Source organism: Sylvia atricapilla, chromosome 13 (assembly GCF_009819655.1).
Source record: "Sylvia atricapilla isolate bSylAtr1 chromosome 13, bSylAtr1.pri, whole genome shotgun sequence".
Taxonomy (NCBI): domain Eukaryota; kingdom Metazoa; phylum Chordata; class Aves; order Passeriformes; family Sylviidae; genus Sylvia; species Sylvia atricapilla.
In genome coordinates, this window is record NC_089152.1 from 11,739,050 (window position 1) to 11,811,138 (window position 72,089).

The following is a 72,089-nucleotide window of genomic DNA, read 5'->3' on the forward strand; positions in this document are numbered from 1 at the left end:
TGAGTCTCTGCAGTGACTCAGCTGCTCCCTGGATCTGCTGCTGATGGGGAGCTGAGTGATGTTACACAACCCACCCATGGACACCATCACAAATCTGTCCCTTCACTCTGGCTCTCAGGAAGGAGCTGGGCCTCTCAGCCATGCACAGAGAGGGTTTGGATTCTCACATTCCAAAACACTTAGTGCTGTCTCCTCCTCAGGTTTTGCACCATGTGCTGCTGATCTGATCCTCCCACTCCAGCACCCTTCACACCAGCACTCAGTTTCCCTGGCACTCTCCAATCCTTTGTGGTGCTCAGTGCTTCCTGGGAGATGCTGAGCCCCCCCTTCCACCTGCTTGTCTGAAAATGGGAAATGCTCAGCCTCCCTCATGACTCAATCTTTACTTGGCATTCTTTTCAAATACACCAGACATTGTAATTTTAATATGACAAAAGCCTTGGTAGAAACAGTTGTTATAGGAATAGCTGGGTTATCGTCTTTGGCTCTAAACTGCTTTCAGATAATGGGTCTGATTCTCTCCTACCTGCAGTTTTTGGTTTAATTCTTTAATTTTTATACATATTTTACAGGTGCATAACAAACCAAGAAGGAAGACGCCCTGCAGACTGGGGTTGTATCCTCTGAGAATAACCTCTGACTGGTTAATGCCCTGAGATGCCTTCCAGCCTGGGCTATCCTGTGAGCACAAGTATTTTACAGCCTGATTGGCAGCCATACACACTACACCAGTTAAAATGCAGCACTCCTGCACTATGTATTGCATAATCTTGTTTTTAACAAAGCACTGGAAAAGCAAAGGGAGTCCATCAGGCAGTGAAAACAATCTGAAAGTTCAAGCATTTCAATGTTAAGTCTCCCCACAGCAGCTCTGTCCCAAACTCCCACTCTCTGTTCAAAGTCCTTGACACAGAGCAGTGATGAAAGTCAGCAATTCAAGGGTGTTTTTTTTTTCCTTCCTTCAGATTAGTGTATCTTTCTCCTGAAGGAGCACAGCAGTAACCATGACCCCTCATACAAACAGTTGTAGCAGCAAAGAAACAGCTGGATGTGGCACTTCAGTGCTAAGGTTTAGATGTAGGGTGGTGTTTGACCAAAGGTTGGGCTCAGTCTTGGAGCTCTTTTCCAACCTTAATGATTCTGTACTGGAAATAGGTAGAATTCACATAAAATTGTTGAGTAGATATTAATAGGCAGACACATCTCACAGTACTGATCCCAGAAATATTAAAAGAAGATGGTGTTTTGTCTTAGCTGCACAAAGGACCCAAGATCTACAATCCAGAAATTTCGTTGGGAACAATGAAGTTGCCAGATCTTATCTAAAGACAAATTTGCATTGTCCAAGTTGAATTCAAGTCCTTCATATATTGTATTTATGGCTATTCTGAAGCCCTCTGTGTGTGCAAGAGAAATAATTCACCTGAAAGTGGCCTGGACAGCAAGTTTCTAAGTAATTCCATTCCCTTTAGTGGGACTGTTGTAAGATTACATGTAATCTAATAGCCTATGTTGCATGTTCCCAAGACTACCCATAAAATGCAATTTTATTCCTTGGTTGATGATATTTAGTTATTTATAGATAGGTGGGCAGCAGAGTGCTTTTTGCCATGCTATTAGAGATGGTCATGAAGTAGTGCCCACACACAGTCAGATGAAGATGATGTTTCTTTTCCATGCTGTTCCAAAAATCACATCAAGCTCTACAGAAACCACAAATGAGCATATTAACATTCTGCCATTTGAGCATTCTGATCCATTTGTGGATGTTAGTGAATTGCTCCACAAAATATTGATTCCTGCCTCTCTGATTGCCTCTCAGAGATCATGACTCCCCTTTAGTTCAAAGGATGCTACACTTCTTAGCTGAAACTCTACCCCAAGAGCAATCCCAGCTGCTGCATCACCCTTTCAGTCACAGCTGTACCACTCCTGGGCTGCAATCCCTATCATGGATTCTGTCACCTTGCCAATGTGCAGGCACCTCCTATGGCTGTAAAGTCAGAGTCACAGCAGCAAATGTAAAGAAGCATCCAGACCCAGCCAGCTGCAAAACACTGAATGCTTTAACATTGTTCCTGAAAATATCCAATTTATTAAAGTTCTACACAAGATGCGCAACTCTGTAGATCTCAGCATTTGTCTTTTTGAGGAAAGTGTGGCTTATCTGTCGTGATAAACCAGGATGCATAGGCACCACTGTAATGTGAATAAATAACAGCTTTCCAAACACAACCTCATTTGAAATGCTGGGGAAGTTGGGTGTTTTGTGTTGAAAAATTAAGCTGTACAGAAATAACCCCAGCAAGAGTGCATTTTCAATGATACAGAAATATGTAACAAACACCACGACTATAAAAAAAGTGGATGCTAGCATAAAGAACAGGATTAGAGAAGTTAATTAAATAACTGATGCTACCTATAAACATTCTAGAAAGACAGTACCGTATAGGTCCTCCATGGTTTCCTAGCAACAAAAATTTTCCCTGCTTTTTCAGAGTATGGTGAAGTTGTGGAATCCTCCTACACACAATTTGAAATCAGGGATGAAAACAAGGATGACCCATCTTCCAGACTAGAAGCATAAAACTGCCTCAAAGCATCCTGAAACACAGCTCAGTAAAAGGCACTGCTAGCTTAACTGGGCTTAATTAGCCATAGGGTAATCAACCCTTGTATTGAAGGGCATAACTCAATAACAAATGAAAAGTAAGAAATGTGACATATTTTAAAATGACTTCAGTGACCACCACAAGAATCTAAAAAAATCCCCAAAGAAAATGGCAGAAAGGAAAAAGGTGTACACTGGCAGTTGTCCCCTTGCTTTCCCTAGACAGCACCAGAATGATGAATCCTATGGTTTATCCTGTATTTCACAGTGATTCCCTTGAGGAAAATTCTTTAAAATTTATTTCCCCACCCCCAGAACACAGAAAGCAAAAATGTATTTCAGCTAATCAGTTTTAGGCTTTACTGCTATTAGTGTTCCATCTGTAATGAAATTTTAAAAAGCAAGTAAAATTATTTTAAAGCCCTGATAGTTATTTATAATGCCTAAATTCCTCCTCATAAAAAAAATATTATGGTTTAAGAAATAAAATTTCCATGCAAAAATTCCTCAAAAGAAATTTCCCACTAACAGAATTAACATGTGCTTTTTCAATTTGGAAAGTAGCTTTTGTTTCTTTAATCACTTAGAAAGCAAGGCTATGAATTCAAGAGTTTGCCAATATACAGGTAATTTCATCTACAACTTATAAGAGTTACATCTTTCTTAGCACAGGATAAATCACCATCTCACACAAAGGAATGGTAAAGTATCTGTAAGAAAATAAAACCCAATATCACTAAAGTAGTAGAAAATTATGAAATGCCCAGGCAATCCAATTTAAAGTTTAATACAGAAAGCCTTATTCTACAGGCAAAATCCTACTAAAACTGAACAGAAAAGTAACAACATCCTCATGGCCAAAAGTGTACATGAACATTTTTGCTATTCAGTTCCCATGGGAGCCTTGATTCTACAAGCTAAGAGGAAATAGGACATGTTACTACTTTGCTTTTTCACTTTATTTCACTTGGAATTAAAGTCTCCTGAGAGCAGCTTACAAGGCCTTGAGGTGATAGGACTGAAACTCAGCCTCAGTCTTTAAATCTGGTACCCCAAACACCCCAGCACAGGTTCACAGCAGAACCAAGCTGCAGTCTCAGCCTGTGACTGCTTCCTCAGCTCTTCCTTAAGAAGTCAGCACCACAGGCAGAATATAATTCAGCAAGACCAATGGCTAAAAATATGTCCATGCTGTGGTAGGTATTCAGAACTGATGATCTCCATCTCTTACAGTTACTTAAAAAGGGAGGGAACAGAAAATACTGAACTCTTCCATATTTATCCTCTCTACACAGGATGTACAAGCACTGCCTACATCCTGTGTTACAAAAAAAATCTCAATCTTTGAATATCTACTGGCCCATGAGAAAGAATTAAAGTAACACAGACATTCTGTTCATCATTTAAACTCCAAATCAAATCAGACTGTCTGCAGATTACAATAGATGCATTATTGCAATGAAAATCTCCTAGAAATGCACACAAAATGCATATATGCAATGCATGCTGATTGGCTTCCAAACACCAGCAAGAGTCTAAGTTGCCAACACGACAACATTGTTGACAGGGAATCTACTGACATCAATTATTCACGTTCTGGCAGAAACGGCACAGGGTAGTTTTCTTCATGAAATACATACACCACAAAGAAATTAGGTAAAAAAATCTAAAATTTGCTACAGCACATTTCAAGAACCTGTCAGCCTGTGGGAGATGCTGCTCTGTTTAATACATTCCATGGCAATGGTGCTCGGTATTGTTAGGCTGGAGTGAGACTGCCAGAGTGTCACACAAATGGTCAGACTTGAAAGTTTCCTTAATAAACATGAAAGATAATAAAATAAATAGCATAACTAAATATCAGGCAACAGGTTTAGAAACAGTACATCCTAGGGTAGATTAATTTAAATAAAGAAATAATCCTTAGGAAAAAATATAACCTTACGTTTTTAGATTTAGAACTGAGAGGAAGATGCAATCCTACCCACCTGTCTGGACAGTGTAAAGGAGACAAGTCAAACACAGAGATGGTAGTGGGGATTCTGTTAGATGTAACAATGGAAAAAAAGAGAATGTTTTCCATTATAGGATTGAAGGCTCAGTTTCAAGGAGGAAAGCTTGAGTAGCAAACCAGAGGCAGCTCACCAGCCTTTTATTCAGCAGAAATGGATAACTGAACAGTTCAGGTACAGCTCATGGGATTCAGGTGAAAGTCTGTGCTGCACATTTGACTTTAAATCACAGCTTCTCAGTACCTCATTTCCCTTCAAAAAAGAAAAATACTGCTTGATTTCACAGCAGGCCTGTAAGGATAAATGTAAGACATGGATGAAATGGTAGCTGGGCTACCTAATCATTTAGAATACAATGAAATTGTATTTGTGTGAACATGCAAGCCTGATTTGCCAATAGAACACTGCAAAAGCATGATTCCTAAAAGCTGTCATAGGCAGATCTCCAGCACTCACACAATGAGTGGGCAGAGAAGGGTTTCAGCTATGTTCCATATGGAATGAAGATCAAGACCAGATGCAGCCAAAATGTGAATGGAGGAGCCACACAGGGATGTAGCATCATTTAACTGAGATTACATGGGGCAGTTCCAATGTTACCAGCTCCCCTGCTGCATCCTATTGGTAGAGATTTATAAACAAATATATTAATTGAGCCTTGGAAAAAAATTCCCAGATTCTAAACATTCCAACCTTTAGGAAGGAATAAAGGAGCTAGAGTTGCAGAGCTACAGTCACAGAGATTCAGTTTATAACAATCAGTATGTAATTGTACCACTTGTACCAAATGCAAAAAATAAATCATGAAATGCCAACTACCTCCATGTGGACTTCCATCTTCCAGGCATCTAGATAAGTGCATATATTGCTGTTAATAAACTTTTTGTACTTTTCTCTGCACCAGTATTGTAACGGGTGGAAACTATAAAGTGCAGAGCTCGAAGCATATGGAATTTTCCAGGTCACATGTTAAACCAAGTGCAGGACTGCGCTGGGCAGAGAATACTGAGAGGAAAAAAGCCCTGGATTCTAACCATATGTTTTGAAATAAAACAATATGCTCATTCTGTTATAGCTGAAAACTTTTCTTACTGCTCTACAGTTAGCACCAATGAAAAGGGAAAGTAATCTTGAGGCAGAATTTACTGTCAAGCAGCAAGTAATTACAGCAGAGTAATGAGAACACCCAATGTATATATTGCAAGCATGACACAATACAATATTGACTGATTTATTCCATTTCTATCATTACATTTATTACTCTGGTTAGAGAAGGATAAAAAACCTGACAGGAATTAAAATAAGTGGGGCTTGGATTTTCCTTGTAAGTAATCCATGCTAAGACTTTTGTCTTCCAGAGGATCATGAAAAAAAACTTTTTCTTCTACTAACTGAGCTATGATCAGTAGCAGAGAAGTTGGATTATTCAAGAGCTTAATATTTAATTCTAGCTACAGCAAAGGCTATACACCCAGAAAAGAAAAAAATTGCACACAGAAAATAGGGTAAGGCCAGTGCCTAGAACACACCTTGGACAGGCATCCACAGCTGCATTGTATCAGCCCATCCATGACCCAAAATTCACTGTAGAGGCAACCCCCTTTGCCACTGAGGGAGCTGCACATGTCCCTTCAAAAAACCACCATGTTCCTTTGCTTATTTAAAAACAGCCACTGCCATGAAACAAGTCAGAATTTGTCCAGATTAGAAAGCATCATTAGTTTCTAGCAATTGCAGACAGTCCACAAAATTAATTAATTGTATTCAAATACAAACTTGCCCTTCCTACTAAACTGTGTGTGCTCTTATTAGGGAGGTGATTTAGGTTGCTTTTGACAATCATAAATGCAAACAAGAACAACAATATCAAAAAGAGAATGAGAGATGGACTACAACCCTTTCAGGTCCCAGATTCTATGCTTGATGTGGTATCTGGCATAATTTCTGTAACTTAATATTGGGACTTTTCTGTTGCTACGTTGTCTCTGTTGCTACGTTGTTTATATCACGACTGTAGATTCCCCATATATTCTGCAGTCAAATTTTGCATTGGCTTTTCACAACAGGATCCTAGAATCAACTTTGGTTTAGATGTTTCTCCTTACATTGTACTAATTTATGAGATTGTATTTAGCAACATTTGGAATTTTCATTGAAATTTTCATTTTGAATTCAATGAAAACGCCTACAAGCAAAAGTCAGAATTTGTTTTCATGAAATAAAGCCCATAAGTGTCTTAACAGTATGGGCTCAGGTTATGACAGCAGTGTCCCAAATTACTTGAGAACTAACTTTTCACTCCAGAGGTCAAAGGGTTTTGTGTCTAAACTGGCCATAGCAATGTGTGCATCCCAGGGTCAGAAAGTTTGAAGTCTTTTCTCTCTTCAGGCTCAACCTGGTTTGAAGGAAGGGAAACAACCTTAGAACATAAGTCAAACTGGCTTCATTTTTAGTATTGCAGCACAGAATAAACCATCACTGGAAAGAATTTGACAGAGTCCTTTGAGTTAAAAGAAAGACTTTTTTTTTTAATCTCATACTCTATGTAAAGAAAAAGTCTTCACACTTGTCAAGAGTGTCAAGCTTGATCTGATGCAATAGATAATTTGCTATATGCAGCCTGAAAGCAGCACCCAGACATTGCTTTTTTCAGCAACAAGGGTGTATGGTTTTGGGGACAGAGTTCCAGACTAAAGCTGTGGTCTGCAGCTACAGGCATAAACCTCTGGCTGGAGATTGCAGCATGCTGCAGGTGAGTATTGACGGCCCTGGCTGGCTTTTAGGATGTGACATATCTATGGATCCATTAGATCTCCAAAGCCTTTTAGGCTGGCCTTTGGGTCCCAGTTAGAAAAGTACTTTTTGCAACCACTTTCCTGAGATTTTTTGTGCTACAATTCAAGTCACCTTTGGTCTATAACAGCGAGAAAACCTAGAAACAAATAAAAGCAAAGGGAAAGATCTGCCTAACCTCAGAGCTGAACAAGTAACCTCAAACCTCTGAACTAAGGGATGGTTCATGACTGCAGCAGCTTGCAGGACAGAAGCAAAGCCTACAGAATCTAACTTGTTTTTTACTTCAAAACAGTCTAATGACATGGCAATCAATCCAATGACAGATATCGCACTGTCTCCCTCAGAAAAACATACGATCAGGACGCATCAGAATTTAGCCCTTCATTATCCTTCTGGGCACTAATACCCAACAAAAACCGGCACTTCCCCATCGGCCTCCTCTCTTGTAATTTTGGGGACACTTATCAATGAGGAGACAGAGCCGGTAGAAAGAGACGAGGCGACTGAAGCTCGGGGGAGACGTCCACAAGAAGAGTGACGGAGAAGACAGACGGGAGATGCGATGGCAGCGTACAGGACGCGAACAGGACCGTCATTTCGGGGTTTTTGGCCCGGGAGCCGCGCCGGGCAGCGCGGCCCGTGTCAGGGCGCGGGCAGGAGCCGCTCCCCCGGCGCGCCCCCGCTGCCTCCGCCCCCGGCGCGCCCGGCCCCGCTCCGCCCGCAGCCAATGGCACTCGGCGAGGTGGCCGCATGTGGTGGCGCCGACCCAGCGCCGGCTGCCAGCGCGGAGGAAGGCAGCGGGCTGCGCTCCGCCGGCTCCGGGCACTCCTCCTGCCAGCGGCGGCCCGAGCTGCCCCCCGGCCCCGCCGGTGCCTGCAGCATGGACTCGGACTCCGCCGAGCTCAGCGAGGGCGAGCTGGTCTCGCCCGCAGGTAAGCGACGGCAGCGCTCCGGACGGGCGCCGGGTCCGGGGCGACCGCGCCGAGGAAGGGGTCGGGTCCCTTCTGTTCCCGGCTGCGGGGTCCCTTCCCGTGCCCGGCTGTGGGGTCCCTTCTGTGCCCGGCTGCGGGGTCCGTTCTGTGCCCGGCTGCGGGGTCCCTTCCCGTGCCCGGCTGTGGGGTCCCTTCTGTGCCCGGCTGCGGGGTCCCTTCCCGTGCCCGGCTGTGGGGTCCCTTCTGTGCCCGGCTGCGGGGTCCCTTCCCGTGCCCGGCTGTGGGGTCCCTTCTGTGCCCGGCTGTGGGGTCCCTTCCCGTGCCCGGCTGTGGGGTCCGTTCTGTGCCCGGCTGCGGGGTCCGTTCTGTGCCCGGCTGTGGGGTCCCATCCCGTGCCCGGCTGTGGGGTCCCATCCCGTGCCCGGCTGCGGGGTCCCTCCCCGTTCCCTGCTGTGGGGTCCCATCCCCTTCCCTGCTGCGGGCTCCGTTCCCGTGCCCTGAGGCAGCTCCGGGAGCCCCGGGGCTGAGGGCACAGGGCAGAGCCGACACCGCCCCCGCTCCGGCGGCTCCCGGGGCCGGAGCCCGCGGGCTCGGGGCGCGGCCGCGCTCCGCCGCTGCCCGGGGTGCGGGAGAGCTGCCCGCAGGGGCTGTGGCGTGACAGCGGCTTCAGTCGGGGTGCTGCCGCAAGCCGATGCTTTATACCCAGAGGCTGCAAAGTTTTCGGGGGTTTGGTGGCGGCTCCTCCGCTGTCGCTCCGGGACCACCGCGCCTGGCGCTCGTACAGAACGGGAGACCCCCCTCCGGGGCGGGCACGCAGAGCCCCCGGGCTGCCGGGCTTTTGTTTCCAAGTCTTAACTTGTCACCAGGAACCATGCTGTCTGGTTGCTGCAACCGCATAGTTGTTGGATGAGACAGAAGGAAAAAAAAAATAAAAACCTCTCCTGCCCTTTCTAAACCTTCACGTTCTTGTGTCTTATGCGAAACAAATGGTGGGTGATGCGCCGTAGTCAAAGGCCATCCTGCACACATGGCAAAAACGGGGACCACAAACTTGTGTGAAACACACGGAGGTAGGTTCGCTCTGCCAGCACTGCACGTGGCCCAGGGATGCGCTGTCACCTCACGGCCGCACCTCTGGGTGTCCGACCCTTGGGTCAGCGCTGGTGTCACCCTGCCCGCAGCAGAACGGGGTGTCACACACACAGGACTGGGCTGCAGGGGTGTCACACACACAGGGACAGGACTGGGATGCAGGGGTGTCACACACAGGACTGGGCAGCAGAGGTGTCACACACACAGAGACAGGACTGGGATGCAGGGGTGTCACACACAAGACTGGGATGCAGGGGTGTCACATACACAGGACTGGGCAGCAGAGGTGTCACACACACAATACTGGGCAGCAGAGGTGTAACACACACACAGAGACAGGACTGGGATGCAGGGGTGTCACACACAGGACTGGGCAGCAGAGGTGTCACACACACAGAGACAGGACTGGGATGCAGGGGTGTCACACACACACACACAGAGGACTGATCTGCAGGGATGTCACACGTACAGCTGGCACGTAACAGATGCTGGGCTGTCACTGACACCAGGTGCAGAAAGGAAACTGTTTGACCTCCAGCTTCGCACAGTGGAAGTCACAGACATCTTTCTCTGAAGCCATTTAACTGGCATAAGACGCAAGTTAAGTGCAGTTGGAATGATGCCTGAAATAGTCCCAGTGATCATAATAAATCCAAGTAGAAAGTTGCCATGTTATGTTATTAGATCTTCGAGAAAAATCTTTCCACATAACATTTTGGACATGTACTTCAGCCAAGCTAAAACCCTCCTGCATCCCCAGAAAGAAAGATTTGAACACCAAAAAATGTTCTAACTAAAAAGGCAGAAAAGCACAAAAGATTTTGTGAAATATTTCACCTGTCCTATAAGTACATGAGTGATAAACAACAGTAGGAAGTCATAAATGTGTTGTCTAGTCTCCCAGAAGAACATTTTATAGCATAATCTTAAATCTAATTCAGTTTTAAATACGAGGGATATTTGCTCTTGATATCTTGCTTTGTGTTTTCTTACTTGAGATTTAGAGAATTAAAGACAAGCAACAGGTCACAGAGCTCCTTATATTCACAGAGCTCTGTTAGGCTGAGTTTACTTGCAAGGACCACCAACAGCTACAATTCTTCATCCAAACAAATCTTCCAAGCCATGCACAAAGAGCAAATTGCAAACATTACGTTTATAGATAAATTAATATCATAGAGCTCCTGCCAACAATTTACCCCTGTTCTGAATAGGATTTTTTAAAATAAATTTAAAATAACCATCCTTAGAGATTGCCGTAAGTGCTTTTCATGTCATCACTTGCTAGCTGCCAAGAGTTGATGTTCATCAGTCTCCTTTTCTCTTTTCTCTTCCTTCTTCGTACTATTTAAGAGGAGGAAAAATCTGGTATTTTGGCCATACATGGCAGATGCCTATGCAGTAGAATAAAATGGGAATAGAGAGAAAACGTGGATGTTTTGTCTTATCCAGCTGTATTTTTTTTCTGCACTAAAGAATTACTTGTTCTTTGTAATCGTGCCCCATCATCTTCTGAAAAACAGATATTTTTTTTTTTTTTTCGCTAGGTTTCCTTTGGTCTCTTTTCTGTACTCTGCCATATGTGTGGTGCAGCTCTCTCTGTACGTGGGTGTTCAGTAGTCGGGCTGTCAGTCAGTGCTGCAGGCACAGCAGCGGAGGGGCTGCAGGCTGGGGTGCAGCCTTGCTGGGGGAGCTGCACAGCCCACAGATCCCAGTGACCCACAGGGCAGGCACAGTGCCTTGGGGGGAGATTCGGGGTGAAGTCCTGGCGATGGTTTGATTTTGGGCACTGGTTTTAGCACAGCTAGAACCTTGCCCTGGAACTGACAGCAGCCCCAATGTTCAGCTTGCTCTCCTCATTGCCAGTCCTCACACTTCCCCGGGCTGGCACAGCTCAGGCTCTGAGGCTGTCCGATTGTTTGAGCCCAGTGTGATGCAGCCTGCTTTATCTCCAGGGCTCCACAGTGCTGATGCAACGCAGATGTTTAAAGCATAGCCCGTTTCAAGGGTTGCAGTACTCTCCCAGCCTTTTGTTCTGTCCCCGTGGAGTGGCACTCCTGGGCACTCCTGGGCTCACATGGGTGTGCAGGAGGATACCTAGTGCACCCCCACCATCTGCCACGCACACGTGGCTTCCAAGAACCAGCTGGAATCTTGCTCCAAGATCCCAGCAGCCTCGTTTGCGTTAATAGCCCACTTAAAACTTGAGTCTCAAAGGAGGCAGAAATATTTTTTCTGTATTTATTCTGAACATGTTGTCACAATAGCATCTTCATATTCCTTTGGTGCAAACAAAAAGCCCCTTATATGTGAGGAGTGCAAGATGTTAGCTGTACTTTAAAGCAAACAAACAGCAAAAACCACCACACCTCTAACAACATTCAGCTCTACAGCCTTGGCTCCCACAAGTCTCCCACGCCCATCTATTACTGCTTTGCACTTGAGGTGTCTAGAGGGTCAAAAAGCTTTGATTTTCAAAAAAGATTACTCATGAGACAGACTCCTATTAAGAACATTAAACAGGTCTTCATGGTTCTGAAACAATTAAATATTGTGGTGCAAAAGAAGAAAAGTTACATGCTTACTAGCTAGTGAAATTTCTAGTTTTACTGTAGAGGTGACTAGTCACATTCTTTTTCTTGTCCTACAGAAGGGCTTTTGAGAACAGAACAGATAATCTTAAAATAGAACATTATTCTCGTTTTTAATGTCCACCTATTGAGAGGTTGGGTTTTTAGAAAGCCCTTTTCAATAGAGTAATGGTCTCCTTTTCCTCAGCTCTTTCACAGTCATCCTGCCACATGAAAGAATGATCCTCCATGTCATCTTTCAGAGTAACATTTCACAAAAATCCAGGTCATCACCAGCAGAAATGATTTTGCAGTGGGTTTGGAATTCTGCATATAGGAGAAAAAAGGTGTGAGACCTTCACTTGGTGTGCCTTGTCCTAGGTTCCCTGGCTGAAACAGGCAGGAATTTGGCCACGTAGCTTTTATGTGTACTGATGTAAGCTTTTATACAAGTCACTAAGACACAATATGGATTTTCATGTTTGTTTTAATGGAACTGTTATGCTACACTAGTAACAGATGATATCCAGAGGCTAAATTGCCTGTATGGTCTCTGAAACAATACAGATGATCCTCATGAAGTTTAACATACTGTGGAGAACAAACTGGTGCCGGTCCCTTCTCTGGGTTTCCTTCCACAGAAGTCAAAAGATGTTTGGCCTAGGAAAGGGCAGATTGTACTCCAAGTAGAGCTCTAAACTGGTGACAGGGGTTTTGGTTTCTTTTTTTTTTTTTTTTTGTAAGATTTGACAGTGTGAAGCCTACAACTTTGTATGATGGCAGGGATAACAAAATGAAGAAAAATGAGGGAGCCTGATCATGACTTCAGTACATCTTCAACAGAGTCAAGAACTTACCCTGAAACTCTCAGCACAAAAAATGTTAATGCATTTAAAATTATTTAATAAATTATCTGAGCTTCTCCCTGGACAATAAATATATACTCAGTAAAAAACTCAACAGATTTAAACATTATTTACTGGTGTAAAATGACCTCTGTGAAAATGAATAATTTTTCTAGAGCTGTCGTATTATTTGATTTGCAATGCTTAGCAAGTAATTCTTTCTGAAAATCGTTTTTCATGTTATGTGAACTGACTGTAGTTTTGTGATGTTAATCTTTAAAGCCTGTTACATATTCTAATCACTGTTTTACAGAGTTAAATGCCATTCAAGGGTTAATATATTCTTGTAAATACAAAATTAATTAGAAAATGTAATGAAGACATTTAAGAATTATTATTTGAGGCATCAGTAACATGCTTATGTGATGTATAGTGCAAGTAGGCATTGTTTAACCTTCTGCAGTGTCACACCATTTGAAAAATGTATCTTTTGCCCCAAGGAATACTCGTGTGAAAAAGGAGGAGTCTGGTTTACCAAAGCCTTCTTTTGATTCTACGTAGGAAGCTCCAAATCAGATAAACAATAATACTTATTAGACTTGAGACAAGCCAGAAGTAGTAGATAACATGTTCTAGGTATGAAAACTAGAAAAATACTTAAAAAGCAAAGAATTTTTATGAAGTTCTTTCTAGCAACTGTCTAATAAAGGGCTCTCCCTTCCCTTTCTGCTGGAAAACAAAGCTAATTGAAAAAAAAGATGGACAGACAACAGACATGAACTAACATGCCATGGGACTCGTGCACCAGACTGTTACAGGGCTTTCTGGATCATGCTGCAAAGGCAAGCACAGGTCCAGGTCTCTCTGCCAGGAGAGTGGGCAAGGGATGCTTTGGGATGAGCAGGCAGCAGCAGCCAGAGCAAGGATGTGAGCCAAGAGCCTGCTTGGGTGGATTTTTTCTTTCAGTGTTCCCTCCAGGAATCACTTGGGCTGCTGATTTGCATACAGAGGCCTCATTAGCACAGCAGCTGTCAGTTAGGGAGTCTTGTTCAGCAGGGAAAAAAGTGTAAAACTTAAAGGGAAAAAATTCTAACCATGCTGTAAAGATAGTAAAGACTATAAATAATCCCACTTTTGTCAAATTGACTACACCTTGGACAAACAGTAATTTAGTTGAACAAGTCGATTTGTTCAGGGTTTTGTTCTTAAAATGAAGTGGAAATACAAACTTCATAAAGCACTGGGTGGAAGCCCAAACTCAACTGCTTGTGGAAGATCATGGCCAAACTATTCCCCCACCTGAAATTTTGATGCTGCTAGCAGTCATTGAGCAGGAAGCCTCCACTCTCTCTGATATGTGGCTATGGACAAGGGATATTAAATTCCTAAGTAGGATTATGAAGCAATTGCTGCCACACAGCAATTACTGGCCATTCCTGTCTGCCTTGCCAAAGGTCCGGGATGAGACTGTGTTCTATTTAAAGTGATATTTTGGCCCTAAGAAATGACCTGTACAAAGCAATGAGTGCACTGCCTCAAGAAACTCACACCTCCCCTTTGAAGAAATAAATCCTTTAGCCTTTCATCTCCTCTACAGCAAAGACTAAAAAGTCATGGTGGGAAGAATAAGTCGCCTTATTTAGCTGGTAATAGAACAATCAAGCTATAAATCTCAGTAGAAATTACAAGAGTAGGCCAGATAGATGAGAGAGTTTTCCTGAAGACCTGGCTTGTCTGTGAACCCTTTGGCATTCTACCCACAGCATCAGCGCTGGGGTGACAGGCCCTCCCAGGGAGGTAGGAGAACCCTGTAACTTTCTAAGACACATCACTGTTTTATCTGGTAAACTAAGCAGGAGCTGGCTGTGAGCCCAAGCAGTGGTACACAATCCTCTAAACTGTTTATCTATTAATACACTTCCTGGCACTGTGTCAGCCCGTGCCAGATAGCCTCCCACTAAATGTCATGGCCTGAGGCAGAGGATGACAGTGGCCAGTATGAATTAAACATTTGGAGTGTGGGAAAGAATTCAGCCTGTAACCAGATGGCAGCACAATGCATGGACAAAAGGTTCTGTGCTGGTTTATTTACAGAGACCTGGGCTCAGAGCAGGGCGCAGAGGTTCTTCACTCTTGCTGTGGCATCAGAAGCCACAGCCACCTTTGCTCAAGGCTGTCCAGGCTGTTGGGCTGCCTGGGGACCCTGCTCAGGGCAGCTTCCCTGGGCTGAGACCTGGCTTTGGAGCCTTGCCCAATTAAAAGTGTGTTACTTGCTGTTTGCCTGCAGAAATCTCTCTGCCAGTTACATTATGGGAGGTCATTTCATGGGCTGACAAGTGCAGCTGGAGGAGATTCATGTGAGGCTGAGACTTGCTGCAATAACTATATCTGTATTTACCCAAGCCCCAAACATCATCTTGAGAAGCCAAGCTGAGCTCACACATGGGCTGGTAGCCAGTGAGTTTTTCTGCTCTTTAAGGCAAACATCTTTAACAAAAAAGGCTGAGAAAGAGCAAGAGTCACTTTGATGTCTTTTCAGTGGTCACTGATCCCTCCTTGGTACAGATGCTGGCTTATGTCAGATTTTAGCAGTTGGCTCTGTTCAGCCTTCCTGCAGAGGAACAGACTGACCAGTCCCTCTGTACAGGTGCAGGTTTTGGCTGACATCTCTTGATATAACAACACAAAATAGCATAATCTTCCTGATCTATCTATGAAACAAACACTTCACCATGGAGACATTCTCTTAGCTCTTCTTACTAGTGCTGCCTTAATATGAAAGGTTATCTTCTGAAACACTGATAGTAAAAGTCAGCATAATACCTCACTTATCACCATCTCATTCCTGGCATTAACTGTTTATCCAAGTAATTTGTGTTGCAGGAAAAACTAAATTCTTTCTTTCTCTTTGAAGAAATGTATTAACACTATTATTGTGTTAGTGTTTCCTTTCCAGATAGTTTTCCATTTACTTTTGGAGCCTATAGTTTACATGGTCAAATCACTGACAGATGCAGATCAAACAAATACAAGTTTCTAAGACTTTTCAAAGTTGGGGATATTTTTATTTTTTAAATTAAGATAACCATCTTTCAGATGATTTTTTCAACAAAAGCTCTGTGCCATATAGTGTTATGCCAGGTGAATTTCTGTAGCTTTTGTTTACTTGTATTTAATTTTAGCTTTGTGTTTTTGTGTATCATTTCCCTCTAACTCCCAGAAGTGAGAAGGAAGTAGGCTAAAGGTAACAAGAACGACCTTCATGTTCACTTCAAAGCAAGTTATAGTTGGTACCTCACTATTTTTATACATTATTAATCATCTCCACTGTGAGGAAGAATGTTTACTACTAGATACAAAAGTAATCAGTGCAGTCATTGTGATGCACAGCTACTGGATTCATTAGAAAGTGATAAAGAATTGGTGAGGAAAAATATTGGCTGTAATTACAGGTTTAAGAATGAGATTAAAAGTTCAAGCCTAAGAATATGTAAAAAACCACTTGCACAAACTTCGTTCAGTGCCAGTATGTCCCCTTCATACCCTCTTGGACTAAAAACACCAAGGGTCTGTATAATTAAGACAGGAAGTTTCTTTGCAGTGATTAAACCTCACCTGTATCAGAAACTAGCTTCTGTTGTATGCATCTAGCCTGACCTCAGCTGAGGCTTCTCTGGCTTCTCTCTTACCTGCATTTGTTTTTAAGAGTCTATTTCTATACCACTTCTTAAAGGTCAGTATCAGATTATCCTGCATAAGAAGGAAGGATGTAACACTTTGCATCCTTGGGGCAGATATAGCTGGGAGTTTACTCTTGCCTGCAGTCCTGTCCATTCCTCTCCCCCAAAACAAAACCCCACAGCCAAATGCAAAGCCACAAGAACAGAAAACAACCACTGAAAACCCCCAGACATGTACACTCATCCAAAACAGTCACCACTGGCATTTCTCTGTAGAGCACTTCCCCTAACAGAAATCATACAGAACTGATGGAAAGCCAAGAACAAATTGTCTCAAGGACAGATGAATACCAGTGTTTTCCACAATTCCATGATTTAACTTCGTAGTTTGGATTAAATCAGATGCTGGAGGGCTTAGAGCAGTCCCAATACTTAGCTGTTAATCAGCTGGCATCCCTTCATCCTCCAGGCCAGGATATCTCCCGTAGTTCTGAAGACAAACTGTGAGCTAGAGCTCCTGACTATTGTTCACTTCTGCACAACTTTCTCTTGAACTTGATTTTACTCTGTGCTGGGTGTTTGAAAGCCTGGCTGGGGACAGCCAGAACACAGCCACTTTCAGTGTTATGTTGCTGGTATAAATGGATGTTTCCATTGCATCAGGAAGTGTCACTGCACCCAGGGAGGACAGGCAGAAACTCCCCCTGCTTTGAGCAAAGGCACGTGAAGAGGGCAAGGAAGGTCTAAAGTCTCCTTGCACCCTCACTTTGGCTGCCCCTGCCACCAAAGAGGCTTAGGCCCTTGCAGGAAGGCAGGTACCCAGATTTTGGCTATTTTATCCATCTTCTAACCTCTAGAATACTTCAAAATTCTCTCTTTTCCTATCTCCTCATATCTTACACTAACAGTTTGTGTTTGTTCTCTGCATCTTTCTAGCATTTAACTGATCTCACTTCTCTCAGCCAATATGCTGTTCTCCTGAAGCCTCAGTTCTTCCAGTATTGATCTGATTCTTCTTCCTTAACCCATTTCTTCTCAAATACTCTTGGGTTTATGATTTCTACCACTAAAAAAAGGGAGTAAATGCTGTTGGGTTATATTTCAAGAAAGGGGAAATTGATGGAAGTAAGGTACTGACTTGGCATTGTAATTAAAGGTTCTAGAAACAGGAACTAACCTTCCTCCTCTGGCAAGCGAAAAATACGGACAGTGGGCTTGCAAGTGGGACCAGGAAAGTTAATTTGATTTTGAAATACTGACACAGGTAGATGCAATATTTGCCAGAAAGTGGGAACACAATAGCATCTTCAGAGATAACAAGACCTTCCCAGCTATTTCCAGAATGCATTCCTGAACAAACTCCTGGAAGAAACAGTATATCCTCACCCCATAAGTTCAAATCATTTGGCTTGAGTAGCAGATCCAGGGGACAATTCCATCTGTCACCAGACACAGCAGTCTGTGACTGTCACTTATCAAGGGAGGTCAGAGGAGGACACTGTTTTCTAGTGATACAGCTTAACTACAAGGAATAAAGGAGACCAGAGCCTTGCCATTTTGCACAGTGTTTTGTGGAATCACAGCATGCAGATCTCCCCCACAATGAGGCTACAAATATATATTTATTAAAAAGTGACAATATACTTTTCATTTAAAAAAATATCAGAAGCGAATTCACAGAAATTGCCTCTAGAAAGTAAACAGATCTTTAAACAGCTGTGAAAAAGCAGTGAAGGCAAAAGATGCTTCTGTAAACTGAACTCTTCTTCACTTGGGACAAGAATGTCCCTTTCAATTTTCTTCTGCCAATGAGGCAAGGATGAGAGCAGAGAAGTGCACTGAGGGAGGCTTCAGGGAAAGGGCTGAAGCACAGGAATTGCTGAGTAGGTACAGACTCACCAGAACATTAGCACAGTGCCTACATCCACCCTTCTGCTCTGCTACTGACTAGCCTGAGCTGAATCAAACTAAAATTGACCCCATTTTGCCCTTTGGAGGGTCAGCAGCCACCCTGACACTCAGGTTTCATCTTCCATCATTGAGGAAGAGGAACAAAGTTCCCAGAAACAGGGTCCCCGTTTTCCACCTCAGCATCTCTGTGTGGATTGCTGCCTCTGTCCAGCCCAGCTGGCCTGTCCTTGGTGAGCAGCAGTCCCATGTGTGACCAGCCAGGACACGGCAGGGGTCAGCCCTGCCCAGCAGGCAGGGAGGGCACAGCTCTGCCCTTCCCCACTGGCTGCTGCAGGGCAGCAGGACAATCTCCCACTACAGGATTCTGCAGCCAGAATCCCTCTCAGATTGCCCAGAGCTGTGTCTGCACTTGCCCATCCATCCAGGAGGGGAGGAGGAGGAACAGTTTCTCCTGCACTGTTCGGAGCTCTGTGTATTTACCTTCCCCAGCTGCACCAGGGAAGCTGTGCCTTAGCAACACCGAGTAGTATTGAAGAGACAGGTGACGTGTAGGAAGGGAATTTGGGGTGATGGTGGGGGAGAGATTATTCAATGTTTTCCATATTTTCATATAACAGAATTTAATTTCCTTGAAGTTGCTGCAGTCAATGACAAGCCAAAGTGTGCATGTGAAACACCTCTGGCTGAGCACTGAAATAAAGCATGACTAGGCATACCAAATAACCCATGTAGACTGCAAGGGGTTGTTTAAAAAATAATTATGTACTTGTCACTGAAGAGGCTTTTCTATATTTATAATTCCTTTTTCCTCGTAGCCTCGTCTGATGGAATTCAGATAGCATCCGTGCAATTATGTTAAACAACCAATTCTGGAATACTTCACTTCTTCCCTCTCTTCTATAGGCATTAAAGCAGTAGTTACACTTAATGGGGATTATTTTAGGGACAGTTAAGGCCTATGCTTAGTCACTTCATCGTTGGCTAAAATACAAACTCTGCTCATATGCCATTAAAGAGAGTGAAAACAAATCTTTAAATAAATACTTAGCTTGCTTTTAAAGCAGTGTGGTTTCTTTACCATGATAAAGTGATAAAAATACATATGAGATCATAAAGCTCACAGTAGTTTTGTTGCTGAGGAAGTTTTACAGCTATCTCCTTGAATTCATTTGGTTTGAAACTTGCCTTTGTCTAGCTTTTTTTTTTTTTTTTTTTGAGTTGAAAACATTTCTTATACAATCAGCATATGACTGAATATAACTAATCTTTTTTATACATATGTTAAGTGGACAAAATATATTTTCCTTCAGTAAGGAAATGCTATATATAGAAGAAAAGCTGAAGACTTTCAAGTCACAGACTTCAGTAGGTTTGTTAACACCATCCCCAGGGAGGCAGAAAGACAAACAAAAAAGCAATTTCCTTCACAGGAACATACAGAACATCAGAAACACCTAGTAAAGAGAACAGTGTTGTGCAGAGTGGAAGCCATTTATCCTGTTGGTTCATGTTTTTCACTGAACTAATCATCAGTCCCTGTTACCATCAATGGGAGGTGCATACTCGTAAGTAGGTGACGCTGAGTTTTAAATCTTTTTAACAAATGTCATAAACCTGAACAAGCCAGAGAAGGTGTAGCCTCCACAACTCTGAGATGCACAGTGTGGAATAACAGCTCTGGGGAAGAAGGAATGCTCCAGGGCATTACTGTGCCATCAGAATCACAGAGCCAGTGGGGACAGAGCAGTCTCTGCCCTCCAGAGCTGCCCCAGGGGCACCATGGCCATGAAACTGCATCCCTAGGGGGACATAGTGCTGCTCTGCTCCAGGGGAAAAACCTGCATCCAGCCAGACCTTCTGCAGCTTCTTCTCAGACCATGAGGGTGGCAGGCCTGGATTTGGGTAGAAGTTGGACTAGATGCTCTTACTTGATTTTTTCCTTCTCTCTTTGTTGTTATTTTTTTAGCAGATACACCAACAAAAGAGTTAATATGAACACTAACACACAAAATTGGTATTTAAAGTTACTTTCACGTGGGCTCACAGACACACAGCTTTCACAGTGACAAGGGGGAACCAGAAGCTTGTCTATAGGAAATAAAAATTAATCTTGGGACAGTGCTGCCTGAGCCATTGAATGCAGGGCACTGATTCTGCAGTCGCACAGTTATTTAGGTAGAGCAGACATCACAGAGGAAATGTTAGACGGCTGCACTGGAAGGGTTTAGGGAGGAGATGAGGATGTGCATGGATATGTCAGATTTCAACAGATGGAATGCTGATCTGGGGTTTATGTAATTCAGAGCTGTTCTAACAAAGTACTTGGGGACAGACATGCAGAGAGTAACAGAGAATAGCAGTATTTAAGAAGTTTTGCCATGTTTTCACATGCTCATTTGGAAAAAAAGATGCAAAGAAAATATCCATATAAGTTAAAAAAAAAAAAAAAAAAAAAAAAAAAAAAAAAAAAAGAAAGAAAAAGAAAACAGAAAAGAATCCCCCAAACAAAACCAAGAACTACAGTGTCAGGAATTGTTTCTTTGTGCGTCATCCCAATTAGGTTTGTGCACAAGTAACACTGTTTTCATATTAAACAGTGTTTAATATTAAAATATTAGTAATTAATTATTAATTAATATTAGCTCATTGTAAAAGGCATCTGTAATCTGCATATCTTTCACATTGCACATTTAGATTTCTGTTAAATAACACCTTCCTGAATTTCAAAGCAAACCAAACTGGAAATTTAAGGACACTGTAAAGATACTGGGCTAATTTCTTTGTGCAACGTCCCATATGATAACTTTTAAAAATCTAGTGGATAAAGTACTGGGCTGACAGCAGGATCTTAATGACAGCCTTAAGCAAGTTTTTCAGTCGCATCTATTTCTCCTCCCATTCCTGGTCTTCTTTGTCTGTTTTTACCTTCACTATTTTTAGGTGAGGAGCAATTTGAAGTTATCTTGTGTTACTTTGGTTTGCTTTTCCCTTTAATGTATTCTCAGTGAAATGAGAAAAGCCATTCTCCTAAAGAGAATTTACCAGAAAGGGGTTGGCAGAATTAACCTGCTGATGACTGCTGGTATATTCTTTGATACGAGTCTTTGTAGGGTGGGATCAAGCACAAGGAAAGATCCTGATCAAGTGCTTGGACACAGGATTTCTTCCATGGTGTAACACTACATCATCCAGGAGAAACCTACTGTAAGTCACAGTGAAAAGTATTCCCACCCCACACAGAGTCACTAATTTCTTTACAGCCCAAGTCTCAGCTCTTGCACATAAAGGAGTTTGTGTGTTATTCACATATATAACCCACCTACACAATAATCTTCTAAAGAGGTGCTTGCTGCCAAGCTCGCTTGTGTGCAGGCCAAGGAATATGGACATTTTCCAGTCCTGTCTGTTCAGACTTCCCTGCAGGAAGCTGGCTTCCCAGGGTGTGAATTTGTGCTCTAAAGCCATCTGCCCTACCCTTCTTCATCTCAGGCAGTGCCTTAGTGGAAGAAACAATAAATCCTGTTCAAAGGTGACAAAGTCTGGTAACCTGGCACTAACCCCCAAGTTCTACAAAGCCAGTTGAAACCTGGCCTGAAGTACAACTAACTCCAAAATCAGGTCCAGCCAAAACACAGCTTTTCATTAACAGAGCTCTGACAGTCACCTTGCCTGTAGAAACACAGGTTGGAGACTCGCTAGTAAACAGCTGTAGTGGATAATGTTATTTTCATTCTCTCACTTCTCAATGTCAGTTTATTTAATCTAGAAAATAAATCATGGCAAGACAACATTTTCCACACTCAAACATACTGGAAGAATGCTGAACCCTGGTAATGCACAGAGGGATCAGTGTCCACTGGAGAGACAACAAGGGGCTCTCAGCACATTTGCAGCCAGGGAGATTCAGCCTGACACCAAGAAAACAAGAGTTACAAGCACTGAGAAAGAACTTTGGTCTTTAGGAGCAGATCAGACAACTATCTCTTCTGGCCTGCTAGCCTTATCTCAGAGAAAGGAATGGATTAAATGACGGATGTAAAGTTTTTTTTCCTTCAACCCCAGGTTTCTATGGCACTAAAACAATACAGAGCAGTTCAAAGCTTAGCTGGGCAAGGTAAACAACCATTTTTTACACCAAACATGACTCACTTTCCCTGTGAACAGACATAACTTATGCAAAACTCAGTCCTTAACTCCATCTCATTTTAACACTGATAGTCTCTTAGATGAAGCCTCCAATTGTTCTGGAGGGTATCATTTCTTCAGTTAATACCTTTGTAGATTGCCTCATCCTAACATCAGCCAAAGAGCCCTTGCTAGCTGCACCTCATTCACTGATCAGTTACCTAATCATGACATTACAGGTGATTTTTAACACAAACATTGCTTTCTAAGGTGTAAATGCAGACAGTTCAGTTGCAGAGACTCATAAAGACAGCTGAAAAAAATTTAAAGAACATCCTTGAATATTCTTGTCCTCCAGTCTTCAGCAAGCCAAAACCCCACAGATTTCATTAAGCCATGAGATACCACTTGTGTGTGTGCCATGCTCTCAGATCACTTACACAATCCATTCTCATCTCCCCAGATTCACCTCAGATTGATTCCTCCCAGCATCACCTCGGGTTCTGCGGATCCCTGATTGCTCCAGCAGGCACTGTCCTGCAGAGTGGGTTGGCCTCATCTCTCTGGAGGCCAGTGTTCCTCCAGGAGCCAGGTGCAGCCACCTTCTGTGCCAGCTGGCTTTGAAACCAGAAAAAGAGTCAGTCCAGATCATCAGCAGATTGTACCTGGTGCTCTGTCAATAATATTTATACTTCCATACCCTATAGCCACTCTTAACACCTCATGGCAAGCTTCCCCCTCTTAATTAATAGTAAAATAGATCACCCATCGGTATTTGTAGATGCAACTTGACTAATGCCTACTAGGAGCACTTGGTGTATAGAAGTTACACCTGGAAAAAAAGGAAGGTGGATTTTCATTTTCCCAGCCTACAAACTGATACATTGATTTACAGCTCAACAGTGCAGTGAGGCCAGGAGACAAATTAATACCAAGTGTTGGTGCTGAGGAGCAGACACACTTTCTGTCAAACCGGACAATGTAATTTTTATACATTTAACATGGGGTTTTTATTTTAATCTTGTTATAACAAAGCTATATATAGCAGGAAAAAAAGAGCCTTACTAAAGTAGAACTGTTCCTGAAGTGACCTAAGATAGACTAAACAGACCATCTGTCTTAGGAGTCTGATTTTTAACCAGAAATAAAAAGGAATGTTAGAATCTGTGAGTTATAGTTAGCCTTAGTCCTTTTTTCATAGTGCTCTAACTTTCCCCTGGAAAAATGTAAACAGACTGAAAGAGGGGGAGGGAAAAAAAAGGGTTTTCTAAAGTTTTATTGCCTAGAGGGAAAACAAGGGGAAAAGTAATTTTTCCTCTCAGGGAGGGAGCTACAAAGTCTCTCTGAGCTATACAAGAAAAGCACATCAGAGCAAATTACTGAAGTGCAATGCATGAACAAGACTACTGTAACAAAGTGATTGGCATCATGTTCAGCTATGCTGCTGCCAGGAATAAACTTATCAAGCCTCAATGATATTCATTTGAATATTAAAGGAGATACACATTCATTTCTCTTTTAGATGAAATTAAAATACCTCAGCAGAAAGCAGCTAAAACTGTAATAGAACAGTATTCCCAAGGACCATGTAAACTTACACTACAAGAAAATACCCTTTCTGTGAACTCCTCTTGAGCATTTAGAATGTACTTATTTATACTGATTAATCCAATAGTTTCCTCTCTTTGTTTCAGATTACTGATGAATATCTCTGCTTTTAAAAAAAGCAACAGATCAACCAACAACAACAAAAAAAGCCAAAACCAAACACACACAAAAAAACCCCACACAACCTAAACAAGCAAAAATCCAAACATTGCCAAACTAGCTTTACTTTTAAAGTCAGAGAGTGAAGAGGTGTCCTTTAAACCCATAGTCAGACAGTCTGGTGGAGGTGTTACCACACATAATCCCAGTGGAGTTGACTCCTTGGTTCTTGCAGGACTTTGCCAAATGCCTTGCCAGACACCACTATGAAGGTGTGACTAAAGAATTGTAACGTCACATTTTTACATTTAACCTCTTTCAGCAAAAACCATGAAAATCTTATACAAGTACTTGGATCCAGTCTCAGTTCCATGAGATAATGAAATCAAACTACAGCAGCCATGCAGACAACCCCAGGTTCCACCTGTACCTGCTGCCAGAGCAACAACAAGGACCACAAAGTCTTCCCTGTGCAGCCCTGGTGGCACTGTGACAAAGCCACCATCTCTCACAGAGGTTTTGCCAGCAGGCCCCAAGTGCTGCTGGACAGAGCAGTCCCCAGGTGGGACAAGGCTCCTTCCAGCCCAGCACACGATGTTTTATAGCAGCAAAACCCCAGACAAAAACAATTTTTCAATATTTTTGAAAAGTATTGACAGAATTGTCTTGCGGTACTAAGTTGGTTAATACATAAAATAAGTATCTTCAGATCAGAGTAAGGCAGTAGTAAGGCAGTTTAAATGCTTAAAATACCTTATTAGGATTATGAGGAAAAACATAATTACCAATTTGCTACTAATAAAATAGATTTTTGTTTATTGTATAACACTTAAGCAAGGCCTAACCTTGCAGCTTTAGTTTGGTAGAACTCCCATTAAGTAAGGAATTAGTGCTAGACATAAGTCATCACATGGGAAGAGTGCAGGAAATATTTTTCTAATTAAGCCTTACGAGTTGTTTTGGAGTAGCTAGCAGGTATCATCAGCTCTGGGGAAGTCAAATGCTTAAGTGTTATCATGGGCTATGAAAATCACACTGTCAAGAGCCTGCAAGGCACATAGCACTGAAGTAGGGAAATAAAAATTTAAAACTGATTTACTGTCCCACTTGTAGGTTAGTCTAGGTGGAAGTTCTCAATCTGGAAATGATGTTATTTGGGTCTCTGTCTCACATCCTTTACCATATCTTTCATGGTTGCTAAGAAACAGCAGCATTACAGCAGAGTAATCATTCGTACTTCAGTCTAAATTGTGGTTAATGAGCTGATGTGTGAAGTGGGATCCCTACCAGGAGAAGAAAGAGATCCCGTTTATGTTTAAAAGCACAAACCAACACAACTGACAAGCTGAGGATTCATTCTCAATCAAAATAGTCAAATGGTAAAAAAGCTTTGGAAAGTTTACATTTCCTGGGGAGATTTGTAATACATGGGTGGAATAAGGCATGATGATTAGCTGTGTCCCAAAATCTGTCCTTCAACAGGCCTTAATGAACATTCTCAGCTTGAGTGTGAAATTTGATGGGTACAAAACCAAAGATGATGTGATTGGATAAATGAAAAGGAGTTTGTTTTCTGACATGGATAATGTCTACAGCAGGGCAAGGTTAACAGCTTAGGAGAAGGTGGGAAGTAAAAGATGCTACTGGAATTTTTTAGAAGATTTGACGGTATAATTTTATGTGGCAGTTATTTGGGACTGAAAATGTTTAGGACACACAAAAATAGCTGATTATCCTTGTCTTCTAGTTCTCATTTACCCAAACAAGGGTAAACATCATGGTCTTGAACAGAAATAAGTCTTGGCTGTGTCATTTGCCAGGGAATTTTCTAATTAGTGCCTTTGTTGTACATAGCTGTAGTCAAACAGTCTTGTCATTTGATTTCCAAAGAGGAGTGAAAATTTAGTATTTCATTAGGAAAGAACAATGAACAAGTGCCTGATATTTGAAGCTCAGGGCAGCAAATTTGAGGTAGCAGTGATATTGTTTTTTAACTAAGTCAAGTAAGAGAATTTTAAATACCTTGGAAACTGATTTCTGTGAAAGCATTTCTTTTTCTTTGTACAATTTTAGATAGTATAAAATTTTCTTAAGTTCTGCTTGGAGAGGAAAAGACTATTTTGCTTCAGTGTCTTTTCCTATTTCTTTTCCAAATATGGATGTTATGGAGAGACATTTCTAAGACAAGTGCAATGAACTCCTCAGTTCTTACTGAGCAGAGACTCTGACAGACTATCTAGATGCTAAGTGTTAGCATTAATAACCATCTCAATCTATGCTGTTAGCCTTCATTTCAGTAGTTATTTTTAAGAGCCAAAATGCTTTGTGTGATGGTTTATTAAGCAGGATAAACACGGGAAACAAAAAGATAGTTGTGTTCATTATGCTTTGAGAGCTTTCAAATTACAAAAATGTAGAAAATATGCTTTAGATCTTCATATGTTAAAAATGTCTATTTGTGTGTGTGTTGCTATTTCCAGACTAGGATTCAAAAGTTATTACTTTGATTGTCGCTAAAGCTTCTATTTTCCTTCCTCTCCCTGATGGTAGAAAGATTCATACATCTTGTAAGAAAGCAATGTTTATTTCATTTTACTACTGATTGGGATGTCAGAGGCCTTTTAAGATGTATTGTAAATAAATAGTTTGAGTGAGGCCACATTGGCTGTGCTCCAGAGGAGAAGCTATGGTAATTTTTGGAGCAGCCCAGTGCTATTTTGGACATGGGCTGGACAAGCAGCTGTTGTAACTGGGGCAGAAAGAGGTTAAAGCAAGGTTGGATGCAGCCTGACCCAGGAGAGGAGGATCCACTGTGCAGCCAGGAGCACATAATGAAATGAATGAACTGAGCAGAAATGGGGGTGGAAGTGGGACAAAACTTCCCTTTCTCCCACTCCTTCATCTGTTAATCCCAGCTCAGACTGTGAAATTCATATGGGTAAAAAAGACACCAATGAGATACACTTGAGTAAATCTTACATTCTAAATTCTAAAAATACATTCTAAAGAATGTATCTTGCTAAGGGCTTGTGTTGGTCTTCAGCAATTTGAAGAGCTCTGCAGGGATTCTTTATATATCCTGTTGCCCTCAGATAATCCAGTATTAAGAAAATCTTCAATTCTAGCAGTGAAAAATCATCTGTGGTGGATTGTGGCTGGTAAGAGTTTGACAGAAGCTTGCTGGCTTGTGAGAATACAGTTTTCAGAAGCACAATGGATATTCCACAAAAATCTGTTTAAGGCCATTGTGTTTAAAGTACTTCATTACTCTTTGAATGTCATTGTGATAATGTAGTGAGGTGTGTAACTCAGTGGGACGGTGAGTTTTGTTGCTGATTCCCAAATCCAATGCATAATTTGTTTGTAAGGGATGTTACTTGAGGGACTGACAGCCCTACCTGGGCAGAGCAGAGTGGCTTTACATTTTTTTTTATGTGGGTCTAGTCTGTGAATAAAAATAACCATGAGTTGGAGTAGCTCAACTTCAATGAGGACAAACTCACCCACAGTCTTGTGAGTGCTCTTTGGCTGATGCCTCACAGACCATCTCTCTTCTGGCTTTGCTCCTCAGGACTGCACTCCCCTGGGGTGCCTGGTGTTCTGGCTGTGCAATTTAAAAGAAAACCAGGGATATTCTGCACATGGTCAGGAACCCTACTCAGGGCACATCACTCACTACCTGAATTCTGTCAGCAGAAGACATTCTCAGCAAGAACTGCCATTGTATGGTCTCCCACACAGAGATGGTTGCAGCATCAGTGTAGGTGGTACTTCTGTGCCCAGAGCACTTAGGGTCCTGAAACCAACCCAAAGAAATCTTTACTGGAAACAGTAGACAGGTCTGGAAGTGCCAATCCCTTAATGGCCATGCAGCATGGCAGGGCCATTCCACTCTGTGGGAAGGAGAGGGTGTGTCAAGCCCTGCTCTACCTGCAGGATTGCTGCACGTTGTTTCCGGGATGCTCTTGGAAAGGCTGGTGGAGATGCAGACATGTGACAAACAGGTTTGGCTTCCCAAATCCTCTGGCTGAAGCCCCTGTGTATGGCATGGGCAGCAATAGCCAGCGCTGCAGCATCTGAAGTGTCACAGCAGAGAGGGAGGAGCTGGCAGGACCTACAGACACTGGGCAAGGACTGCATTCCTGCATTCTCACTGGCAGGCTCTGGCACAGCTCTGTGCTCCAGTGTTTCAGCTTTCAAAGGAAGCTTTTGGAAAAAGGCTGTGGAACAGCCACTCAGTTTCCACTCGACAGAAAGCAGCACTTCAGCCCCACTAACTGTAGATTCTTTTTAGAGAACAACCCTAGAAATGAATCAGTAAAAGGCACAGCACAAAATAGGCTGCTGTTTGAACTGTTTCAACTGCAGAATGCACTTGTGTTGGGCTATTTCTGTCTTCCTCATCCAAGAATAATTTCCATCATTTTAGATCATTTTTCCAAGTTACACAAGCTGGTTTCATTTTCCAGTACTAATCGAGGAGAAACCTTTACTTAAATCTTGTAAATGATCATGGGTGAGTAGAAGAACCTGTAACAGAGCTAAATAAATATGCCAGATACCCAAACGTGTTTGTTATCTACTCCAAAGCTCTGAAAAAAAATAAACAATTCTGATTAGATCTTTCAGTGGCAAACTTCCAATCCCAGCAATAAAGGCAGCCCTATGTACTCTGGAGCTGACATATTTTCTTCAACATAGAACAAAGTGAACTCTGCAGCAACGATGACTATAGCCAGCTATGGAAAGGAATAAGCACTCCCAAGGAATAAGCACTCAATAGTCTACTGCAGTGTTTTCATTGTTCTATTTAATTTTGCAGATTACGTAACATTTTTCAGTTCAGAGTGCTTACAGTGAATTTAGGCTTATAAAGACTTGACTGCGTTTTCATAATTTCCTTTTTCTCAGGTATCTTGGGAAAAGTTCACGGGCTGCTGTAGTCTGGGTATATCCTCCAGGTCTAAAGTCTGGGACTCAGCCTAGATATAAAGATGTAACTTGCTATAATATGCTTCACCCAGGAAATAAACCGGGGGAGAATTGGGGGATTTTCTCTCTATTCAAGAGCTGGTACCAGTGTGATACCACACGTGAGTAGTGGTGCATGACTCCCTGTAAACATCTGAGCTTCAGCCAATGTAAGGAGGAAAGGGAGTACATTAGGACTTAGTGATTTGTTGTTGTTCACCATTTCTCTTTTTAATTAATTTGTTCTTTATTTCCCTGCTAATAAGTTAGACACCGTGGTCTTTCATCTGTCTCTTTGTATAACCTGCACGGCACAGGCACAGCCATGGAAGTCAGTGCTTTCAGCTCTGCACTCTTTACTCAGGTTTTCTAACACAGTCCTTATCAAAGATTGAACATTACAAATATAAATAAGCTATCAGAAGTTACAAGCTTTGAAGCTTTGTATAACAGCTGGTTCTAAATAAAAGCAAGGACTGAAGCACCAGCAGCAGCAGCACTTATATGGACAAGAAAGACACCTTTCATGTAGTGAGTACCTGCAGAGACTCCTGCTGCTCACCAGCACATGAAAGGAGACCAAAGAGGAGACGTGTGAGACTCCATTGCATGAGGTTAATACATTGTCTCTTTGAATCATGAAAAAACAGAAGCAAGAACACAGGACATTGAGAAGTTAAAAAACAAAAACAAAACCACAAACAACTCAGCTGATTTAATTGGAAAGCATCACTTGGCTGGCTTCTTTAGTAATTGCTGGAAGCCATCCCAACTCTTTATATATTTAGAAGTGATACAATTCAACTCATAAATATTTTTTTAATAAGCGACAGTGCTCCCAAAGGATGTGATTTAACCCTTCAATATGTATGAGAAATAGGGTCATTCCTTTCATATTTCAGACATTTAGAACATTTTATGATAACAATAATTTTTCTGTTGTATATTTTAGAAGTAGGATATCACAATAAAAGCATTTGTTGTCCTATGAAATGACAAAGGCTTTGGACAGCAGGTAACAATAACAACTGAAACAATAATAACATGCTGAAACAATTAGTATTACCTGTCCTATGGTGTCACAGAGATGAAATTATCCTTAGGGAGATCTACATAAGTGTATGCAAAATTAGATTTGATTAAAACATAGTCATTGCACTGCAAAATCTAGTGATGCTGTCTTGTCATTGAGAATGAAAAAATTCCTGGAAAAAAGAAGTATGTGTGTAACATATCTATGCATATATATATATATACACACATTTACCGGGGGTTTGGGTTTGTTTTGAAGGTTTTATCCAGGATTTTTTTTTCCAAAAGGACACCAAATCTACATGACCGAGGTCAGTATCAGCTCACTTAGTCTGAAGAGGAGCACTGAGCTGGATTCCCTACTGCATGGGGGAACAATTAACTTTTTCTGCCAAAATTGAGCTGAAAACCTGGGAGATTGACAGGAAATCACTAGGAATTTTAGAAAAAATACATGCACTTCCAACAGTGTTTCAGCCAGCCAACATTTTCTGTCAAAATAGCTTAATAATTCCAGTTTATATGAATGCTAGAGACAGCCCATAACTCGTGATTTTCCCTGTTCTCAACTGCATTATGTAGATAAAGCCATAGTATTTGTCCTAAGTCTCCTTAGGTCCAGAGTGGTTATTGTTCTTCAGTCAACCTTTTAAAAATAAATCTGATGAGGGGAGGGCTCCCTCACTGGCTGTAGAACTGGACCAGTTTGCCAGTGCAGGTGGAACTCTGCTGGTGTTAGAGCAGAGGATTTAGCTTATTTTAAAGAAAAGCAAACCACTTCAGAGGCTGATTCTGTACCTTGGGATAGAGGATATAGGAAAGACCACAAATTATTTTTGATTCAGAGGTTATGTTTTTCTATGACTTCAGTGCAAATTTCAGCCATGCTCTGACTCATCTTTGGGATATTATTCAATACAGCTATTGAACATTAGATTGCATGAACAGTCACCTTAGAACTGGCAAAAATTTAGGGTATATTTGGAAAGATATGAGGAAGGGGTAGAATCAATATTTTTAATTCAATTTCCCAGTAAGGTCTGCTCATTTAACTCAGAACATACCCTATAAAATGACAAAGCTATTTACATTAGTGAGTTTAAGCAGCGCTTGGCTGCGAAATCCCTGGCTGTTAAAGAAGCGTGTTTTCATTAGTTTCAACTGGCTTTGGGTTTAAAAAAAGTAACAAATAGTGCTGAAAATCAGCAAGGTGCCAAGGCTGGCAACAGGGAGTCCCCTGAGCCTGGAGCCATTCTAATCAGGGTACTGCTGAAAAGCACTGTTCTTGGAGCTGTGCTCTGGCAATGGAGAATGAAACGTCTTTTCATTCACTTCTTCCCACTCCAGTGGGTTAGTCAGGGCTGACTGAGGAGAAAAGGCTCCTTATGGCAGCCGTTCAAAGGAGAAGGATTTTATATTTTTCACTTATTTTTACGTGGGGGCGGCTTTACTGGTGTTACCAACCCCATGCAGTCTGTCATAGGACCTCAGAAGGGTGACTTTGTGCCACCAATAGTTGGAGTGTTCAGTTCATTCCTGCACATCTCAATTAGGGAAGGCAGCCCCAGCAGCTTTACTCTCTGGAGCTCATTCATGAGAGTGCTGCAATGTGACATTGCAAACTCTGCAAGGAATCGGAATTTTTTCACAGAATCTTTTAAAGGTCCCATGTAAAGCTTTGAAGATGAAAGTCCATCTTCCTTGTACAACAGAGAAAGGGAGAAAGATTGCACAAGCAGGACTAGAAGAACAGAGTGTGATTATAGTTGCCCATATTTAACCAAAATGCATTAACTAGCCTACGTGATAAAAATGACAGCCAAAAAATGACATAGAACTAAGAGTTTCAGAGAGCTTACAAATCATTAGAGTTTGGTGGAATTAGCCATATTGCAAAACTCCAGGGGCTTTAAAGCATCCACTGCACACATTTCTCCATTCCTATCTCTGAAGCTGTTTGTTTTCATTTACTGCTTTACTGACCTCTGCCTGTGGTCTTTTCCCTTCTGAAGCAAAGATAATGCCATTAAAAGTCACTCCTAAATCTGGTCATTGACATAAATAAATTATATCCCCATATTCCAGATGATTTCTATTAGTTTGTGGTGAGAGGGAAAAAAAAAAAAAAGGAGGAATGAGGCAAGAGCAGACAGTAACTTTTCAGCTTGTTCTCTGACAAGTTGTCATAGTGAAAAATAAACATAACTAAGAGAAATCAGAAAATAGTCCTTCACTTCATTTGCTGATTTAGTCCCCAGTGAGGAGGATGAGAGCCTGAGTAGGAGACAGACATACTTTTTAAATTCAGGACATCATTTCAGACTGGAGCCACTGTGCAATGCAGGGTTATGCTCTGGTAGCTGTGGGAAATCAGAACAGTGACACCAAATATCTGGTACAAAAACACATTTTGAGAAAGGTGATGAAGTGCCCCCAAAACTACATAATGGTTGATAGGGACATGTCCCCTTTAAACAGTGAGTTCCCCCTCAAAGAATTAGGAAAGAGGAGCTGATGGAGATTAAATCAGTTTTGGGTGAGAAATGGTTGGAGTCAAACCCAAGCACATCATGGAAGAAGAAATCTCTGTGTCATCGTGCATGACATCATAATTTTACCTGGCCAGTTTAGACCATTATCACTGATATCAATAAAGACTTTCTTTCATGAAACTCTGAGTACAGCAAAAGAATTCTTACCTATGCAAAAGGAAGTAGAATGGAGTCCTAAATATTGCTTATATGCAACCTTTGGGATCTCCAGCTATTTCAGAGGCAGATCCCCATACAGCAAATGCTCCTCCACAAGGCAACATTTTTTCCACCTTTGTGAAGAAAAAAATGCAAGTATTTTCTTTAAATATTTTGTTTTCTTTAGCTTATCTGAGCTGATAACTTTCTCTTACCACAACATCTTATGGTAAGAAATATTTCAATTATAAATTTCTCTTTGGAAAGAAAATGAAGGGAAAAAAAAGCTGCCTCCAAATGCATATTGTTTCATTGATTATAAAATAAAGACCTTTTATGGGTAAATCTAAATTAAGAAAGCAATTAAATCGTATTAGAAGAAGCCATTACAGGAATGCCCAAACTAAGACATCCAAGTGTACACTGTACACTTTTAGAATATTGAAATATGCTACATCCTTTTAATAGTGTTGGACTGAATTTTATTCTGGAATAAAGCAAATTGCTGTACAATTGTCAAGCATCTCTAGAGTTTTATAAACCATACCCATCAGATTGTTAACGAGATTGATCAGGTTCCATTTGACCAGTTTACAAAGCAGTATCATTATTATAAACATCTTAATTAAGAAACTCAGGGGTGCCCTGAATAAATCGTGGTGTATCATCACATTTACAGACTTGTGTTCAGAGCATTAATGGTCTCACTTAACCAAAAGTCACTGGATACAAATGGCTCTTCAGCTGCTCTCTTTGTGTGAGTTCCAAGAAGAAAATGCATCAGCCAGCCATGAGCATGGGAGCAGAACACACACAATGACAGCTGACTTGCTTATTTTTACCCCACTCCTTTCATTTGTCAGACATATTGCAATCTCCAGCATGCTGCTTGGATTTATAGGCTATCTCTCACTAGATAAGAGACAGAATTCTGGTATCTGGAGTTTTATTTCTTTGATCAAAGCTTTCCACAAGCAATTTCAGTGTATATTACAGTCAAATAAATGTCCACTGAAGGAACATTACACTACCACCAGTGGGTAATGAGAGCTCACACGGTGGGGAGTGAGTCTGAGAGGCTCACTGGGGAGCCCATTTGCCATAAGAAAATGCAATTTTATCACAGACATATTTTGCACTGGTAGTTAAGCAAGCCAAAAGGGTAAAGCTTCTGCATGTGCTTTCTCTGTAAGCATGAGAGTATTTGATATTTGGGGGGGAAATAGTGCAAAGTGGTAAGTGGCAAACCATCTTCTGGCTTTAGGCTTGGAGAATGGGGAGGTGCTGCTCCTGAAACAAACCCGAGAGACCTATGGGCTGGGAGGGACCAAGGCTGCCAGAAGCTGAAGAAATGCAGATGGGCAAAGGCAGGACTGAAGAGCTCCATGCCAAGGAGATCTCAGCAACAGCATCAGAGTCACAGGAAGAGAACAGATTGCTACAAAAAAAAAAACCCTATTTGAATAGACTTGGGTGGGGGAAAGGAAAAAGAAAAAAACTAAAAAAGAGAAGCAGGCCAGCTCTCCTTGGCAGCAAACCCAGCTCACTAAGGTGAGGCCCAGTGGGTTAAATTGCTGCTCAGTTATTTGCCAAGGGAAGCTTCAGCTATGCTGAAGTGTAGGGTTTAACAGCATGAGACTAGCAGCTCAGATTAGCATTGGTTAAAAGGAAATAAGAATAAACAAAAGGGCTCCTCTTCCAGACCTTTCCTGTTGAATATGTAATGTGTGGTGTCTCTATGCAGAGGATTGCAAACATTCTCTCTTTTGGTTTAAAGCATCCTGGGAAACTTCATTAAATTAATAATGACTGTTAATAAAAGTTAAACAATTACTTTAAAGTATCATTCAGCTTGATGATAGAGTTTATTGAAGTGTTCCTGCCAGTAGTTTATTCCCTATGAGCAATACCTACATTCAGATCACAAACACTGGATTATCACTCTAGGCTTTCTGGTGCAAACCCATAGTTTAATAGTTTTAACCAGAAATAAACTCAAGATTATTTTGGTTTATGTAATAATAGTAATGAATGGCACATATCCACTCATTCCTTTCTAAGGCTCCTGTCTCTATTTAAAAGCATAAAGATGTCTCATTTGATCAAAGGCTCTCTGCTTTCTGCTCATTCCTTGTGTACTCAGATGTGAGTGTCCCTGGGTTATGCTATGGCAACACCTGGAGCACAAGCAGGAACTGCAGATAGACCTTGGTGTAGGAAAATCCAAACCAAACAAAAGCAGGAGCATTGGAATCTTATTTCTCAAGGCAAGTGTGTGATGGGGGTTGTTAGAGCCCCTCGCTACAGGGAATTGGACCAGTTATGAGAACTGGGCTCCAAGCAATCTGGCCCATCCCTGCCTGACAGAGTCCTCTCTGGGGATTGTCCATCCCAGAACTGCTCAAACCCCTCTTCAGGAAAGGAATTAACACTTTTCTTTGTTGTATAAAAAGTTGAATGGGAGACATAGGATCAGGCAAAATCCAGGTTTTTTTCCTACAGGACTGATGAGAGCGGTGCAAGAAGTGAATTTTGTCACATTTCTTCTGGCAGAAAGAGCGTTGAACTCAGGCAGGATTAAGAAATGCAAGATTAACTCTCTAGGAAAGAAGAATTTACCAAGTCCTACAAAGCAGCAAGAGGAAAGTAAGCAGTGTTTTCCCTCAGGTGGCTGCTGGGCTATCTGAGAAAGCTCCACAGGGTGTTCAGTCTTTGAATACCATGTCAGTTCCAGGAGAGATAACATAAACTAAACTCACCTTTGGGAACTCCCTAGGTCAGCCTCAAGAAGCTGCCTATGCTTAGAATGACTCCAGAAGAAGTATCAGGCCAGTGCCTCTGCTTCTACAGCAGGTAGCACAGATACTCTAAAAATACATGTTGGAGGTCAGGAAAGGGCCACATTGACCAAAGTCTCTTCAGAAGTGTGAGTTGTTTGGATGGGCTGAGTTTCTGCTAGTGAGCACAGCCTTCCCTGGGAGCCCTGGGACTCTCTGTTATTCCATCCCCAGCAGCCCCAGCCAAAGGCAGCAGCTCTGCTGGCAGCTGGGATGGTGACAGCTTGTGGGCTCTGCTGCATTTCCTTCTCTTAGCATCAGGCTGGGCCACATTCAGTCCTTGTGGAGCCTCATTCCAGAGGCTGATGTTGCTGCTGCAGTCAGAGGTTACATTTTGCATCGCCCCAGCTGGATGCTCTTAGTACATGTGTAGGCATCACCATAAATCAGCTCAGTGTGGGTGTACCCAGAGATTTCACAGAACTGAAACCATGAGGGATGGCACATTCTGTTTATCTGTGTTTGTTGTTGAGGCTTGTCCTGTCAGGCTTTTCTGTAGGTAATGCAAAAGCAGTGATTTTTGGTTTTTTCCTATGCAAATTCAATCCTGACTCCTTGGAGCTGCAGTGTTATATAATGAGGATACATGTGCATACATATATATATATAAACCCCCACACAACACATTGCTCACATGCCTCAGAATAATGAAACAGACCTCCTAAGAACTGTCTTGACCATTTCAGTACTTTTCCAGCATCTTTTCCATTTCTGCTTTCTTGAAATAAAGAGTTGTACTCCAAGTGAACTTCAGCACCATGGGTGGTTACAGCCACTGCTGTTACAGTGTTACTAGAGACTGATGACAGCAAAGCATCCCTGCTATCAGTATTTCCCTCCTCCAGGCATGATGTGCTTTGCAATATGTATACACACAATGAGCAAGGTAAAAGTACAAAACCAGATTATCTTCATTAGTGTTTATCCTCTGCAGGAGCTCTGCCTGTCAGGTTATTTATGCTGCCTGGGTCAGTTACCTCACTGTGAAGATGCTGATGCCATGCTCAGCAATTTAATTTAAACCCAACAAGGAAACCATCATCAGTAGTCAGGTTTGTCTTCTTCTTTTTTCCCAGAATAAATTCAGGATTTTTTTCTTTCATTAGTGTAAGATACTAAGACACTGTAAGTTTGGGCAGATAATATTCATGCAGATTTTGAACCAAGGAGGAACAGAATTGACCTGCAATTCTACCTTCCCAGGTTTTCTGTCCTTCCAAAGGAAATAATCTTTTGCTTGTACTGTAAGGCTCAGCTTTCATTAGCCTAGACTTAAGTTTTCCACAGTGGTCATTCTTTATGGCAGGATGGCAAAGGACAAGTTTGGAGAATACAGCAGGTGGTCTGGTTCATGTGGAATAGATAGATATAATAACCTGTGTCTCTTTTTCCACAGGGATGGAATTCATCACATATTCATTCCCAGTGGTTTGTGCATCTTGATCAGATGCCTGACCTGACACTGTAGACAAGCAGTGCAGAGCAGGTCACCCAAAGGATATATTAAAGTCCAAATCAGACTTCATTTTAAAGGAAAACAAGGTTATAGATCACATCTGAGGCCTAAAGCAATGTGTTCCTACCAATAAATCCCAAATCAGATGCACAAAAACTTGTAAGAGATGGAGAGTGTGATGAATCCCAGCTGCATTGACCAGCATTAATTTTTCCTTTAGTCAGGAGTTTTCCATTCAGAATCTGGGTTGGCCATCTCCCCAGCAACTAATCCTTCTCTAGGGACAGAGGAAAGAAGAAGAGAGGGGAAAAAAAAAGTTACTCAAGGATTCTACACAGCCTAATGTTCTGCAACTGTAAAAATGTCTTTCCTTCTCTTTTGAATAACCAGGCAAACAGTAAAGCATTGTTCAAAACAATAAGTAAATCGAGTCTCTTCTAGTTTTGTTGTCTTCTTTGGGGAAAAACACTATACAGCAAACTCTTCTTCTGAGTATTCACATCTTCTGTCTTTTCAGTTTCAGCTTTGCTGTTGTTAACAAATGCTTTTTGAGCACTTTCAGACAGAAAACAAGGCATTGGTTTCACCCTGCTTCGAGGATATTGCCAGGTTGAGGTCAGATTTTTCTTGTAAAGGTGTGCAGAGCTCAAGTGCTCATATGTGGGCAGCTGTTTCAGTATAGGATAAGCTTAATCTCCTCTCTGTTAAAGAAAACTACAAGGAAAAGGAATTTATTCTTTTGCTTGTCAGCAAGGAGAAGCCGATGACATTTAAAAATAAATTTTCTCTTTTAAAATTGCAACACCACTAGTTCATTTATAACTACAGCATTGAACAACTGACTGTAGGTGAATTCTGCAAAGTCCTGGTGGTTTTGATCAAACAGCAAGCAGGGTTTGTTTCCACAAGGCCACAGTGGGATTGTCTGTTAGAAGTCTGTAAGGAAATTGTTAAAAGAAAAAAAACCCAAAAACTTCAAATGAGTTAAAAGAAACCAGAGCAGGCATCATTTGGAAACTGATGCTATCAGCAGCTCTTGCTCAGAAAGGAAGGGCACCCTTAGGTCTTTTATGAACTTGCACAAGCAGCATTCCCATCTGGTATTGTGCTGGGCTCATAAAGCTGCAGCACCATCAACAACTAATTGGGGCTGGATGGAACAAAACTGCTTCAAGCAGCAGTGAACCCCTCACTGCCACGCTGGAGCTGGGATCTGCACCTGAAACCTGCTGCAAGTGCAAGAGCTCAGCACCTGCCTCAGAAATGCTGTTCTCCCACCCTGCTGTGAGACTCAGCCCTGGGGCAGAGGGAGCAAGGGATGCTCTGGGAGACACGAGGAGGGTCACTGGCAGTGGGAGCCATGAATTAATCCAGAGCATTTTCTTTACCCCAAATGACTTCACAAGTTACAGCAACTCTTTCAGATCTAAGTCCTTTTTTACCTCCTGCACATTCTCAGAATAGGAGCTAAATTTTTGGGCTACAGTTAGTGATAAATTAGATGCCTTTACAAATGCAGTCCTCTGCATTCGTGGAGGGAGTGAAAACCATTATAAATACAGCGACAACTGCACCCACATACCTTGTAAGTAATGATTCTGTGACATAGACAATATAACTAAGGGAAGGGTTCAGAAAATTATTTCTTCAGTAACACATACATATCTGCAGAGCCTCTTCTAGCAATAGTTTTGGTTTAGGGTTTTGAGTGGGATTTTCTGTTTGGTTAGAGGTTTTTGTTTGTTTTGTTGAGGGGGAGGTTGGGGTTTGGGGTTTCTGTTGGGGTTGTTTTCTTTAATCAGTTAAGGAGAATCAGTCAATAGGATAAGGCTCACTTGAAGCTCCCTTATGCCCCTACCAGGCTCCCTTATGCTCCCTACCATGTTGGAGCAGGTTTGACATCCTCTGTTTGCTCAGTGATACATCACACTCCTATGCTTCTAGCTGTAAGATGGCCACAGCTGTGCCTCCCTGTGCACTGACAAACAGCAGCTCCAAATGGGTTATAACCTGTAAGCCCCCATCTTCCAGAGTTGTGATTAGTGAGCACTAATCAGCATCTTCAAAATATTTTTTTAATTGACTCCCCCAAAACACACACACAGAGAATAAAAATTAGTCAATAAATAGAAGGTTAAGGAAACCTTCTTTCATTAATAGTTTTAAACATGTTGTGATCAGTCTACAGTGTCTGCTCCTGACTTAGGAATGTGAGCTGCTGTCACACATTTCTTGCCATTATTGTCCTCTTCACCTTCCCCTCATTTGACTTTGTTCTCTGGTATAAACAGAGTTTGGAGGCATGGCTGGAATTAAATGTGGAAATTAACAGCTTCTCTGGTGTTTTTATTTAGGGACCGACTGTATGTTTTTCCAGCTGCACCTGATGTCTGGCACTGGTTTATTCCCCTTCCATCCATCACCTTCTTAATTCAAAACCAAGTGGTCAAGCAACCAAGTAGCAAATTAAAAAACAACAGCACACAGTGTCCATAAAAAAGTATCTCCTTCTTTCGCCAGTTCACAGCTTCCATTAACTCATTCCAAGCTTCAACAGCCTGTCTTTCCCCTGCACTCCCCTGCCCTTGTGAGGTGTTACCCAGCACTCACACTTTGTCAGTGCACTCGAAGCACTGCAAGCAGAGAAGACACAGTGCTGTTGTCAGGGGGTTTGCCTGTTTTTAAACCCAAGACAAACCCCACCCAACAGGAGTGAATTATAGTTGTGCTTCTCACACCCCAAACTGCCTGCCTTATCCCACGGAGGGGAGCAGCATGTCTGGGATAGCTCTGCAGGGATGGAGCTGCTGGCCATCCTCTCCCTCTGGACATGGCAGAGCTCAACTCACACAGCCACTTGGTCAGCAGCAGCTGGACACCTGCTGCAGCTGCATCCTACTGCGGGTTCTTTGGAGTTCGTTCACCTTGACCTGGTTTAGCAGAAATACTTCCCCCTTCCCATTTTCTTTCAGCCTCACATTAAGCTACAGAGAAATGCCATCTCAGTTTCCCACCATCTTCAGACCAGCCACCCTCGGGGTCCCAATTGCTTGCTTTCTCATGGAAGTTTGTATATCCCTAGAGCACAGGCGTGGTTATTTTTCATGCCATTCTTAATATATTAGAGTCAAAAATAGAATTATTCTGTGTAAAAGGCAAGGACGTTTTATCTCCGGAGAAAGAGCAGTGTAGTGCAACAACAAGCAATTTGAAGGCACAAAAATAAACCCTCAAAATTTTCTTCCTGAGAGGATAAGAAGTGTGTGGGGGAAAAAATAGAAATTGGTAAAGCAGTGCCCAAAAGCCTGTTTCATAGCTGCACTTTAACTATTTAAAACTCACAGATTGCACAGAGGCCTTGTTTAATATTTAGGGCTGACATTGACGGGCCTTGCTTTACTAACAGCATATTATTTTGTTCCTACTGGGAACAACCAGCTCCTGCATGCTAAAGAGACTTCTTTGGAAGGAATAGAAAGCATTTGAGCTGCAGAAGCACAGGGAAATGTGACCCTCCCGTTAACCAGGAGTGGTGCCTGTGGTAACTGCCAAGCACCAAGCCCACAAAAGCACAGATGCCTCCACAGCCTTCCTCTCTCCCTCATCCTGCCAGAGGAGAGGATAAAAGAATACATGAAAACCATAGACAGCCTGATCAAGGATTCAAATCACTGATGAAACTGGACTGAAAGCACCCAAGACCTGTGCAAGTGTCACGATGTTCAAACAGCTCTTCAAGTGTTTGCTCAGAACAAATCTACCAGTTTGGAACCGATGCAGGCAAGTTCTACAGATCATTGACAAAGAGAAGCTGCTGCAATAATTCCATCTGGATAAACCAGGACAGCTGCAAGACCTTCAAAGGTTTCACATGGCTTTTAAGTCTCTCTGACAAACAATACTTTGGCAACAAAATCCATTTTTTCCTGGGTAATTGTTACTTTAGTGTGGAAGAACATGATGGTTGAATCCTTTCAAAGAAGCCTACAAGCCTTCATTCCTTAACAAGATAATTGTTTATCATTCATTATATGCCTGATATTCCCCAAGAGCCTCTGTCCCTTCTAAGCAATAAACAACCCCTTAGCACACACCAAAGAACTCATTATGATCCTGTTGTGAAAATTACATGGCCAGACATTAAAACAAGCATAATTTTCCTATAGAGATAATAATTATTTGACTAATTGGGTATTTTTGCCACACAGTCCCCATGATAGCTTCTTTTTTCCCTGCTGTGTCTTCTAGAAAGGACAGTGTAATAAATGTGGTAATCATGGAAAAGGCAAAGGACATGAAACACAAAATGTTTCAGAGACTGAAGTTAAATTCTTCAATAGTTCCTGCCCAGGATTTTCTGTGGAGCTTATATTGGGGGAAAAAAAACTTCACAGACAATTTGAAGGCAAAAGCTCCTGGCCAATTATAGATGTCCCCGAGTGCCAGCAGGGCATGGGCTGCTGGGGTTCATCTATTATCCATGATTAAATATGATCTGGATGTAGTGTTTTGGGTATGCCACCATGCCTCTTTGGTCAAAAGAAGTATTTTAGAGTAAAACTAGCATTTAAAAAAAACCCCACATTAATACAGTCATAAACACCTGTCTCAAAATACAAGAACAGGTCATTGCAAGGAGTAGTAACCAATCTTCCCTTGTCAAAACTCTGCTGACAGTGGGGAACCTTTTTGTCTGGCAGTGTCAGGTAGAGCTAAACAAGCTTTTTCTGGGATATGGGTGTTCACTCTTTTCAATTTATTTTGCCATGAACATAAACCGACATCAAAAGATTTAAACCTGTTTATGGAATACAGTGGTCAGTTTATCAAAACCTCTTTTAGTTATATAGTAAAGCTTAGAAAAACCCAAACACCCCAGTGTTTTACTGTCATTCCTGGCAGACAGACTTTAACTCCTGAGCAGTTCACTTAAGAGCAGAGCCTTCCTCACACTCTGGGTGTACCTCAGGGTGCTGTGCAAGCTCTGTAAGCTTACAGTCACTGCCAGCTGCCAGGAACTAGCCAGATGTGTTTGCTGCCTTGGCAGAGCTTCCCTCTGTGCTAGAAATACAAGGTGCAAAGTTGAAAATGACCTCTTGAAAGTCACTTCACAAAGATACCATTCTGGGAGCTGCACCCTCCCAGCCTAGTTTAGGCTTTGGTTCTGATTTACATTATCAGGCTGATGAAATTAAAAGCTTTAGTGGCCACTTTCAGAGAGGTGTCTGCTGCTTGCATGTGCCCAGCTTGTCCCTGGCAGGCTGGACCAGGGCTGGGTCCTGACCAAAGCAGCTGCTGCCTGGTCTGGCCTTTTGGTTTGTGGGACACAGCGGCAGAGATGATCCTCACTGAGCCCCTCTGGCAGGGAGTGGTTTCCTCTCCCACAAACTGGATGTGAGTTTGCAGGATATGACCAAGCGTAATGTCTCATTTGTAATGTCAAATAGCAGCCATACAAAATCCCAGCGTGGTATCAGCTGTGCCATATATTCAAGGGAGTGCCTGAGAGGGTTTCCACCCTGTGAGCCAGGCTCAGCTCTGGGACAGTGCTGTCATCCACACACCACTTGCCAGCTACTGCTTCCAGACCCAGGAGAGGAGCACAGCAGTGCAGTTCAGTTCCCAGCCAGCTACCACGGGCAGCAGGATAAAAACTCAGCCAGACCATTTTTTGGCAAGCCCATCAGAGCTGATGGAAACTGCAGCCGAGCTCCTCTCCCCTGGCCAGGCTCCTGGAGGCATTACCCAGAGGACAGCAGTCTCGTTCTGCACTGCTCTTCCTCTCTTTACAGAAGGGGCCCCCCAGCCTTCTACCACCTCCTCCAGGTATTGAAAGACAACTCCAGTATGCAGCAACAATACAGTACTAGAAAAGTAAATGCCAGATACAAGTCAGTAGCAGAAATAAGACTATCCATTGGAATCTCCAGTCCCCAGGTTCCCAGACAGAGCTTTTTTTGCGGCGTAGTTACTGCTCATCTAAAGCACTGAAAGGAAAAATAGTCTTCTTTTCCATTCAGTCATATTTCCTCTGCACAAGGCTGTTGCTGCCATTGCCAGCATGTCCAAGTTCTGCTTTCAGACGTTTGGGTACTGGTACATTCTCCCAGGATCATATAATTATCAGTCTGTAACCTCCCGTTCCACTGCGGATATGAGCAACCCTTTTATGCTCACAGTAACAATTTAGAAGTGTTAAAGTTTGAGCACTGGGCCCCTGGTGCTTACACGTGTTTAAATTGGCCCTCCCTGAAAGCTGATGTATTCCATCTGCTCTACTGGATTTCTTGGCTTAAAGTTACTGGAAACACTGAATGTTTCTTCTGCAGTGATCCTGTAGCTGTCCAAGAGTAATACACACACTCAGAGCTCATGCCTGGGCTGCTCAGGACTAAAACACTACAGGACAAGTGGCTTTACTGAACTTTTTTTTCCTGTCTGCTTTTAGAGCTACTTTGAAATCCAAAGTCCTGCAGTTCACATTTCTAATCAGTCCTGGCACATGTAAGTGAGACTTGATGGATAAATAAAACACACACATTTGCAGCTCATTTCCTCTAACATTTTGCCTGAATGATGGGAATTAAGCAACTAGATTTTTTTCTATTTATGTCAAGAAAAGGAGCCATTACAGGCAAATCTTTAGGTTATAAAGAAACAAGCTGCAACACAGTAAATTATCAACACCAGCAGCAACACTGGATTAACTATTCAGATGTCCGCTGCAAAAGCTTTACAACCCAGCTGCCTCATGGCCATTCCCAGACTCTCCAGGCTGAGGGGTAGGTATATCAGTGAAGTTAAAGTACACAGGTGCATTCAAATTGGGTCACACAAGTTATTAAAACAGCACTTTGCTACAGCAATGTTCACAGCCCAGCTATCTCAGCCTGTGGCAGACACTGAGAGCAGGCCTGGCCCTTGGCTTGGTCCATCTCCCACAAGCCTGAGCAACTGCTAGCAGCTGGAGGGATGCCCACGTTTGCAGCAGCACTGCTGACTCCTTAAAGCCTGTCTTGTGCTGCAAAAGCTGTGCTGCATTTTAAAAGTGAAGATTCAGGGGTATTAAAAATATTTCAGCCTCTTCATCAGCTTTACTTTCTCATGCAATTCCATCTTGTTCAGTTAAGATTCAGCCCTTTGCTTACTTATAGAACAGCTGAGGGACAGATGCAGGGAACCTTTTCTGGTTCCTATCACCTCCCATTCCTGCCAAGCTGAGGGAACCCTCTTCAGACCTGCAGCCTCTTCATGATTTTAGCTCAGACCTTTAATTTAAAATAGCTCAACTCACCTCTCCAGAATGCTCTCAAGCCTACTCAGTAGCTCCAGCATGTGCACTCCTTGGCTGGAAAACACAACCACCGTGACTGTTGGGAGCTGGGGTTACACTCAGTGCAGTGGAATTTCAGGCAAAGGCTCCACACGTGTCACTTTGAAGCAGGTGAGGGCAATGGTTGAGGTAACTGATCTCCCAGGACAAGCTGCAGCAGGCACGGGGGCAACAAGCTCCTAGTGTCAGTCAGGTGAAATTCCAGCCAGCCTGCTGATACAATTAAAAATGCACTGGACAATGTCCACAGAAACTCTTCAGATTAACTCTTCCTCTCTCCATTTCTGTGGTGAAGCCACACTCCCTCCAGAGTTCACTTCAACTCAACTTGCAGCCATTAGCCAGGGGAGAAAATATCCTGGCTGCAAAATGGTATTATGGCTTTCACTAAGTGGCTAACTGGGAGAGAAATGGATTCATTGCTCAGGAGGCTGGTTTCCATATCCTCATAATTGCTTCCAGCAAGTGCTGACCATTCTCCCTCCTCACCATAGTGGGAGCATCTTCTGGTTGACTGGATTTGCTGTGTTTTGTACAGAGCGGCTGAATGTAGATTTACATAAAAATAGTATTGCTGAGCATTTCGTTCTGACCATTTTGTACTTGGTACAGCCATCTGCAATCAAAATATTTGGAGAATATTACAGATGTTCTTGCATTTTAGTCTCAAAAACTCCTAAAATATAAAACTCTTACATCCGCTCGCTGGAGTTGCCAAACTTTTTCTGCACTTCTGTTATTAAGCAACTCTGTTATTAAGCAATCGTGTTATTAAGTTTAGGGGATGTGAGACATCTTTGTCGTGCTCAGCACTGCGTGCCAGGAGCTGGGTGGTCACTGGTGGGGCGGGCTGTCCTGCCCTGAGCACGGCACTCCCTCTGCCCACGGCAGGACCCAGCACCGCTCCGTGGGCAGCACAGGGGGAAACGGGGCCGGGGAGCTCCCTCCCAGGGGGATGGAGGATTGCCGTGGGATCAGCACAAGGAGCTTTCCGAACAGCTTTTATCATACACAGCTCTCTAGGTGACAGAGAGAAGGTGAAAACGGATCTGAAGCAGAACTAGCCCTTTCTTTAGTAAAAACTAAAATGTCAGGTTTTCTCTAATGGAAGCTAATCAGTACCCAACAAAGCAGTATGCTTGGAGGGTGGTTTTTCATTTTTAGCTTTGGTGAAATGTTCCTGAAAGCTAATAGCATCTATAAAGTCGTTTCTGATTTGTTTTGCTGTATGAAAGAAAGCAGAAAATAGAATCGCTGTATGTAGGAGGTGAAGATGTATTTTGTGTAGTGAGCAACGTGCTGCAGTAAGAAAAGGCTGCCACGGTAAACATGCTGTCCCCACGAAAGCCTGAATGTAATCATGTGGCTAACCACTTGTGATCTTTGAAAGGCAAGGCGTCACCTGGGTGTCTGAGCACAGCGTGATTTTGGAGGCAGGAATCCAAACAATCAATCCAAACAGCTTCTCTCGCCCTCCAGCACACGCTGCTGCGAGCCGCACACACCCTGAATCAAAGCAAAGCCGAGCGCGGCCCTTTGTGCGGGCCCCAGGGCGCTGTCTGGGTGCACAAGGGGCTGAGGGCTGCTGTGTGCCCGTCCCACAGAGCTGCTCCGAGCGCAGCCGGGGCAGTGCCGGCCCCTGGGATCTGCACAGTGCCCGGCCCAGGCCGCCGGCTCGCTGCCCCTCGCCTCCCCCTGAGCCTGCCAGCAGTGTCCTGACAGCGCCCAGGGACCACGGCAGAGCTGGAGCTTTTGTGTTTAACAGACACCACGGTGCACGACAACCTGTGTCCCAGCAGGCTCTGCCTGTGTCCACTGGAACCCCTATGGCCTGCTACCGCTGACCGGGATAGAGACATGGCGGCCACCGTGAGGAAACTGATGACCGGCTCCTGCGGCCTGTGCAGTGCAGAGAGCAGGCGGGGAAAGGGGCACGAGGGATTTGGGTCTGCCTGGTTTCTGGCATGGCTGGAGGCTGCAGATGCCTCAGGGGCAGGAGCACAAAGTGGGGAGGGAGCCTCAGCAGCAGCGCAATAACACGTTCCTTTATTTTACTTTTTACTTGGGGCTCGCCGTGGAAAAGCATTCCAGCCTTAACATTCAGTTAAACTTGGCCTGATGGTTTCCAGCTGTGCTGCCCCTTTCACAGCCCGCACCTTTCACTGGGAGCTGTGGGATCACTGAGCTGCCAAAGCCGGGGGTGTCCCGGCAAGGAGACCCATGTTTGAAGGCCACACTGCTCAGTTTTGTGGATAAGAGATAGGACTTTGGCCACACAGACATATATCACACTTGGTTTTTTCTGTGCTGGACAACCCTCCCTTCTGAAAAGCTCATTAGAAGCTTTTATGTGCTGATTTGGCATCCAGCTTTGTGACAGAGATCACCCAGGTGGAGGGCAGCTGCCTGTGTCTGTGTTTGAGGTGCTGGTGGCTCTGCTGGTCCCAGAGCCCCCAGGGTGTGTGATGGGGATGGGATGTTTTGCTCACCCCAACTGCTGGCTTTGCTTCGAGCCACAGAATTGCAGAGCTGTCCCTGCAGCAGGGCCAGGCACAACAGGATTCACCTGGGCTCTCACCTGCGCAAAGGGACGCAAGGCTGAAGTGGCATGAACTTCAATAAAATTAATATTCTAAAAATTTACTGCAATTATTTTCAGTTTTTGATCAAACCAAATACTGATCAACTACATCCACTTGATTAATAGCAAGCACTTACTACAGAAACAGACACTAACAATCTACCATTTCAGTGTGTCAAATGCACATAATTACTCATCATGGATACTATTTATATACCCACGTACTGCTAAGTGAAAGAATGCTTTCATCCTGGTTTTATCATTTTTAGATTAAATCACAGTTTTTCCTATTTCCTGCAGACAGCAGCTCAGCCCCACAATTTTCTCTCCAAATGACAGGCAATTCTTTTAAGCACATTGAATTATTTTTTCCAGGTGGTGGTTCAGTTGAAATTAAATGTTACTCTTTAACATTGCTCAGCAGTACAGCTGTGGCACACAAAGATGACAACTTTAATATTCCAGCCAACTTGAAAATCAGAATTAAAATGAGGACTTTAAATTCAATGTTACTTACTCCAAGTGAGCACTGGCAGCCAGCACCCCTTTTTCCTGGCATGAGGGTGTAAGGAGCACAGGGGAAGTGACAACACTCGTGTGCTGAAGGCTGGAACGGGCCTTGGAGCTCACCCTGCCAGCTTCAAGACTCACTCAGGCTCCACAATCAAATCAGTACTAGAAGATTTGATTTTTATTGTCATTTTTAATCTCTTAGTGGTTTGATTTCCCAGCAGCTGGTGAAGGACATGGTTACCCTCCATGCCCCTGGGAGCAGCCAAGGCTCTGGTGTCCCAGTGAGCAGAGTGAGGTCCCCAGCTGGCAGGGACACACAGGCACCTCCTTTGCAGGAGCACAGACTGAGGGCAGATGTGAGGGAAAGGCAAGGAAGGTGTCTGGGAGCAGAGGCCACTCTGCCATCACTCCGAGCTCACTGGCCATCCTCCCCAGACACACACCCTCATCAGCACCTGGCTGCAATGATAAAGTGTCCTTTGATCCAACAGAGGCTTTGCTGCCCCAGAATTAACCTGGATAATTACTTCATATCCATACTTCCTTTGCTTTGTCCACTGAGGGTCAGTTAGAAGCTAACATTAATGTGAAGAACAGAGGAAGGCTGAATTAATCTCGACCAAGAAATACAGATGCTCATGAGACAAAGCCCAGCAGTAGCCATGTCTTCGGGTGCTCTGCTGAGTGAAATGTGCAGAAATGAGTAAAAGATAAAAAATCCAAAGTATTTGTTTGATAAATATAGAGCAAATAGCTCAGATTTTTGTCTGGCAGGAACCACATGCACTGAAGCACCAACATTTTATGAAAGTAATATTCTATAATTTTGCAAACTGGTAACAAAAGGGGAAGGCATTGGTATTACAGATTAAGGCAAAATAGATCCGTGCTTGTGAATCTGCTTAGCCTAACCACGGAACAACAGTGCCTCCCAGTGATCAGAGTGTAACTCTGAAGGTTCATATATTGCTTGTCACTATCTCCTTTTGAAGTCTATGATACTTCATGTATTATTTCAACCACAACATCTCAGCAGATCTCTCTGCCAAGAAAGCTTTCATACTGAACCACAGAATTAAAAGACTATCACAGAATCAGCATATAGATGCCCTGCCAGAATGTTCTGTTCTTTATTTTGTACACAAAAGCCCTCGGTGACAGCAAGACCTGAAACATGAATGTGTGAAAACCCAAAGATACCTGACAATAGTGTGTTGGGAATGTTCCTACAGTTGTGACTGTCCTGGTCAGTGACACATGCAGGCACTACTTTTCTTAACTGTTTGCAAAAATAATTTACCAAATAAAATTAACATCTCCCCATTTTTCTATCCCAAACCAGGTCCTGATTATTTCAGCTCCAAGAATCTTGCACTGCAAGCCCAGAAAAAGATCCTGAGTAAAATGGCCACCAAAACCATGGCTAACATGCTAATCGATGACACAAGCAGTGAAATCTTCGATGAGCTGTACAAAGTAACAAAGGAACACACCAGAAACAAAAAGGAAGCCCATAAAATCATGAAAGACCTGATCAAAGTGGCAATAAAAATCGGGATCCTCTATCGAAATAATCAGTTCAACCAGGAAGAGCTGGAGATCGTAGACAAGTTCAGGAAGAAGCTGAACCAAACTGCCATGACAATCGTCAGCTTCTACGAGGTGGAGTACACTTTTGACAGGAATGTGCTCGCAGAACTGCTGAACGAGTGCAAGGACCTGGTGCACGAACTGGTCGGGCGGCACCTGACCGCGCGGTCCCACGGGCGCATCAACCACGTCTTCAACCACTTCGCCGATGTGGAGTTCCTGTCTGCGCTCTACAGCCTGGACGGGGACTGCCGGCCCTACCTCAAAAAGATCTGCAACGGCATCAACAAACTGCTCGACGAGAAGGTGCTTTGAAACTGCGCTCGGAGGCGAGAAACCAACCAAAAACTTCTCTCTAGAACTGGCCACCCTTCCTAAGCCATGGTAGGCAAGCAAGCTTCCTTCCCATCAGTCTTACTACAGTCCCCAGCAGGGCCCAGAAGGTGCTCACCAGGCTCATGATGAAGTGGAAAACTTTAATCAGAAAGCTATCGATTTTAATGTTTTGCTCAGATAATTCAGTCTTTTTCAAGGAGCAGAAGTGAACAAGGCTGCTGATACGTATTGTTCAGACACAGGTTGCTATTCACCGTGATCTCTCTAGCTTTGTGTTCAAGGCTGAACATGTGAACAGAAAGTGAACTCAGATGCATGGCTACGTAAAAATAGACAGATGAAGGCAAAAGCAATGCATGGAATTTACCCCCAAGGCCCTTGGTGCATATTTTTTTATTATTTCCACTCTAAGTGAAAAAGATTTGACAGAAAGTAGGGCTGTAATGGATTAAGTTCACTCCTTTCAAAAAGATTAGGAATCAATATGAGAAAACATCTCTGCTTTTTCATGGAATATAAACCTAAAAAGAGTAACAAATCATACAAACTGAAGCAGGAGAAAATCTAAAGATCTGCTCTATGAAGCAACAGTTTCATCAGTTTAGTTTTATACCTGCTAACAACAGAAAGAAGGTTTCATTTTAATTTAAAAGCAGCTCGGTGGTTCAAGCTCAAAGATAGGTGAAGTAGTATAGCAGCTCCCCTGCTCTCAGGGCTTATGTATTGGGTAACATCAGGTGAGTTCAGACTGAAGGTTATGCTACTCTTACTGTTCTGCCTGACAGAACAAAATCCTCTTCGTGAAGATTTTGAAATAGCCCTTGTGAGGAGCAGCACACCTGAGACACCAACATTTACATCTCTGATCCTGAAAATATTCAGCCTTTTGGTTTAATGTACCCATGACATTTGTGCCTACAGTAAATCAGAGGTGGGATACAAAGAAACCCCATCCACTATTCGTGCAGTGCCTCCAAGTGTAGCATATCCACAGTAGTCAAAAGAAAACAGCCTTAGTGACTCTGGTGAGTATCTGGAGTGAGTTTTTGTTCAGAAGGTTTTCAGTGAATTTTCTGGGTTTTTTTAAAACAAGAGATAATGATGTCTTCAAGCAGAAAACATTTTGCCAAGAAAGACTGGGCTTTGTACAGTCGTGGTTGGACACAGGGACCGTGGGAGCAGAGTGGATGCTCTGGCTGCCACTTGCAGAGCCTGGGTAGGTGCAGACGGACCCAGAATGAAAAACATACGTTCAGAAATCTCTGCTCTCCTTGTCCTCTCCATCTTCCCCCTCCAGACTCATCTCTATCTCCTGACACTGCAGGACCCCTATCCTTTCAGCTGACACAGGGAGCAGACAGTGCCATCATCTGGGGGTAATACCTTCCATATCATGTATGCTATGATAGAGAGATGCATGTATCTGAAAGTTGACAAAGACAAGAAAATATATTTCAAAGCCATTTGAAAGCCATTCCTCTCTACGGGAAGTTTACATGTTGATCACTCATTACTTTAGGATAAGAAAGAAAAAAATGTTTCTCATTTAAATAAATTCTTGAATACTATGGTATTGAGAAAAAACAGCTCAAAATCCTTATCCTTCTGTCTTTCCTCACCCCAGAGTAACTATATTTTATCTCTTACAACAACAGTTTTTACTGTCATACCTTTATACAGTTGAGAATATACATACCCAGGTCATGTATTCACTTGGGCTGTCCTAGATGAATTTTTACATGTTCCCAGGAGAACTCATTTGAAGCACAGTAAAAATGAGACATTGACAGAACAGTTTTTAATGGTGTTAATTTCCCCCATGTATTTCCTTTAACCATTAAAAGTAGATTTAGCCACAATGAAGGTGGAAAACTCCTTTGCAACACAGAAATGAAACAGCAACATTTGGGTTTGCAAGTTCAGCCAGTTGCAGAGCCATATTTACCTGCATCATTACCTGCATTTCTTCCAGGCACGTACTTGTCAACTGATGCTTTTGAACAGTATTTCTTGTATCCAATGCTCCTGTCCCAGTGCACATGTCAGATTTTGTGTGTTTCATTTGTGGCAAACAAATTTAAGTTCTTCTTTTAAAGCCAGAAAAAGAGTATTCAACATTCAAGATGTCTAAAGGAAAGGGATATCCTGTATTTGTGACTTTTTGTGTGTTTCAAGTATCAATATCCAGATTCTGGTATTTTAAACACACCAGCTGAACATCTGTTGTTTTATTTAAAAATAATCTGAGTAGCCTTAAGGAAAGATATGTTTTCAAGTATTTCTCATACTTGCATATCCTGTATATTCATTGTTTACTTTTGTACTTGTAGCTTGGTATGTAACAACATTGCAAAAATATGGGCAATGTTCAGGTCACCTTAAATATATTATGTATTATCACATTTGTGGATTAAAAATGTGTGATTACTGCCCTTTTTGTTTCCTTTTATTTATCCTACCACCTCTGTTGTATCACAAGCACAAATCAGCAGCAAAAGAGCAGATACCACAAGCCAGAATCGCACTCTTCCAAGGACCTTCTTGCACATTTCCCATGATATAGTCAGCTCAGTTTAGCTTGATGTGATTTAAGGTAGATGGAAGAAGACACGTTCCTGACAGATTTCACAGCCCTATCCTAAACATGGGGATGCTGGAACCTACCAGAACGTTTTAACAGCAAGCATTTATTCTCCTGCCCTTATTCCCAGAAAAGGCAAACTGTTTTGGCTGAAAAAGCTCAGGATTTGCAAACAACTCACATGGCAATTATACTGAAAGCAATCAAATACTGGCACAAAGAGAAAATTGACAACTACCTTAAAATCAAAGTTTAAAGCAATCTCCTTAAGTGGTGCTTTGAGCCTTCCTGCTGGTAAAACATTGCTGTCAGGTTAATTTTATGAATCACATCATGGCAGGACACAATATTCTCTGCTTCATCACTGCCAACTTTATTATATAAAGACAAGAATGTTAATGTTCAAGAAACTCTCATGGGAGTGACCACTTCTGACATGTTAATGATATGGCGCCTGTGCCACAGAGCTGCACATCATACTGAACATGGGATCTGATTTGTGCTAGAGAAAGGTTCTCAGAGACACGCACTGAAATAGCTGGCCCTGAAGAGACCCAAGCAGTAAAGCACAATTAGGTTTCACCACAGCAACAGAAATGCAAAAAAGCCAGTTCTAACTGGATGACTTAAGCAGGTCTATTTTTGTTTTTACATAAATCAATGCCAGAAAAAGACCACGCACATTCTTACCCACACAGAAAAAGATAATACAGCTTTTTATGCTGAAAAGCTACTGGTGGGACTCTACAGGAGAGAAACATTTTTCTGATATTTAGAATCCATCATTTATGGTTTCTAAATAGTGTCATTTATGAGCTACTTGCAAGTACAGGAAACCCTCAAGATAGTGCCATCCATTACACAAATTTATTCTTTTGGGTCCTTAGAGAATGAGGAGGATTTGGGAATACTTAGCAGAAAATAATACAATCCAACAGATTTATCTGTATCTAAGAAAACATCCTGCCTCACACTGCCATGTTGTACTTCCTCTAGTTTTCCTACCAAAGTGTCTGTTTCAGTAAAAATACCTGAAAATACTTGAGGTAAGGAGGCAGAAGCTGACAAACAGTTGAAACGCTGATCCAATACAATCTGGAATCAGTCCTGCTGACTCCCAGTTGTCCAGAACTCACAGGGCACACAGCAGTAGAACACTGAGGCCTCCTGGAACTTAAGGGTTGGTCCAGTCTCTGTTAAACCTGCCAGTTCAGCACAGTCAGCAGACTGACTGGCCTCTGGCTGCCTCTGGAACAAACTCCTTCATGCACACTGGTGATGTGCTCTCCTCCTTCTTGCCTGCTTCTTTGCACCTTCTTTCCCTTTCTGGAAAACAGGTTCATCCTCCAATACTGACCAAGCCACAATGAAAATTGTAATGCTATGGAAGATGAGGATACTCACGATAGAATTTTCAATGCTGAACTAGATGGAATAGTATTCCTTTATAGGGTTCACCTCTGCAGCTCTGCTTCTGAGACAACTGGAGACAATCAAGATCAGGATTGCCAGCACTGAAACACTGAGGTTCTCCAGGGCCTGAGCTCCCCATCTCGGCCAGGACTCCTGTTAGACAGCAGCAGCTTTGTTGCACCAAACAGCCTGGTGGGCTCAGCTCAGGGCTGCAACCACCTTCAGTTCAGCCAATGTCACACTTCCCAAGCTCCCAAATCCACAGCAATGGCTTATGTTTGAACTTCAAAATATGCTATTCCTGTCAGCTGTGAATAACAAGAGATACTGAAATCTCCTGTGATGCCTAAAAACAAAATCACATGCTGGCAGTATTCCAAAAAAAGGACTGGATAATGTGAGCTGGCACACAGTGCTCCTTAAGAAGTGTAGTCCTTCACTGTTTTGACATCTCCATGAGAAACAGGACATTTAGATTATTAATGGTTTCAAGATATCTGTGATGTTACACTCTTCATCACTGTACAGCTGCAAAGAGAAACAATTAAAATAGAAACTAGTTCTCAATATGCATACACTGCTACATGTGATGGAAAAGAACATTAACAAGTATCAAACTAATTTTTTTAAATAAAATTGGATTTTATTAATCTGCAAGAAGTGCAAATATGGTGATAGATTCAGAACAGTATCTGTTGGGCAATTCAAAAATAAAGACTGACACGGGTACAATGCCCTGCAAACTCCTTTAAGTGATGTTACCATAATGCAATTAGAATCAGAATACTGACAGCTTAACATACACTATTCATACAGTGAAAAAGGTTACAGAGAACATTACATTAACAACAGAAGGCATTGTTGTCTTTGCAGTTCTTTAAACACCACAACATAGAACATCTCCTTGCTGAAATGGTTTAAATGCATAGGCCACAAACAGATATTTGTATTAGAGTTCCTATGATTACAGAAGTCCAATTGCATAACACAAGTCTGATTTACCAGCAGGGAAATCGTCTGCTGGAAATTATTCCACTATAAATCAGTTTTCTTTTATATAAATTGTCTTGAAGTGCCAAGTAAACATTAAGGTATGCAGAACATTAAATATATTTACAGGTTCAGTGCACTTTGAATTCCTCAGTAAGAGGTTACTGAAACAACAATTAAAAAGGAACTTTGCTTGGATGATTATACTTGTGATAACACAAGTAGCTTGACTTAAAAAAAAAATTGCCATCAGCACATTAACATTCTTACAACAATTTTATGAACGCATCAGCAAAGTAAAAGAATACTTTATTTTCCTTTACAACCAGTGCTTATCAGGTGAGAATCAGTAATGCTGAAATATGAGTTTCCTTGTTACTATTAAACACACAAAGGAGAGAATTCCACCACAGAATCCCTTTTACCATGTCTGAACTGTGTGTACAATCTTGGATGCTTGAAGAGAAAACATGACCAGCTATAAATAATACTAACCAGTACTATTTTTCATTTAGCATCTAAATAAATTAAGACTGCTGGATTTTCAAGACTGTGAGGTTACTTCAGGAAGAGGAGCCAATCTGCTCAGACATTTTCCACGTTTGTTGCTCTGATTTAATCCTTCATGCCTTGCTGCAGTTCCCAGCCATGCACACACAACACAGCCACATCTCTGTAAATCAGACCTTTGATGAGTCATACTGAGGCTATAAATAATTAGAAGTAAAAATAAATTAAAGTTTTCCCCTTGTGAATTTTCATGCACAGGGATTTTGGACAGATTAAATTTATAGAGTGGACTGGAAAGCAATGAACATGTTCACTACCCAACAATCAAGGAGTCAACATGTCCACAGCCAAGTGCCCCCAGCTCAGTGACCTCAGACTTGATCCACATGGAACTTCACCTTAGACATGCACAAACAGTCAGTGACTGCACAGACCTCTGTGGAGAGGGAATGTGACTGAAATACAGGGCAGGAAGAACTGCAGATAGGAACTAACCTGAAGGGCTTTAGATAACCCCCCAGGAGATGCTTCCAAACAATTTCACATGCCTGATTCCTATTAAAAATCTGTCTAGATATTATCCCTTCCACGGTAAATATCATAGATCATGGGAAGTGTTTTGCTCCCTAGAATCTTTTAACTGTTTTAAAACCATGCATTTGTTGCTACATAAGTTATTTTATATAACCACCAATATGGGTCTTGTTGCCAGCAGTACTTACAAATAGCTTTAGAAAAATTATCAAAATAAAATTAGGTAACTGATCAAGTCTGACCTCGTAATGGAAATATGTTTTCTTCAAAATCATATTAAGTAGTTGCCATGAAGAATAAGTGTTGGCATCTATAAAAGCTGTGTAATAAAAATAAATACTTTCAGTCATTTACAACAAAATTAATATACATTTCACTTACACAGGTAACAATACTTTAATGTACTGTACAGTCCTGAGCACATTTTTGCAGGGGTAATTTAGGTCATCATTTTTCCCCCACAAGTCCACTTGGACATTGCCAGCTGGAAGAAAACTTTTAATACTTGAAGAAGCAGTATCCTAGTTCAGCTTTGGTAATTATCTGTGCAACTGTATCAATCTTTAATTTGCTTTCACACACCAAATAGATTAAGGCAGGCACTATTGTTGTTAGGATTCCTCCATCACCTTCTGACACTGATAGAGCAAACCATCTGGAAGAGCAGCACAGGGGGATCTGAACCACAGGGCCAGCATCCCTGAGTGGGTACGGCAGTGCAGCAGGCAGGGCACGGATGGAAGGAGCTGGCAGGCCAGGATTCCCTCATTACCTGACACAACACAGGAGAAAATGCAGTAACAATCAGCAATTAACAACTGCTATAGCAGACTTCATAGAAAATGCACCTTTCACACTCCATGTCTGCTGTTCTCTTATCTCTAACTCGTGGAACACATCACCACAAATCATGCCAAGATCCCAGCTTCATTCCCTTTTTGTCCTACCCAAAACTCTTCACAGTGCCAGTTTTCTGCCTTGCAAAATCCACTTTTTGCTGAACACTTGTACCTTTCAATCACCATCCCACAGAAGACCCCTGAGTGAGGCAAACAAAGTCCACGGGACACCAGCACCTTGTTTACCAAGCTGCCAAACACTCCCTGCCTTAACCTGTAAGATACTCTCTTCCATGCACTTGTTTTCCTGGGACAATTATCCTATGAGCAACCCTAGAATATCCTTTCACTTACCTATAATGTCAACTCGGTGGAGTTTCAGCTTCTGTTGCAGTGTATCCAGGGCTGCTGGAAGGGAATCTTGGCAGGATGACATTTTTATATTCTGTTTCACATCATTGGAAAGAGACAACCACAGCTTCCCAAAGTCTTCTGTAGTCATTTCCATTGGCCTAAAAGGAAATTCACCACATTTCTTAGCCAAATAATATATATAAATCAGAATACCTTTGGTCTCAAAAAACCCTATATATGGAAGCAACTGGACAATAGAGCACAAAATAAGTAAACACATATTAGTCTAATCAAACCCCTCCTCTTTTCAGCTTAACATTTGAAAAATGTTTCTATTCCTTGCTTTAGATTTCTAAATTGAAAACAATCAATTTTCAAATTTCACTTCAAAAGAAAAGTCGGTTGGACAAAGGACATTTGTATTTTTCTACTCCTAAAATAAATGCAATGTTCAAAAATGAAAAGAATGAGCTTTCTTCTTCCTCTGCAAAAGTTGTCAACCTTTTCATACAATGTTCTGGCCCCTGCACTCAAACCACTTGTTTCTTCCTGACATGTTTACATCATGCCATATTTTAAAGCATCATGCCCTTCTGTTCTCTGTTCTGTTAGCCTCCTCAAAAACAGTTACTGTCAATGTTCTCCCTGCATTTGTACTTCTTGCTGGAACTTTATCCCTTTTTTTGCAAGTCTAAAATAACCCTTTATTATCTTTACCAGCCATCTCAGATTTGAATTAGCTGCTCAAGGAGAAGCTTTGTATTTTCATGGTCAATCCCCAAATCCTCCCACCCTTGTCTAACACTGAGCTGAATACAAGTGTTTTTAAAAACTGCAGCTTATTTTATTTACCTGATGAAGTCCAATAATGATAAAGTTACTGAAAATTCAAGGCGAGTTTCCATCTCTGACTGGTAACTAACAGAGCCAGAAAGAATTGCCTGTGCACAGACTTTGCTCATCCTCACACATTTCTGGCAATGTTCCACACTTTGAGCTTCAATTACAGGAAACTGGGAGGTGGCACTCTCCAAAATCTATATAATGTCATAAAAGGAATAAAGAATATAAGTCTTGCTGTCAGTTGTGCAACTGATTCAGATACAGCTATAAAACTGTGTAAGTGCCTTTTATTTCTGTTGATTTTTCTTGGAGTATTTGACAAGTGAACAGAGCTACCATTTCTCAGCCTCATGAAGGAAAAATCAATCATTAACATCTACAAACATTCTATGAATTGCCCAGCACCAGTGAAATTGATCTCTGCCAACTGGCTTCTCCCAGCTCCAAAGAATTGTACTAAGAATCTGAATTCTGTAGCTCAGTCCCAACATAAACTAATATTCAAGCAAGCAGCAACACAACACACCTCAAGGTATATGCTAAAAGCAACAAGTTGAGAAAACATCCCTAATAAAAAGGATTTCTAGGTTACTCAGCAGTCCTTGGCGCTCCAAACAAAGTGATAACAGAAATTATGTCCATGTGGTGGTCTGGGTGGGAATTTAAGCAAATTACAAAAAAAATCTAGACAGGAGATACTCACTTCTCTATCAATGCCGGGACAAGTTTGATTCAAGTCAAAATGGAAAAGAAAGTTAGCAGTTGCTTGATTAAGTCAATTCTAAAAGAAACAATCAGCTTAATTCTTTTTATCTTGCTGAGTTGTTTAATAATTCTGTGTTTCTTTTAGCAAAATCTGGGGATAGTTGTACCAATTGGCAATTCTTCAATATTTTGCCAAATATTTAAATGAAGTTTTAATTATGACTATAACATGCTTTTACCAATCATATTTAAATCCCTAATGTAGCCAATATAAAAAAAAATTAACTGATCAACTCCCCTGCACTCTCATCTAAATGCATGAGAGTGAACCATGACTGGTGCCTTTGAAAACAAAACTGAAAGAAGTTTACACAAATTTGGTGTCAGGAAAGCATCATGTTTCCTATCAGGTAAATGCAAATGAATGCACAAGCACAACAGTCACACCCAGCCAAAAGAAAGCTACCCAGTGAGGTGAACTCAGGTCATACTGCTCCAAGCTGTATGCAAACCACTGAGGTTTTGTACTTGGTTTAGTCTTTGCACTCAGAATGGAAAAATCACACATATTCATTTTACAGAGGCAAACAAAATCAAGGTGAACTGAAAAAGTGAGAGGCTAACTTTTATAGCCAATGACAGTAAGTTTACAGTGAGATTTCTTTCACCTCCTTTTAAAAATATGTGTAACAGCTGTACCACAGGTTTCAAGGAAGTACTTTGGAAAAAGGCATGGCTATCACATTAAACCAAACACTGCACAGTTAAATGCAAGAAAAAAATTCCAAGTGAATTTAATATACAATGGAAACAAAGTTTCTTACCTGAAAGTATTCTGTTTCTTCAAACACTAAATTCACAGCATGAAGTGCAGAAGTGGTTTTATTTGAAACAAAAACAATGAGCAATAGAGAGTCGTCTGTCCACACCTTACATAAATGCAGAGCTAAGGCATCACTCTGACAAAGTCCCACTCCTTCAGAGTGAGGAAGCCCTTCAAGTTCTTCTGGTAAGGAAGGGACCAATGGTGTTTCACTGGCACTTTCACATTGAGCACTTGGAGAAGGCTGAAAAATTTCAATATTACTATCAGCAAACAAAGATGACTGTGACAGCCTGTTAGCTGAAAGTCTGTCATCCAGCACAGATTTTCTGAGGGACTGAGGTGTTTCAAATGCTAAATTGTCTTCTACAATATCTGAAGAACAAGGGGAGGCTTTCCTTAACCTTGTGTGCAAACTTCCCTCAGAGTCTTCCATATTAACAGGTACTGTATCAAGTAAGGGACCAAAATCTGAAGCAGCACTGCTTTGGAAGTCTGATGCCTCCTCACTTAACTGCTGAGTTTCATTTATCTTTGATTTCCTTTTGAACTTCTGAGTAGCTGTGTCTGCTTTGCCCATCTGAAAAGGAAAGAGGAAAAAAAAATGGGTGGAAAAGTTCCTAGCAAGCAGCTGTGCTACTGTTAATACCATGCAACAGTGAGGAAGGACCAAGGAATCAAAACAGATGACAAATACAAATAGATTCCAAACATTCCAATGGATCCAAGGGTTTGCTGTATCTCTCACAGAGTACTAAATTACCTTATACTGCAAGAAGGACTCTAGATTCTCTTAGCAATCTAAAAGCTCTTATTAAAGACTAAGCAAAGGTCTGGTTAAACAGTGCTAAGTGCTAAGATTTGAGCTGACTAATATGATGCCAGTCTTAAAAATATTACCTAACAGTGATTTCTTTTATGTTCCACATACTACCATACATAAATTAAAAATGGCCTTGACTTAAGGTGTCAAATTCTAGCCTTCATCCAAATGAATGGTGACAGCTCTGCAAGGCTGGGTCAAGGACCAGTTGTTCAGGAAAACTGACACTAAAACTTGGAGCACAACATATAAACAGAGGGAAGTTCTGGTTACCCAATCAGATCTGCCTCAGAAGTTGCTTCATCAAACTGTTTCAAGTTTCAATAAAACATCACACTGCAAAAGCAATTCTTAACAGTTTTTCAGTGACTTGGGGGGAGGTTTGTCTTATCACTAATTTGATCTCCATTTGCATACAAGTGTCTATAATCTTAAATAATACTATATATAAACTTTAAACTGTTAAGTCTCAAAAGAACCACTTACCAGGCTCACACCAGCACTTGATCCCAGCCCAATAAACAAAGTTGATGCTAACTGCTGCTTCTCTCTGTCTTCCTCAGACAGGCTGGCACCTTGATCAGGCTGCAGTGCAGGAGGCTCCCCCCCCTGCCCTGCTAATAAGCTGCCACAAGGCACTGCTTCTGGCTCCTTTCCTTTCCCTATTTTGTTTTCTTTCTTTGGAAGGTAACCTTCTTTTCCCCACAGCTTGCGTACTCCCTCGAGTTTCAGTGTATTTGTCCTAAAAAGGCCAACAAAACAAAGCAGCATCAGCCATGTGAATATATTCACAAAAACATGCCAACATTCAAACATCATTCAAACATCATTCACTACTTTGGTACTTTGATAGACAAGAGTGAGCCGTAAAATATAAAGATTCTGGAATGATTTCCTGCATACCAATTTCACAGAGTATAAATGAAGTTAATTAATTTGCATGAAACTGTGGATATGGAATTAATGTGCAGTGCATTAAAAATGAAAGGAGCATCTTACACTGCAAACCTTAGCCTCACTTCTATCTTTTAGAAAAAGAAAGATGGCAGAAAAAACAGTAACCAATGTAATCATCAGGCAATCATGTCCCAACTTCACTGCATTAACTACCACCATAAACTACCATAAACCACCATAAACTGCAGTCTGTGAAGGAAGTGGGAGAGTCTGACCACATCAGCTGTTTCCCTAGTTATTACAGATGCCATAACCTGATTTTCTTTTTATGTGATAGGGGGTTCCAAGTTCAACTGCATTCTTTCTAGTTCCATGCAATGAAGCAACTGACAAAAACAGAAGCTTAAATGTCGTTCACTTCAAACACAAATTAACTCACTCTTTGTGCCCTGTCTCAGCACTATTCCCAGATATATCAGAGCCAAAAGATAAACCAGTGGGGGACTGTCTGCCAGTGACACCAGATGAGGACACACTTGAAGCAAAGGACAATCCATAAGGTTCAAAATTCAGAGCTGCAAGACAGACAATTATAAAATTACAAGGAGGCATAAAAAAAGGAAGAATGGAATCTATTTTCTGAAAATAGATATCCTTGTACTGCTGGACATCTTAGGCTTTCACTTTAATAATCCCCATAAATTCCAAATCCTATAGGATTACATACAGTAAGACTTTCTCACCTGCAAAACAGCAATCTATATACATCAGCTAGACAGAGGTGGAACTAAAACTTAAGCTGAACTTGGCTCTGGTCTACAGACAAGAGCTGCATGAAGATACTATTATTGTAAAATGATAAATTAACTGTACACTCAAACTGTTAATACTTATCAGGCAATTTACCAGTATTAAATAAATGCAGTAAACTGTCACCTTTTTCCTGAGAAAGCTTCTCCTCTTGTCTCTGGTGATGAGGCTTATATGGTGCTGCACCATGACCAAGTCCCTCAGCCACAAACCCATCCAGAAAAGATAAGGAAGCATCTACCTACACAGAATTAAAAGGAATGAAAAGGCAACGAAAACATTTGCTCTGTGTGAGCCTAATGTTGCCAGAAGAATCTTATCAGGAAATCAGGATCTTCATGTTGCATCTCCCATATCTACCAGTTAAAAAGCTATATGGACAGAACCTTTTCCAGCATTTACTGTGGAAATTTCATGGTCAAAATCAGTAGCTTTTAAACAGGAGGCAAACCCTTTGAGAATTCAAAAGCAGTACTGTAGTGATACTAAAGCAGACCTGCCTCATATTTGAAAAAAACAAAAGACAACTAAAAATAAACCAGTGTATGAAATTATAATTTTGCTAAAAGCTACTCCAGCTTAATTAACTAAACCACCATGGTTCTTAATCTTTCAGTACAGAACACTATGATTCATCCCATATGCCTGAAAAAGTGTTTCTGAAAACTGACTTTAAGCAGACTTGCACCAGTGAGAACTGCAAATACCATTCATTTTGAAAACACCTTTTCACCAAAATATGCATCCCCCTGAGCTACAAAGAGGTTCACACATGGCATGTGTCTTACCACCAGGTCACTGCAACTAGCATCAAATGGAAGCAAACTTTTCATCAGTGCTTTGTCCTCACACAGATGCTTCAATTCAAAGGCATATTGTCTCAGGCATGTATCCAGAGAGCTGCTGAGCTCTTGGATTAGTTCATCCACTGTTTTTGAGCAGGAAGTATGTGATGCTATCTTGGTGACTGCAGCCATTATCCATGCTTTAGTTTCAGAAGTAACAAAAGTCTTCTTCAGCAGGCTGTGCAGCTTTGTCAAAATAACTTCTGGATCAACATCTGTAACAAGACTGAAATATTCTCCCAACACCTATTCACAAAAAACAGACAAAATATGCATTTGGAGCAGTGCTTTCAGTTTTGAAATTAGAATATAGTACTAAATAACAACATAATAAAATCCACCTCACATTCAAGCAACTATTATTTAGACATGTTCCAAGTTATTTCTTTACTATATTGTGTTTTATATGTCAAAGGGTTGAAGTGACCTTTGTGTTTACCTCAACAGACTCCAATTTTCGGCTTCTTAAAGATCAAATAACTTTCTTGAAAAGAAAGCTAAACATAACTAGGCCCTGACAAAACACCATTTCCTCAAACTGCAGCCTCTTCCTTCAGTGAGAGCTGAAGCTCCCCCAGCTATCAGGTAACACCAGCACAGCACTTGGCCAGCCTCTGCAGGGCTACAAGAGCATTTCACAGCCCCATGTGGCTAATTTGGATGGAGACAGAAAGGCTGTCAGTGTGGTTCAGGTTCAGGTTGTAGAATTCAGGTGGCTGCTAAGCCATTCCAACAGTCACCTGCCTTAAAGGGAGCAAGCCAGCTTCTCCACAAACAACAAATTAATAAAATAAAATTCAGCATGTTAGCTTGACTTCAAGTAAAAATGCCTCAAAATTAAAGTTTAATAAATATTTATTAAAAACATTATCACCTTTGACAGCTTCCTCAAATCTATGTATGGAATTCTGACCTTACCCAACTCATAACTTGAAGGAATTTCTGTGGATACAATTTATCTTCCTCCTCAAGCAATGCTAAGTAAGATTGTACTGCATACATCCGTAGCTGATGATCTTCTTTTCCATCATCAAATCCTAGACAGAAAACAGCACAGTTTCTGAAACACAAATAACATATCCTACCAAATACTTCAAAGTACATTTTAAGAAAAGAAAACAAACCCAGATTATTTAGGAACATGTCTAATTCTTCAGAGCATGTGGGGAGTTACCTTCAGCCAACAGCCTCAGGAAGTTGTTTGGGATATCAGAATGCACAACATCACCTCCAACTGCGAACACAGCATTCATTGTCTGGATGAACCACTCATTGTTAGGGGCATACGTGTCCAGATGTTAAGGAATGAAATGCTAAGGCATAACTTTTTCTTTCTTATTTAGTTTATTTTCAAAGGAATGCCCATCATGATCTCCCCAGTAAGTTGGGGATCTGATGAACAAGTATCAGCTCCACCTAACTAAAGAGGAAATATTCCTGTATCTTTTAGAAAGTGTGTCCTGTAAATGTCATGAAAATTGGTGGTCAGTCAGAAAAGTCTTAAGTTACTGCTGTTGAAAGAGCTGAGTTTATGCAGGCCTTACCCAGTAGGAACAGGTATGTTCACATTTGTCCTACTCTATTTTAAGCTCTCACTTGTCCTGTGCTAGGCTTCCAGATAATCTTTTCCTTACCCAGCATCACTTAATCAATCATAAAAAACCAGCTCTTTTCAGCAATGCTTTGCTGTTGATTTACCAATTTTACAAAAACATTTTGAAGCACTCCACAGAAATCCTCACTGCTTTTTTTAATATATTTGACTTTTGATCAGCCTTTGCTAACTTTGAAAGTTGGCTTTTGCCTTTTCTTAGACAAGTCCTGAAAACACACAGTTAATGAATGGAAATTTTTAACAGTACAGAAATGTCAGTGTTATTGCATTAGTTTTTGCATACTGCAGGACAACAGAGCTTTTTTTAGTACATCACTCCATGCTAAGCACTACACAAACAGGATAAGGCAGCTCTCTATCATCAAGAGCTTACAACTCCAGTTATCAGACAAAAACACACACAGAAATCAGGCAGCAGCAAGACTTACAGTAATGCCTATCATAAGCCAAATCTCTAATCATCACTTTCATCTCCTGTGGCATTTTTTAAAAAAATCTTTCCTTTATTTCTATCAAAGTGTGCTGCACTTAAAATCCATACACCCATGAATAGGAAGGGAAGATCAATCTCGCAATTACATAACAGCACTTCCAGTAGAGACATCTCTCTCTATGCAGTGGTATAAAGCTTCAAAGTTTGAATTTAAAACAAAAGGTTTTAATGCTAAACTTCAAAGCCAAAATTTGTGTGCAATTAGTTTCTCTCAGCGAAATACAAAAACCACTGCAGTCATTTTCATATGTGCTTTCTTTTCCATACTTCCTTTGCATTTGAAAGGATGGAATGCACAGCTCTAACATGTCCTACTTCACAAGCTCATAAAAGATGCTTTGTTAGGTATCAATGCTACAGGTGCCTGAGCTCTGACTTCAAAGTTTCAGAAAAATAAAAGGATATTTCTCAGCTAGTTCAGAAAAATAAAAGGATATTTCTCAGCTAGTTCTGCTATTTTGCCACCTAAGTTGATGATAGCATATTCTTCTTTGCTTTCTTTTAAGTAGTCAAGCATCTTCTGGACTATGACAATTACATTCTGCCCATTTGTAATCCTATAGAGAAGCTCTAAAGTCTGAAAGAGAAAGCACAAAAAATTAATTGGTTCTGATGACTCAAAGAAGGAAGCAGGCAAACAGCAGCTTTAGTACATCAAATCGAGCAGCTCTTCTTAAATGAAATATTCTGCTTATCTACACAGCTTGTCACATTAACACTGGCTGTAACACGACATTTGTAGACTACTCATTTTACAAAACTTACCACCCACCTTAGGAATTAACTTAATTTTTGACATTTAGAAATTCACTGACCTCCCTTTTAATAATGGGATCTGGATGGTCCAGACATTCAATTATTGTCATCTGGTGCTGAAGTGCCAGATTTGGATCCTGCTGGATAACATAGGTCAGAGCCTTTAAACCTGCAATGTAAGTGATTGCAAGTGATACAGGGCAATGCTACCACTGTGGCCAAATTAAAGACAGAGTAATGATATCAGGCATGCTTACCTAAGTATTTCAAATTAATTTTGGGTGACAAAACAAATTTTCCAATGCACTTGGCAGCCTTTTCAAATAATTCAGATTTAGGATAAATGGTATAAATTGTTTGGACACATTCAAACAAGATGGCTGCGGGAGGAGAAGACACATAATTAATGTGTATTGAATACTTCTATAATCCAAAAATTTTTAACAAACAAATGAGCTCAGTGCTCCTCAAGGACTGGCAGTGCTGCCCCACTCCCACTGAATCTAACCAGAGACTACAATCTGACATAAGGAAAAGCAGGTAAAAGTCTATCGCCTGTAGTACATATTTTAATTAGCCCCTGCTATTGTACATACAACTTTCTGTCCTTAAAGTTCTTTAATGTATTTTTTCTTTTGTCTGGGATTATCAACTATAGTTTTATAAAATGCTTGCCATAGGTGAACAATACCTACATACCTAAATTCTGTGTCCTTGTACAAATCGTAATGGACTGCCCACTTTGTCTTTTTAAGTGCTCAAAACAAATTTAATGTTTAACTTTTGGCAAGTGCAAATAGTCTGTATTAAAAGTCAACATACCTCCTAATAACTTGCATGTTCTTGCCTAAGAGAACAGAAGCAATCAGCTGAATACTCTAAACATCTGACAGATGCTTCCTTGTTTATTATTTAGTAAAGAGAATACTTCCCTAAAGCTCCTCTTTTCATGGAAGTGAAGCTTACACAACACCTAACAACATACGTATGATGTAGGTGCTGGACATCTACAGCTTTGAGCCATGTTCCTTTTTTGTTTTACCCCTCACTGTTGTTTTTAAAAAGTCTCAATTTTCTTTCCATTCCATTAGCACAGGGACTTTGGCACATCTGCAGAGCTTTATTTAACAATAAAAAAATTGGAGTGGTAGGTTTTTTTAGCAGTGAAACAGCTCTTAAAGTAGGGTTCTAGAGCATCAGAACTGGGACTTTGAGGAGGTATTAAGACCTGGGGAACAGAGGACAAAGAAGAAAGACAAATAAATTGCTCAACTTTTTAGTAGGAAAAAAGTTAACAATGCAACTATTTCTTTTGCTTTGTAGTAGCAACAAAACCAGCTTTCTCTACTGAAAAGATCATGAACTTCTATCAAAATGAACCTTGTGCTATGTTTCAGAAGTTTTCAATTGAGACAGGATGTGCCAAAGACATCCTTTCAAAGGCAGCACTCCCACTGAACTCTGGAGGTGTAATGTTCATTAACTGTGCCCAAAGGAGAAGCCCTACACAGCTGCAAAGAGCTGACACTGTCCTTGCACACTATTGCCTTTCTCAGGGCAGTGAAGAGAAGATGGAAGCATTTCTAACATACAGAGAGGTATCAGCAGGATTTTCTTTTATTGCTTATTTCAACTGAAGCAAAGTCCAATAAAAGCCTTCATGAAGCAGCTGACTTTCTGCATTTAAGGGCAGGGTCAATGCACACACACAGGATAAAGCCTTTTGACCCAAACAGAATTCCCTGTGTATAGATGTGTTTTACTTCTGTGATAAAAAAATTATGCTGCAAAAAACAGCAAAGTATCACTTGTGCTACTATTTACTAGTTGGACATTTAAGAATACAATTAATGTTAAGACTATAACTAGATTTTTCAAAAGTCCTGTGTAAGTATTTTAGCACAATCAATTAGTATTTTTCCATTTTCAAATATTGATAGTTACATAAAATAACCTTACCCACCATATGTAATATTATGATTAATCTCTGCTCGTCTTAAAGATTCATCTAGAACATCATACATCAATTCACTCGTCCTGTTTAAGAAAATATTTACAATTAATTGCAGCACTAATAAGTATGTAGTCCTATTTTGCCAAATAATTCAAAGCTATTACTGAAACCTGTAACACATAATTCATATCCTCAAATTCACTCTACAACGTGATCCTAAATGGCATTTAACAGGATGCTTCAAGCTTTCAAAAGAAACATTTGCCATATTATAAGAATAAAAACACTTCCCTTGCTGCTTGCATAAATAAAAAGGATATAGGAAAAGGATCACAGACAACTAGGTCCTCACAAAATGGCAGCACTTTTTAAAAATAACTTTACTCCAGATTTTCACCATTGTTTGGTAACATTGCAATAGAACTCCAAAATAACAATACGTTTTGATAATTTTGAACATATCAATTGTTTAGACAATCCAGAAGTTAAGAAAGGTTTTTTTTTGCAGAAATTAATCTGCTATCTTGGTTAAAAAAGTGCAAGAATTTTGACACTGAAAGCCTCTTACAGTCTATGAGGTTTAGGCTGTTACTGTACTCTTTGTACCTTCAAATTATTAATTACAGAGAAATATATGGTTACCTTGGATCATCTTTTCCCAACAGCCCCAAAATTCTTAGAAGCTGGATTTGTAACCATGGTGCTGGCACACTGTGATAGTTGAAGTCAGCGGAGAGCTTTCCTCCCACCACCTGCTTCAGGATGGTTACAAAACTCCCAGTCAAGTCCTTGTATCCAGATGAGTTTTCCTAGAAAATGAAAATTCAAAAGTAAAAATAATGCACAACTTGAGTAAGATCAAAATACCTACTTGGATGGCATCATTTCTTTAAATCAGACGCCTGCTCTCAACCCTCAGCACCCCTGAGTCCTTCACTTCAAGTCTATGCTCTTTTCTCACACATTTACAAAGAAACTTCCCCTCAAGCCACTGTAGGACTTAGATCCTCTAGCTAAGGACCCAGCAATGCTGAGAATCCAGACCCTGCAATAAGTGGATCTGTCCCTCCAAATGGAGAATGGCAGAAACAAATGTAACACATGACCACATAAATTAACTTTTCTAACTGCTACAAGTGAGTTTTTTCTGCAAAACCTTTGAAGACCACACTGTGTACTCAAAAAAAAAAAAAAATAGCTCCCCAAATCAGTTGTGCTTCTAATTCTTTGCCTACCTTAATCATTTGCAGATAAATATGCAAAGAAGCAGCCATGACTCCAGCATCCCTGTCACATAAAGCCTTCCGGAACTTATCATGGATGTGCTGAACTTGATTAGGAGCAATGAGATAGAATTTATATAGAGCTTGAACAGCTTTTCTTCGGATAATTTCCCTGAAATGAGATTTACACTTAACAAAAGAAGTACCTGACTTCACAAAAAAACTTGCCAGAGCCCAGAATATCATGATTTGTGGAGATGAGACCCCGTGGTTCACACATTGGTAAAAAATAACTTTGCAAATACCACCTAAGTGAGGAGGTGACAAAGCCAACTCCAAAGCCCAGTAGGGATGGATGTCAGATTGATGATTTAAAATAATGTCCACCAAATAAACAATGAAAGAGGCCATGACTCATCTGCTGTGGTCACACATGCAGCTCCACAAAGTACATGTCTAGATGTTGCTGAATTAATTCATTCTGCAATTCCCTTTCTAATCAACAATTACAGCATTTTCCTCTATTTATGGAATATAGTAAACTACAATTCAAACAAATCAAGGGTATCCACAGATACACCTTTATCACTGTCTCTAAAGAGCTTTATGAAAAAAGTATCAGTGAAGTTCAAGGATCTGAATCTGTTTCCCCACCTACTCTACATTCTTCATGCGTGTTGGTTAAAAGAACTCCAGCAAATAAATTCATTCACCTATACACACTGGCTATGAAAAAAATTGTTATCTATTCAATACTCAGTCAAGATGCAAATAAACGAGACAAGAATCCAAGGAAAAACACAAGGAGAAGATTAATTTCTAAAGGTGATGACTAGAAAAGACCAACTGAGAGAAGAAACACCAGTTTACTAAAACTACCTACAAAATTAAGTTATTCATCTGTACAAGGCCATTTGAAATTCTGTAATGAATACATACTTAGAATGCTGAAGCTTGTCTTCTATTAGGGGCAGAACAGCTGGAATCATCTCCCGTGGAAAGATCTGGCTGACAACAGTTAATGCCATGCACACCTCTACAAGATTAGTGCTCTGCAAGTCCTGTTACATGAAAGACAGGTAATTTTTTTCTTGGACTTTTAAATTCTGCACAGATGTTCCCCAAATCTTTCACAAGCAGGCTGAACCTACCTAGAGAGCCCACCCACAGCCAGCATCCTGCTGGTGCTTGAGAGGAGCCAGCTCTCCCTGAGCTCATCAGGCTCTTCTATCCACAGGAAGCGGGAACAGGCAGCTCCTCACACACTTCTTACAGAACAACATTCTTATTTTAAAAGTGTGCAACATTAACACACAGAGCTACAATCAATTTTTGTTTACTGAAATGATTGCAAAAATATGTTGAGTCCCTATCTGGATGAGGGAGATGAGTCACTTCCCACAGAATTCAACAGTATTCTCCCTACTGCTTTTGATCTAGCCAAAAGAATTAAAAAAAATGAGTAAGCTTAATAATACTGCCAATTACCTATCTGTACACTAAAACATTACCTACTTCCTAAGAAGCAAATGCAAATTACAAGTAACATTCTACAAAACTAACAATCTCAGTCTAAATACCATTAAATATAGTAGGTATAGCTCACTGTAACCCTAAACAAACAACAAAAAAGGATGAATTTACAAAGACTACAAGTATTTTTCAAAACAAATTACATGTGTGGGATTTCCAGCTGATATAACTTGCTTTGTTCATCTCTTCCAGACAGGTTTCAGTCCTTGTTTTGGTTTAGTTCTTTGTGAATTTCAAGCCATATTTTTAAATGCCATAAAACAGTTTTCCATCACAGCAAAAAAAAACGAGCATCACTTTCAATCTATAATTTCTGTGACTTTGGACTACTGCAGTATAAAAGTAAACATTACACAGGAACAGTTACATAAGTCATAATTGCTCCATGTAAGAGACAGCAGTAATAGATTTTCAGTGGCACTCCAAAATGTATTTCCATTTTCTGTCAAAGCCATCAGATGAGCTCAGAGAAGGCAACAGATAGTTGCCACCAGCTAAAAGCCAAAGCTAACACTGCAATATGCATGCATTAAACATCAAGATCAAATTAAAAAGGCAAGGAAAGCCATTTCAGATTGTCTTTGCTAATCAAAGAAACAGCAACTCTAAAAAAGGAACATAGAAGTAATTCGATGACACGTGGCACAACGGGAAAAATTGGTCCAAGTTTTTCACTCAACAGTTCCCCCACCAAATTCCAGCCAAAGCTCTCTGTTCAACCAGGTCTTCCTCCTCACTGCCTCATCTCCTGGCACATAGGAACAGCCTCTCCTGTACCTGGAAGATTTTCCTTTTCTTTTTCCTTTTTTTTTTGTTTTTTACAAAAACACTATACCTTCACAACGGTGTTCACAAGTAGAAGCAGCAGTTCGTGATTTTCATGTAGAAAGAGAGAAACTGCCAAGTATCCTATAAAAGAAGGCAGCCTCCATTACTATTTTCAAGCAATAAGCAACTCTACATCAGAAACTTTAAGATTGCCTGTAACACAAGAAGGGTTGACTCAAACAGTTACAAAAACCCAACAAAAAACCCCGTTGGATAACAGTTGCTCATGTTTAAAGTATCCAGACTCTCTTTTTCTAGGCAAATCATATTTAAGTTGCAGTAAAGCTCAACAAATAATAGTTAAGAATTCATAAGTTGTGAGAAACAAGAGACATTACAATACTTCTCCAGCTAAAGAACAGTCAAGAGCACCAGTATATTATAAATCACTTCCTGGAAAACTAATGTCTTCTCTGCAGAGGGAAAATTCTGTTACTTTTAGACTACACAACACAAGTGCATTTCCTTATATCTGTTTTTTGTTTTTTTTTTTCAAATCATAAAATTACTCTTTAAAAGTAAATTTATATTTAACTTGAAATATACAAAAGTGAATCCACCATCCTATGTCAAGAACGCCTTTGTTGTTTCTTAACAATGAGGAAACCATTCCAGAACCTAGGAAAAGAAACCTGCCAGAAACTTTTTTTCTCCAAGGCCCCTCTCTGCTTCCAAACTAAGGCACTTAAGTGGGGGGTAGGGAGGTTGTGCCACAACTTACAGCAAGAACTGTACTTCAGATACAGATTTTAGAGAATTCTTGGTCCATACAGGGCTTGGAGATCAAAATGAACAACCTGAAAATAAATAACTGTATTGGCTGGGCTATGAGATTGATCTATCTGCTTATGATCACAGCCATGATCAGCTCAGCACATACAAAAAGGGAGAGTTCACTCTCCTGAATCATACTGAATAGAGGAGTCACTCATCTTGACCAGCTCAGCTGACAACTCCTTAACACAAACCCTGGTATATAGCACCAAGAAAAGATTATCCTCATGTATCCCATATAATTGCAGAACAACAACAACAAAAAAGAAACCCAAACACACACACACTCTCTTGGTAACATCCTTTTATCAGATCAAAGCTTAAGG

At 41.3% G+C, this 72,089-nt stretch overlaps 2 protein-coding genes across 2 annotated transcripts in view; one reads left to right on the forward strand and one right to left on the reverse strand.

Moving 5' to 3' along the window:
* The first annotated feature begins 8,190 nt into the window (after positions 1-8,190).
* On the forward strand, positions 8,191-52,052 carry TNFAIP8L3 (TNF alpha induced protein 8 like 3). Its single transcript, XM_066328435.1, has 2 exons — positions 8,191-8,351; positions 49,037-52,052. The coding sequence occupies exons 1-2, from the start codon at positions 8,300-8,302 to the stop codon at positions 49,597-49,599; spliced, it is 615 nt and encodes a 204-aa protein (XP_066184532.1). The 5' UTR covers positions 8,191-8,299; the 3' UTR covers positions 49,600-52,052.
* A 3,250-nt stretch (positions 52,053-55,302) lies between these two features.
* The window catches only part of AP4E1 (adaptor related protein complex 4 subunit epsilon 1), an 18,854-nt gene continuing 2,067 nt past the window's right edge, over positions 55,303-72,089 (reverse strand). Inside the window, exons 4-21 of the mRNA XM_066328436.1 lie at positions 70,997-71,070; positions 69,568-69,689; positions 68,641-68,800; positions 68,048-68,214; positions 67,415-67,488; positions 65,709-65,831; positions 65,511-65,620; positions 65,133-65,272; positions 63,762-63,874; positions 63,506-63,624; positions 62,531-62,833; positions 61,869-61,983; positions 61,372-61,507; positions 60,522-60,777; positions 59,214-59,792; positions 57,694-57,878; positions 56,842-56,999; positions 55,303-56,420 (exon numbers count right to left, since the gene is read on the reverse strand). Coding sequence (XP_066184533.1) covers positions 56,260-56,420; positions 56,842-56,999; positions 57,694-57,878; positions 59,214-59,792; positions 60,522-60,777; positions 61,372-61,507; positions 61,869-61,983; positions 62,531-62,833; positions 63,506-63,624; positions 63,762-63,874; positions 65,133-65,272; positions 65,511-65,620; positions 65,709-65,831; positions 67,415-67,488; positions 68,048-68,214; positions 68,641-68,800; positions 69,568-69,689; positions 70,997-71,070 — 3,095 coding nt within the window. The 3' untranslated portion in view covers positions 55,303-56,259. The remainder of the gene's footprint in view (positions 56,421-56,841; positions 57,000-57,693; positions 57,879-59,213; positions 59,793-60,521; positions 60,778-61,371; positions 61,508-61,868; positions 61,984-62,530; positions 62,834-63,505; positions 63,625-63,761; positions 63,875-65,132; positions 65,273-65,510; positions 65,621-65,708; positions 65,832-67,414; positions 67,489-68,047; positions 68,215-68,640; positions 68,801-69,567; positions 69,690-70,996; positions 71,071-72,089) is intronic.

Coding starts and splice junctions, on each gene's coding strand:
- TNFAIP8L3 (XM_066328435.1), top strand. CDS start 8,300: ATGGACTCGGACTCCGCCGAGCTCAGCGAGGGCGAGCTGGTCTCGCCC. Junction 8,352..49,036: donor CGAGCTGGTCTCGCCCGCAG/GTAAGCGACGGC, acceptor ATCCCAAACCAG/GTCCTGATTATTTCAGCTCC.